Below are 72089 nucleotides of genomic sequence, written 5' to 3'. Positions count from 1 at the left end.
CTTCTAATTTAATGCGGAAATCTCGTTGTGCTTTGATGAAAACGCAGAAATCCCACGCAAAACCAAAAAGAAGCTTGGTTCACTGTCGTAAATTACAAGTTCACCCTCGAGGCAATCTCAACATGGTTTCAAGAAGCTATAAAACATAACTCCTAACTTAATGCGGAAATCTCGTTGTGATTTGATGAAAACGCAGAAATCTCACGCAAAACCAAAGAGAAGCTTAGTTCACTCTCGTAAACTACAAGTTCACTCTCGAGACAATCTCGCCATGGTTTCAAGAAGCTATAAAACATAACTTCTACCTTAATGCGGACATCTCGTTGTGATTTGATGAAAACGCAGAAATCTCACGCAAAACCAAAGAGAAGCTTAGTTCACTCTCGTAAACTACAAGCTCACTCTCGAGGCAATCTCATCATGGTTTCAAGAAGCTATAAAACATAACTTCTAAGTTGACGCTGAAATCCGGTAAATTCGGACAAACATTGTGTCTTTTTCCATTTAGAAGTGTAATTTTGGCGAATGCAGTCTTTAAAACATGGAAGTTAAAAGTAGCTCTAATCAAATAAAAAAAAAAACTCAAATTGATGTACAAGGCATGGATCCACAACCAAAGGATAAATAAGCAAGTTACTCCTTCCACATGAGTAATTCATGTATCATCAATCAGCACCAAGCCAAAAAAAAAAACCACCATTTTATAGAACTGGATGCAGCAGCCTTGAATATTTCAGTTTATCTGTTACTCTAAACTATACACATTATCATCTATCTTTTTTCTTTTCTTTTTTGACAATAATTTATCTGAAATTTTACATATTGTGTATGCTTTATTACCAATCTTACATTCAATGCCTTCGAACTTACATGTAAAAATACACTTCTTCAAGGATTTCCCAGCAACACATTTCTTCACTTCCTCATTCACAACTTTCTTCAGGGAATCGCTGGTGTCGCCCAGTGACCATGCTAACGATATATGTGGACGTGGATCCTACACAGAGACTTCAAGTTTTAAGTGCTAGTAAAAAAAAATCTGAGAGATGATGATAAAAGTAATAATTTTGAAATAACATTCATGGTCATTAATTGTTATCGGTATCTAAGGATACATGCAAATCGTATTTTGATTTGATACAAAAAATGAACTCAGCTGATATGTCTCATTTGAATCTCGATTTATTACGATGAATCTCAATTCACTGATTTTGTCAATTCATTCTAATAAATCAGTTAACTAAACTTTAGTATAGTTAGCCCACTTTTTGTTCTCAACTTTGTATTTTTAGTAACTTTTCTTTTGCCATTTGATTTATGACTTGAATCTTTAATTATTTTGAGATTCATATATGATATATCCGCTTATAAATTTCATATTTTTATTGGTAGAGTGTATCTTACAATTCATAAAAAGATTTGATTTAAGATTTTAAAAATAGGTCTTACGATTCACGATTTGATAAATATTCTTGGTCCTAAAAAACCTAAACCTACAATGCAGATTTTCTTTTCAAAAACAGTTTAGTCAATTCAGTGTTCTTCAAAGCATAGGTGTGGTTTACAAACACTAACCTCGTAAAATTCAGGAAGATTATGAAGCTTGTAAATTGCATTGACTGCTTCAATTTGCTTCCTTATCTGAAATCAATTGAAAAGAAACGCATTTCAAGCAGCAAACAAAAAGAGAACTAATTTGCAAAGACTAAACAAGCAGATATTAGTTCAGGACATGTAAACAATCCTTGGAATCACATGACTAATCATACCTCTACAAGCCCACCATGAACAACTTCGAGTGAAAGGAAGGTGCGCGTGCGATCATCATTGACAAAAACTTCCCATTTGCTAAAGTCGATCCAATAACATCTTCAAAATGACAAGTTAAACGAAAGAATCAGGTAAACAGGTTGACAAAAATATGCTATTCTATTTTTCGTAGCTGAACAAAACAAGAATAAAAACTGACTGGTTTTGAGTTTGAAGTTTCTGTTTTAGCATTGTGACCACTGAGTCAATCTGATGTACTCGTAATGGAACAGTTCTTCCCAAACTTATGTGAAACTCTCTTCCTAATGCAACTTGTTCGAGCTTCTCGTCATTTTTGCAGAGGATGTTAAGTGGGACATCAACATCAACAACGTGAAGACTCGGTTCCCGAGATGAGATTTTTTTCAAGAAAGCAGCTAGTTCTTTTTTCGATGGAGATGAGATATTAACTGAAACAGGACAATTACAGTCTGAATCCAAAGTCACTGCACCTTAAAGCATGAACACTTTCGAACAAATTGAATAACATTGTTAAATCTACTCAAGTGATATGAAGAAACATGGAAGTACATGTATGCATCAAACGTTAATTAATCCGGCAAATTTGACCTAAACGTTTGGAGGGAAAAAAAATATATACTCATATTTATTAATAATAATAATAAAGGGACAGGTGTTAAACATACTTTTAAACTTAAATGGTAATAAATAAATATAACAAAGGGAATAAAAATTTCAGAAGCAGACTTGCTTAGAAGTTGTACTTGAGTCATCAAACTTTAGAAGAATAACAAGTGGATTTTACAAAACAGGTGGTTTGTATGAGAACCAAAACGATGGGAGTTTTTCTTGGTTTCCTATGTGGCCAATAAAAAACAAATAGAAATAATTGCCGAAGATGAGTTGTAGAATTCAGAAGTTACCACCTTGGCATTAACATGAGAGATTAGTGATTGGTCAAAAGGTTTCTTGTCTTGGATCTCTTTTCAGGATCTCTTTTCAGGTTAACCTCTATTAATAGGCAAATCTATAGGCTTCGAGGCCACAATGAGCAAACGAAAATTTGCAGAAACAAAAATCTGAGTTTTGTTTAGGAAATCTTCTTCAATTTCCCCAAGTTTGTTGTCTTTTATTTTTCTTCTCAAGTTCAGTTTTCCTTTCTTTTTTCTATAGTGTGACAACCGTAATCTTCTCACCAAAATATGATTGTGTTTTGCTCTCCGAACCATAAACGTTGCTTCTTTGTTTTTGAGTTATACATGCATAGTGGATATTTTCAAATTCTACTCTCATATTTTACTTTAAATCATTTCTATGAATCTCTGTTATAATCCCTTTTAAGTTTACATTCCGTTCATTATAAGCTTGAAACAAAGAAATGGTTCTTAGAATATACAAATTAAACTGTTTCATTTTCAACAATATAGTTTTTTTTTTAAAAGTTGTTTCAAGCCTAAAGTGAATGGTTGACAGAGTGTATTAAAGGGTACATACAGATCCTATTTCATATATTGTACACACCAATATGTTGGTGGAGGGCCTTACCCGGGTATTAGTCTCTCTTCCCCATTACCATTATCCATAAAAAGCATGGCTTCTATGTATGGTTCATCAAGGCCTTACTGTATCCTAAATTGCAAAAATTTCACATATCTGTATCGCACCCGTACTACATATCCGAGATTCATAGCCTATTATTTTTTAAATAAAAAAAAAACAAAAGTAGATTTCAAAGGCACGAGGCATCATATGGTATCATAGGAATTCCAACTATGTTGGATTCAGAACCTATTATATGGTATTATATTCATCACATGTAAATCTTAAAAGGGTGTATCTTTAAATTTTAAGAATATCAAATTATGTATTTCTAGATCATCCCATAGGTGACCAGACTATCCAACCGAGTTTTCAAGGGTTAATAGAGATTACTCTGTATATAAATATTGACAGCACTAACAAGTAGTAAGGTACTCAACTCCTTTGTTCTTGACTTGAAGTACTTTGATAAAGGTAATATAAAGTGTGATAAGGATAGAAATAATGAGATGAAGAAATATGGAGTGTATAAAAGAATGAACAAAAGAGAAAATTAGAAGTTATGAAGGAAAGTTAGCAGTTCAGAGGGTTTAGCTAAGGAAGTTATGATCCACATGCTCTAAAAAGCCAAGACACCGTATCTTGTTAAGCTTACGACTTATGTTGCAAATGTATTAAGCCCACTATGTTTTGCAAAGATGGGATGGGAAGAAAGCGGAATTGCTTAAATAGATTGTCGAGGCTCACAAATACAAGTGCTGTCATGCTAGCAGGAATATGTAAGATATGTCTTGGGACAGCCAGCATTCCCACGCCCACACAGAAGCTTTGCAGTGCTGGCAGGCTCATTTAAGCTAATTTTGGGGGTTTGAGCGTGAAAATGGTGCATTCGGAGTGTTGTGGCACTGCCAGTCAAGTTTTACCGCCACAAATAAGTTTTGGAAAGAAAATGATATTTTTGTAGATAATTGAGATTAAAACACAAATTTGGATGTCTTATTAGTAAATATTAAGGGTTTATTATGGGTTTAACTCCCTTACAAAACCGGCTTGTAAGGTGAGGGGTGCCACTCTTTATAACTTCATTCAGGCTCTATCTTTATTTTATCTGGGACTTGATTTTTCCAATAGTCAATGACTTAAATTTACATGAATCTCACTTTGATCTCATCTACAATTCTTGTTTCTATTTCTTCCTCCATGATTGGCTAAGCTCTGCATTAGGGAATAGTGTTTAGTCTTTTGTATCAAATAAGTATCAAGTTATTATCAACAATATTCACACTCTTATTATTGCCCTCCTCTTTTTATCTAAAATCCCCACAACTTCTGCAGATGTAAAACTTCGTGACTTTTCAATCTAACACAGAAGTTACTTTTTATCAATTCTAGTAACACCAAGGTCTAAAGGCAAAAGTATTTCTACTTGAGAACACTAACGTGTCAAAAATTTATTAAAATTAAGATTTTGATTCAAACCGCAAATTTGCCTCACAAATGTGGATCCAAACATGCAATAAATGTCCTAACAGGAACATACAATATCAAAGAACAATTGCAGGCCAACATGAGATCACCCGAAGCTGTGCTCATAAATGATTATTAAACATTCATATCACCAAGAAATAAACAAGTGGTGATAAAAAAGGAGAAACAGGAAAATAATGTAGAGTATAAAGCAAGATACAAAACAAAATTAAGACAGTTTCCTAACTTGTTTACATGCAGACATACATGTCTTCCAATTCCGAGGTAAATGCAAATGCATGCCATTATCATATGTAATGCATAGACAAATAATCCACGATAAATTAAATAAAAACCTCTAAAATATCATAACCACTATGAAAAAACAGAAAAGTGTCTTAAAAAAACTAAGACAATGTTCTTTACATATCATGATTAACTTACTTGGTATGTATACATGTAAGGCATAGTTGCCGTCAACATGAGGGAAGCTCCTAACTTTAGTTGTCTGACTTATCTGCAGATCTTGAGGCCCTTCACCATCACAACAATGAATATTCATCATCAAGAGGCCCTTTTCATATGCAAATACCATATATAAAAAGAAGTGATTATTCATTTAGTTGCCAATTCAAAGAACTTCATATATCAGAAAAATGTGCTCATAGATTCTGAAAATTGTGGTTGGTGCAATATGAGGATATTATTATTTTCTAAGTAATATCCTAAAACTATCCACAAGGAACATATTTTAATTCTATTTTGGCCTTCTTGTAACAAGTAAGAAAATCAGCTTAAAACCCACCATACCAAGAAAATTTGGAGGATGAAGGAGTGCAATAGGAGGTGGTGGCAAGGGCTGGACACATACTTCTGGAAGTGGTTCACGAACTTTTGTTGCCCGGGGTGGCAAGGACGGAGGCCCTTCTGAGTAAGCTAAGGTTGGATTTGAAGGGGAAGATTCAGAATCTGAATCAGAAGATTCATCCCCATAACATGCTATTAATGCATCCATTTTTCAGTCTGCACTATATAACATAGCAAGATTTGGACCTGAAACTGATACAATTGAAAATAAATAACATTTACAATATATCATCAAACAAATTAACAATCAAAGAATGACTAAATTCTCAACAGTAATCTGTATGTGTGTGTGCACGTGAGCATATGAAATTGTAGAGCTCAATTTTTGGAACCCAAAACAAGACTTCTCTTTTCTCCTATTTCATTTTGTTCCTTTGTGTAATGAATCTACCAGTTTAGAGGAGCCAAATCCAAGTAGAGCACCCTGATTTTAATGGAATAAAACATTGAGTAACTTTCACCGAATAGAGGATTTAGGGCTTTTTGGTCAAAATTCCCAAATTAACCCTGCAATGGGTCTAAAATTAAGGGCACAGTCGTCTTTTGGCCAATCATGGTTGTAGCAATCGTTTCAACCGTGAAACATGGTGCTTTCCGTACCGCGATCCTGGATGCTATTACTGTTAGGCTCATTTGGCATGCACTGATGCCTCTAAAGCATGGGTACTCCTAAAATGACAAAGTACCCGTACCGAGTATGTTACCAATACCGGTACTCGTACCGTACTTACCATTCTGTACCCATTTTTGCTTGGTAGATTCACAGTTGTGAACATAGCAAAAACGTGCAGATTGTGGAAAAATAACATAAACTATTTTGATTTTTAATTGCATTTCAATCCCCTCTCTTGATTTTAATGAAAATAAAGCAGACAGTGGACAAAAAAAGTTTCCCTATTATAAGCAAAAATTCAATTTTTAGATCCATTGAATAACTAATGCCTGATAAGAGGGAACAAAGGGAGTACATAAGTGCTTCTAAGATAAGAGCTTATGCTAGAAGTGCTTAATTAAAATGTTTATCTAAACATAACATAATGTAATTATAGTGACCAATAACACGAAACTAAAAACCTAAGGACTATGGAGTTCACCATTCCTAATTCCCAATAACACAATATCATTATTATGAATAACAAGTTGTCAATTTCACGAAAACATGCATCTAAGTTGAAATAAATTAATCAATCATAAAAAAATTGAAACACTATTCTCATTAGAAACCAAAAATTTGAAAGCAATTGAAGTTGTAGAAATTGAACATACAGTGGCAAAGACGGTGGTGATGAATGAGAAATATGCGTTGGGAGACGGTGGTGATGAAATATGAGGTTTTAGTCCGGAGTACATTAACCATCGCTTCAAGTTTTGTTTTTTACGGTGTGAATTTTTTTTTTCAAATATGTTTTTTTTAAAAAAAAAAAACAAAAAAGGAATTTATTAAAAGATAAGCACACTTCAAAGTACATAACGAATAAACTTATGCATGATGTATAAACAAATTTTCATCATCAAATTGAATCTAACAAATCTCTAAACGCATCATTTCCTACACCCAAATCAACAACAACAACTCATGAACGTCATCAGATTGTTTTGTACTTAGTTTTAAACTAAAATCATGCTAAAACAATTTTTGTTGTGGAATAGTTTCACATTATGTACTTAATCATGTCAAAACCATTTTTACTTTGGAATGGTTTCAGAGAGTTGTAATCCAAAACCATTTTGATGTGGAATGATTTTGTGTGTTATTTATGCATGGTGCATAAGGAATTCGCTTATGCACCATAACCGCTCCCGATACTATATTACCCATTCCTATATCCACAGTTTGAAAAAATATATGTATCCATACTCGAGTGGGTAGCAATTTTTGTATCTGTGCCCATACCCTATGGAAATTCAAGTATCCATACTTGTATCTGTTACCCGTATTTTTTTTAAAAATAAATCGATCAATTATAAAATTTCATATCATTTTAATAGAACTAAAAAAAATTCAAAGATTTTAGTATTGACTCGTGAAAATTATAAACAAAATTATTACTAACTTCATGCTAAAATCATATCATTATTGAGATACTCATATTGTGTTTGCGTTATATTATAAATAAACATTTTTATTAAAAATGTGTAATAATTTAATAGTGTTGTATTTTTTTAAAAATTGATATACATGTATTACTATATAATAATATAAATAAAATAAATAAATATATACTATATGGGTATGGGGTGGGGTGGGTACTAAGGTACCTGTATCCGCATTCATACCCGTTCATTTTTACGGGTAATTACTCATATTCATCTTTGTACCCAAAATGCGGATTTTTATCCTACCCGTTATGAGTATTTTCTGCAGGTATCCATCGGGTATGAGTCCAATTATCATTCCTACCTCTAAACATACTAAATTTTATTTAAAATTTATATATCAGAAAAATTTGAACTTTGGTGCTTTAAATTTTTGCTTTTCAATTTTAGTTTTTTTAATTTATTTTTGCTTTATTTATTTTTAAAAATGCGAAGTGAATACATATGTGATAATCGATGTATTTTGATAGCGTGAATTAATTGTGTTTGTATGCAATTATTAATGATTGTCGATGTTGTGTGATGATTATAAAGGAAGGATATTAAGATTGAGGTATCTTAATAAAGAAGTAAGTTGAATTATGTTCACTTAATAAATGACGAGTAAAATGCTAATTGTGTGAGTATGAATTCATGAATCACATACACGCATTCATGAATAGTTGAAGTATATTGGATATTCCAATAAAGAAAGATATTAGATTATATTTATCCGATAAAGAAGGATATTAGAGGTAAGATACTCTAATAAAGAAGTTTGGTACCACATGCATTAGATATGTCTATTAGGACATTGCAGGAAGTTGTGGCATTAGATTGCATTAAGGTATGTGTGCATTATGTGATAATTGTTATGTGACACATAGTTTGATTGTGTGATGAATGATGATTGGTAAATGATGTTTGATTATAATTTATCTTGTAACTTATAATTAAATGAGATATGATGATGTATATTGATGAGTTAGAATATGCATGATATGATGAGGTAGTGTAAGTATATTTCTTACACTTGTATATTTGTTGGTTATGATTTCTAACTCTCTACTTTGTGTTATGTGATGGACCTTTGAGGGGTCTAGATTCACAGTTTATGTATTTATCGAGGTCGAGTTGTCGGTGAAGCTCCGCTTTATTGTATTATTTTAGGAAGGATTTTGTATAAGTGAAACTTACTAAATTAAATACAATAGTATCATTTTTGTAAATAGGAGTGTAATACCTCAATGTTTTATAAATAACTTTCGATTTTTCATTGCGTCCTTTGAGAAAAAGATTTAATAAAGGTTGAATTACTTAAATAATGGGTTTGGATGTTACATTATTTACTTTTATGCAAAACTCTCTCAAACAAACAAAACAAATGCAAAGTACTTTTACTTTCTAAATTCCTAAGCGAAACTAGTAATTTTGGCACAATCCCTGTGGAGAACGATAACTTATCACTTTATTACTTGATTGCGATTCTGTGTACTTGCAGAGCTACCATCAATAGAAAACAATACTACATTCTTTATAAAATTATATTCATTTTTAACGTAAGAAATACTAATTTTTTTTATATCTTATTTTAAAGGATATTCACTATAGTATATTATTAAAAAAATACAAATATTTATTGTTATAAGTAATAAAATTTTAGAAATTTTAATTTTATTTTGTTGATACTTTTGAAAATTAATATTTGAGTATAATAATTGTTTAGATAACAAAAAATAGTTTCTTTAAAAAAATATTCATTTGATTACGAAATGTATTGATACATATCAATTTGTTGAAGGCTATGAAAATTAAATTTAGTGGGAAGACAATCTCGATGCAATTTCTAATAAAAATATTTTCATTTTAGAGAAAGTCACATATCTCATATTTTGTATCATTCACAATTCATACAAGGGAACTATCATACATCACAAGATTTAAACAGACACAATAAGCAGTTTTGGGTGACGTGATGTTAAAAATTATTTGTCTTGGTTTAATGTCCAATGCGTTGATCCAATCAAATGAGACTTCCCCTCTCGGCCCAACAGTATGAAGGCGAACTGTGCAACATCGTGTGTGTTGAAGACTGTGTTGAGCAAAACACAATTTCAAGTATCAAGGGCAGAATCAAAGAAATGAAAGACGCGAAAATCAGCATAGTTCCCATGAGAGACAGTAGAAGGGCGCATATTAGTCTGAGAATGGATCCAAGGATCAATCTATACTCCTTCAACGCCAAATTATTTGCTCTCTCTGCAATGACGTAACTAAAGATGAATTTCACCTCTTTACAAATTGTGTCAACGTTATCTCGTGTTGGAAAGAGGCAAATCTTTGGTAAAGTCTCGAGCACCAATTTCATCAAAGTAATATTTTTTCCTCTATTATTTTTTCCATTATTTCGAGTATGGAATAGACTAAATAATCTTTCTTAATTGTTGTATTTTGGTGTATTTTGCACGCACCTAATGAATACATTTGGGAAAATAAACAATTCGCACGAATCTTTTAACTAGTAATACAAATAAATTACATGGTAATTTCCAACAACCGAGTTGCACCAACCGTTTCTAAAAAAAAAAAAAAACCGAGTTGCACCCTCAATGTTACTTAAAAATCCCCTCCTTGTACCCCCACAATCTCGTTTAGACACCTCCCAACAACTAAATTCAAAATCACATGCAAATTCTCCGTAAATTGACTCTTCACACCCTAGCGATATATTAACAAAAAAATTCATATTGGGAAGTCGTGATTATGGTTTGCAAATTTGGATTATATGAGAAAATGAGATATTTTAGAATTTAATTAGAAGAATGAAAATTAATACAGTAGTAGTATTTTTGATTTATGAAATTGGAATATAGTAAAGAAAGAAAGAATAGTGACATGATAATAAACCTCTTCCCAAAGGAGAACTACAAATAGTGCGCACTACATCTTGGAGTGGGGACAGAGTGTGACAAAGACCCTACCATGCGAGATAGCAACGTCTACAGACTAAAAAAGCCACATAAATACTTTTTTTATTTTTTATTTTTTCTTTAATAATTATAAATAATCCTAAAATTTAAGACACAAAAACAAAAAAAATAACTACTAAATTAGTCACTAATTCTGTGAAACACTCTCAAGAAGTTTATGACTTTATAAATATATTTTAAAAAGGTTTTTTACTCATCAAATTGATTATTAGTATTTTATTATCTACTATTAGTTTAGCTTTATATTTTACAATTAATATTATTTTGATTTTGATTTTGATATTTAAGGGTTCACTTGATCTGTTAAAAATAAAAGACAGACCATGATAATTTTAGTTGTACTGTATTTGGTACTATGTTTGATTTTAAAATTGTTTCTGATTTTGAAAAAACTGTCGGCAAGGGTCTGGGCAACAACTAAATTTTTTTTCTTGTACTGAATCACGAGACAACTTTTTATCATACGTATAAGTTGTCTAAATACAAAATAAATAAAAAACTTTGTCCACAAACCATTGTACTCACTCTGTCCCAAAACTTTAGTCTTCTTAAAATTTTCCGGGAGATTAAGAAAGGATAAAGATAGATTGATAAATTAAGTTATATTTACTCTTACTTTATTAATAAAGAGAAAATATATTTATTTAATATTTTAGCTTTAGTAAGGGTATAAACAATAAAATATTACTAATTATACATTAATTTTTTAAAACAACTGAGACAAAACTAAAAATCAATTCTAACATCAAGTAATTTCAGTGTCCTCCCAATTACGAATTGAGAGTGTTTTACAATGACAACCAAATTTAGTAGCTTACTAAAAATAAAAATAAAAAAAGAAGAAAGAGAGAGAAATCACTTTACCACTTTTATATGCTGCACGCATCCATCCACAGCAGAAAACACAAGGAAGACAAGAGAAAGAAAGAAATCCTCATTTTAAAGCTTTTCTCTTTTTGTACTGTGCTCATCACAACTCACAAAAACAACACAAAGATGAGTTTTTGAAACCATTTACATTACACAACAAGAGAGAGAAACAAAAAACACACAAAAAAAGAATATAGGTGTTGTTGTGTTTTGTTGTTTGAGTGAAAAAAGAAAAACAAGTTCTTGAAGTGAAAAAGAAGCAGAAGAAGATGAAGAAAGAGAATGAATGAATCAATGAGTTAAAAGGTTTGTTTTTTGTTGTTGTTATTGTTGTTGCTCAAATGGGTTTGTTCAATAAAGCTGCATGCATTTGACAACAACTGTGTTTTTTTCTTGTCAGAACAAAAAGAACAACAAAAACCAAAACCTCAGATCTTGTTTTTTTTCTTCTTCATATTTTCTTATTAAAGTTGTTATCTTTTGTTTGTTTTGTAATAGATTTTGTTGTTTGAAAAATTGTATTGGTTTGTTGATTTAGATGAAGGCTATGCCCTTATCTTTTGAAGAATACATAGGAAAAGGGGTGTTAGATTTTGGTTCAAGTGTTGTTGTTGGTTCTTCAGATTCATTGTTATTTCATCAGCAGCAAGAACAATTTCTACAAAGGTGGAGGGAAAATTGTTGCTATGCGGGCATTGAGCCCAATTCTGTTGTTGTTTTTGACCACAAAAAACCAAATCAAGAAACCACTCCTACTTCATCATCAACACTGTCTTCCTCACACGGTAGCGCCGCCGGAGGCACTGGCTGTTCAGCTGATAGCACAACCGGTGGTGGTGCCGCTGCCGCGGCAAATACCAAAAGCAATATACTACAAGGTGAAGGAAGATGTGGAATGGAAGATTGGGAAAGTGTGTTGTCTGATTCACCAAGTCAAGATCAAGATCATTCAATATTGAAATTGATTATGGAAGATATTGAAGATGCTTCTATGGGATTAAGTAAGCTTTTACAAGTTGGAACTAGTAATTCTCATTCTCAACAAGATGTTGAATTCAATGGTTTTAGTTTTATGGATCAACAAAGTTCTGTTCTTGATCCTATTTCTTCAAATGTTAACAACAATAATACCAACTTTGTAACTAGTATTGATTCTTCTTCTGTTGTTGCAACTACTGGTAATACTGCTGAGATTTGTTCTGATTTCCCTTTTGGTAGAGTCATGAATCAAAACCCTAATTTCAATTCTTCACTTTCTCAAGGTGGTTTGTTTCATCAGCAGCATCAACAACAACAAATTCAGTCTCTTGATGAGAAGCTACCTCAATTTGTTATGAATCCAAACCAAGCTCAGTTTATGCCTAACCCTAGTTTGGTTTTTCCTTTCACATACTCTCAGCTGCAAGAAAACCAAGATATTCATCATCAGCCACCAGCTAAAAGACTCAATTGTGGAACTAATTATGAAATTCCAAAGATACCCTTTTTGGATTCTGGTCAAGAGATGTTTCTTAAGCGGCAACAACAGCAGCAGCAGCAGCAACAGCAACATCAGCAGCAGCTTCAACTGCTTCCACATCATCTGCAGCAGAGGTCAATGGCACCTAAGCAGAAAATGGGGAACCCTGGAAGTGGTGGCGGCGAAGATGTGTCGACTCATCAGTTTCAGCAGGCTATAATTGATCAGCTTTTCAAAGCTGCAGAACTTATAGACGCCGGTAATCCGGAACTCGCGCACGGGATATTGGCGCGGCTCAATCACCAAATTTCTCCTATTGGGAAGCCTTTTCAAAGGGCTGCTTTCTATTTCAAGGAGGCATTATTGCAATTGCTTCAATCAAATGTCAATAATGGCAACAACAATAGTAACTTTTCACCAACCGGCCTCTTGCTCAAAATTGGTGCTTATAAATCATTCTCAGAAATCTCACCGGTTCTGCAGTTTGCAAATTTCACTTCCAACCAAGCATTGCTAGAAGCTGTAGAAGGTTATGATCGAATTCACATAATAGATTTCGATATTGGTTTTGGTGGACAATGGTCTTCTTTTATGCAAGAGTTGGCACTCAGGAATGGTGGTGCACCTGCACTTAAGATCACTGCATTTGTTTCGCCCTTTCACCATGACGAAATTGAGCTTAGTTTCACTCATGAGAATCTGAAACAATATGCTGGTGAAATTAACATGTCATTTGAGCTCGAGATTCTGACACTCGAGTCTCTGAATTCTGTTTCGTGGCCACAGCCACTTCGTGATTGCGAAGCAGTTGTTGTTAACTTGCCTATTTGCTCGTTCTCAAATTACCCTTCATACCTTCCTTTGGTGCTTCGATTTGTGAAACAGCTCATGCCGAAAATTGTGGTGACATTGGATAGGAGTTGTGATCGAACTGACGCACCATTTCCTCAGCATATGATTTTTGCACTCCAGTCTTATTCTGGTTTGCTCGAGTCACTTGATGCTGTTGGTGTTAATGTTCACCCGGATGTGCTTCAAATGATCGAGAAATACTATCTTCAACCAGCAGTTGAGAAGCTGGTTTCGGGTCGTCTACGTTCACAGGACCGAACACTTCCTTGGAAAAACCTACTCTTGTCAGCAGGGTTCTCGCCGTTGACGTTTAGTAACTTTACCGAGTCACAAGCAGAGTGTTTGGTGCAAAGGATTCCAGGTAGGGGATTTCATGTGGAGAAGAAGCAGAATTCACTCGCTTTATGTTGGCAAAGGAAGGATCTCATCTCGGTTTCGACTTGGAGATGCTGAGAGTGGAAGGAACAACCACTTGCTTGCACCTTTGAAATCGTCAATTAGTTGTTTTAAAATGCAAAGGTGCTTCATAACTTACTACTACTATTACTACTACTACTACTTGTTTCTTTTTATCTTTCTTTCTTGAATTTGCCTTGGCTTTATGATTCAATGCTAATTTGTCTATGTTTAGGATTTGTTATTTCCACTGATGATGGAAGTAAACGTATTATGTCTTAATTAGCAACTGAATGGCAATTTATGATCTCTATTATGTGTAGTAATTTGTTTTTCAGCTTTGAATATCTGCATTTTATTTATGCATTATGTTCAATTTCTGTTGCCAAAATTGATTGGATTTTCTTTTCAGCTTTGAAAGTAACACAACTAAATCTGTAAAGTTTGTTGATGCTTTGTTTGATCCCTCACAAAGTTTCTCTCTCAAAAACATACTGTTAGTTTCCTTTCAGTTTGCTGTACTATGGTACAGGAATCGGATATGTTAAGGTAGTTTTGCAAAAGTTAATTCCACATTGAGTTTTTTCCACTCCCTGGTCAAATTGCATTCTGCGGTTAGCATGACCGTGTTTTTACATAGTCACACGATATCAGTCGTTCAATTAAGATTGTTAATTGGGCGATTTGTATTCCCACTTTGATGTGAACCATCCAATCTTGATCAGACGGTTGAATACGTGACTGCAGGTAATCCATTTCCTCGTACCTTGCCACCTTGAAAAAGTTCATGTTAAGTAAGTTTTATGAATAATTCTTTTGGTTTGTGATATGAGCTGGCTGTTGTTGGTTTCACAGTGTCTTTATTACTGGACAGCATAATTAGAACTTTAGAAGAGATGGTCCTAATAGTATTTATCATATGTTAGTTGTTCTATCCTACATCTCATTCTATAGCTACTTTTCTTATGTTACTTTCACTCAAACTACCCCTTAGCCTCTTAATAAGATAGCTTCCTCAATCAAATACTCCCTCAGGTCTCATATAAACAAATATTCATTTTTCAGGTTCATTGAATTTCTGATGCATCTGATTCATATTATAGACGAGATACATTAGTTATTCAATGAATTTCAAAAATGAATCTTTGCTTATATCTGCTTATATCTAAGACAAGAGGGAGTACTATTTGGACCTTCGGTTCACACATGTTGTGACTTAATAAGTGTACCTCTTCTAAAATATTTTTTTCCCATTAGTTTGATCATCATTACTCCTTCCTTAATCTACACAAATACGAGTATGTCATTAAAATAATTGTGTTTTGTAAATGCAAATCTCTATAAGATTGAAACTAGCTCTAGCTAGATATTAGGTCAGAGATTGGTTGGGACAATACTATGTTAGAAATAGACACGTCATAGAGTACTTGGTGCATCTCAAAAGTAGTGCAAGACAAAACAAAAAGGTTGTGTAATGGTGATTCATTTTGGTCTTATTAGAAAAAGTAGAATTAAAGACCACATAATAGAGTTATAGCATGTCTTGTTCATCTTGTACTTGTATATCAAGTGCTTACTTCAAAGAAGTTATGAATCCTTGGATATAGTATGGACCTAACTAAGTTACACAATCTCACCAACCTATACATGTTAGAAATTGCAATTCATTAGACATTATTAATAGCTAGAGATGTTCTTCCACGACTCCTTGTCAAGTTATTAATGTGTGTTTGGTTTTAAACCAAACCAAACCAAACCAAACCAGTGTCATCGTGCGTGCAGGCATCACAATAAACAAGCCATAGGGACATGATCACATGAAGAAGGAAAGCCAAACATAGGCTAAGATATCTTTTTGCATAGAAGTTTTCTCTATGCATCTTTTGTTGCCTCTCCATAAATGGGGCCATGAGTGATTGATTGTTGATATGACCGTGTCTAGGACCACCACTGTCTCGTCGCTACTATTGAAACATGATTTGTTTTAGGATTCAAATCTAAAATTAAGAGTAAATGCATAATTTAGTTTCTCAACATCGTCAAATTAGTTTCTAAAGTATATAAAAAATTATTTCGCTAGTGTCAATATAATAGACAGATTTTCATACATTTTATATTATTTTCATATACTTTAAGAGAAAAATTCTTAAGTTAGGGTTTACCAAAACAAATTAAAAAATGGTTCTGCATTTTAGAAATCTCTAATCGTGCAGTTTTTGAATTAATCTGGGTGGATGAGTAGCTGAACTGATTTGAGCTAATGATTAAAAAAATTTGAAGGTTTCAGATTTAACTCGAAGATTTTTTTTTTGTTCAATTTTTCTGTTATGGTTCATTTGCTTGTATGAATCAATCACCAATGATAGCTTGAAAAATATATATAATTTGCAGGATTGTGACACCTAAATTCTCGACTACCTGTATCCATTGCATATTAACTAATCTTCAATTTTTAATAATTATGTTATAGTCAATCATAATGGGGTTAAGTAAGTTGCTAGATTTATTTCATTTATTAATTATTACCATTATCATAATCTGTGTGGCTGAACATTCAAGACATTATGTACGTTTTATTTGGGCATGCCAACGTTTTTTTTTTTTTAATTTATATTATAATAAATTTATAATATAATTATAAATTTATAGTACATCTACATTGAACTAGAAGTTGTTATGCTAAATTGTTTTTTAATGAACCTCCCTAATGTAATCACATGGGTCTAGTAGAGTGGATCCCACTTCAAAATTAGTTTAATCACTTCTCTATCTTTTAACCTTGAAACCCTTTCATTTAACTATACTATAATTTCATAAAAACATAATCATAATATTTAATGATTGAGGCCATGTTGCATGAGAGAGATGTTTGGCTTCTCATTGTGATTATGATTATTCTTGCCTTAATTTTTTTCTTTTAATAAAAGAATGACAAATATGTCATTTTCTTGAAAATTATTTTTTTAATACTATCATTATTTTTTTATACTATGATCTAACCAAAGATTGTAAATTGAATGGTGCATATACTTACTTTTAGTTAAGCATGTTGGTAATATTTTAATTATGTTGGTTAGGGTTACATGCTAGTGGTCCTTGTGATGTCTGTCCCACTAATTTTTATTTTATTTAAAATAAAAAAGAAAGAGAAATTATCAAATTAAAGAAAAAAGGGAAATAGAAAATGGAGAGGACCACCCTTCAACCTTGGGCAAGTCATCATTATAATAATTAAAAAGGAAGAGTGGTGGTGGTGGGGCTCTTTTATTAATTTGTTTTATTTAAGTAAAAGAAACTTGGTGGATAATTAAAAGAGTGGTACATGAATAAAAAGAAACATGGATAATGACATGTAAGGAGAAGGAAAAGGAGATATGGAAATAGGAGAGTATATAGAAATATTAAATTGTGGTTTTCTAACAAAAAGAGTATTATTATGCAAATGTAGAATTTGATTTTTAGAGATAAAAAATATAGAAAATCTTCAATGTATCTAAATTACTTTTTCCGATGTTTTTTCATAAAAAATAATTCACCTTTCTAAAAAGATAAATAGTATTTTTGAACAAAATTGTTCAATGAATTAAAAAAATAAATTGTCACCAACAACACGTGACAATGGTAGATACTTGAGTTAATTAATTATTTGATCACGAGTTTGATTATTAGGTGATGTGTATGGAAAAAAATATTTGTTAGAAGATGTCAAAAATGGTAGTTGACTTTTGCTTATATTTGTGTCCAAAATTTGAAGTGTTCTTTTCTTATATTTGTGTCCGGAGGAAGTATATTGTAAGGTCATTTTAAGAATTTTAATAAAAATATTACATAAAATTAAAATAAAAAAGTATTCCTTAATAAGTGTGCAAAAATGAATTTTTCTTACAAAACAGGTCGGAGGGAGTAGTATTTTTTAATAACATGGAGCATTTTGAGAATGATGAGGTAGTTGTATAAAAATAGAAAGATTAGTCTAGTTTATTTACGGTGACTTTATGAAAAATTATTTTAAATTACCGTGTCATATGAAAACGATTAAAAGATAAACTTACGTAATTTTTATTAATTTTTTAGCTAAATTGGCTTATAAAAAAGTTTTGGTATACTCTATTTTAAAAAATAAATTAGCCTAATTTGAGTCTATGTAAGCTACTCTCTTCGGTCACTATTAGCAAAAAATTACTTTTTAAGTTCATTGCAAAATTGATATATCTGGACTATAATATAAACCAAATACATTATTTTCTCAATGAACATAAAAAATGATTTTTTGTTTATAATAGTGACCGAAGAAAGTAGATCGTAAGCTCCTGTAAGCCAATTTAACCTATTCCCAACCTTAATAACGGGCGGAGGTTGTCTCAAGTCACATTTTCTCCCTATGCAATCATACCCATTCATTCTCTTTGACCCATAAAATTTTAATTATTAAAAAATTAATCAAAGGTAGAGATTTCACTGGATATTATCCAGTACGAGAGAGAATCCCTTCCCCCCCTTGTTAAGAACAAAAACGATCAAGCATCAATTTAAAATCTAGTTCAAAATTAACCGGAACTAATTTGAGTCCAACATCCGCAATAAAGTAGAGAGAAAATCAAAAGCTTTTTCGACATGAACCTCACATTTTAGTTACGTAAAGAAATGAAAAATTTAAAGTTCAAATTTTAACTTTCCTAATACTCCATCCGTCCCAAAATATAAGCAAAAATGAGTTAAATAAACTTGATGTATTTGGTTAAAGATTTGGACCAAATACATCCACTTTTGTTGACCAACTTTTTCTTATATTTTGGGACAGAGGGGGGTATTGTTTTTTCATAACTATCAACTGAATTACAGTTATTTTATTCTGTATAAAATGAAATCTGTGAACATAATTACCGCTAAATATATTCTAGAAGCAAGCAATTTGTTTGGGGTCTCGTGTAAGCTTTCTTTTTTGGGTCTTGTTAACATGTGCCCTAAGGGCACATGTTAAGATATACCAAAATAGAAATTCAACATTTAATGATACAAGAAATTTAATGCTTCAAAAGTCAAAATACACAAATTAACATTTAATAATTTCTATTTTTACTTCCTTAACATGTGCCTTAAGGGCACATGTTAACATTCTCCTTCTTTTTTCCCTTTTCTTTTTGCTTTCTGTTGCATTACATATATCTAGAACTAGATTATCTAAATGTACAAAAGGTATTGTATGATTGTGGCTTTTTATAGACTGAAAATAGCAGTTCAACCAGACTTTATTTGGACTGGATGGATCCCCTGATGTAATGATTTCATACAATTTAACACAAAGCAAATATGTTTTTTTATAAAAGATTTCAACTACTAATTTGAAATTAGACAATTTAAATTTTTACGGAAAACAGTCATTTTAGTTCCTAAATATGTAACTCGTTGTTACTCTGATCTCTGACTAAAGAAAAAATACAACATAATCTTTAACTCTGCACTCCGTTAGTAACTTTGGTCATCGATATTAAAAATGCCATTAACTTTACATAAAAGATGATATGACATTTTTTTGGGACACATAACACGCTGAGTAGACGTTAATTGGATACGTGGTTGGTGACATGGTTGTGGACCAGAATTCAGGGACTATCACATATTAAAACTATCATTTTTTCTTCTCTTTTTTATTGTATGGTTAATACCGTATGTATATTATGTAGTTACATCAAAACAGTGGCGAAGTCGGATTGAAGTCGGATTATTATAAAATTTGGACAAACTTTTACATATAACATTATAATATATAAATAGTTCAACAAAAAATTTTAATTTTGCTCTAAACTAACTCATAAAAATCTTACTTTTACTCTAAATTAACTCATAAAAATAGCAATAATTTTTGTCAGAGTCCGAACAACTACCCAGACTTGATGAGCTTATAACCGCCCCTGCATCAAAATGTTTTATTCCATTTTATTATGTCACCTACATTTATTGAATTATTATTTGATGTCACCTACATTTCTATAGTATTGAATTGTTAAATTATTTTGTAGGTAAATTGCTATGACTTTTAAGATTAATTAAATTCTCATGAGAATATGATGTTTAAAACTAAAACATTAAAATAAATATTTGTTGTTATTTATCAATATATCAACTTAATTCTTACACGTATGAGGACACACTTGTTGAAGACAAAAGTGCTTATTTCAAATCCGTATTCAAAAGGTGTTTTATCATTATACTTTTCATGTAAGGGCAATTTTGTAGAACTTTTAATCAACAATAAAACAGTTATTACACTTTGTGGCCTTACATAGATCGAATTTTTCTCAAGGAAAAAATAACATCACTAGATTGAAGATGCCTTTGGACAGTTGTCTCTCTCCACCCTTCATGAGAATCTACTTTCAATTAGTGATGAGGTGACTAAAGTTAACAAATGCATATTTAGCCATAAGCTCATTCAAGAAAGAGAGATCACTTTTAACTTCGCTCTTTACTATATTTTATATTTTATATATGCTTGAATCGACTTATTTTTATTTTTGAATTTATTAAAAATAACTTATACAAATAAATAAGTCACAGTAGTTTATAAGAAAATGGTTTATAAAAATATAATTTTGGTTAGTGAAAACTTATTTTGGTCAAGTAGTTTTTCTTGCAACTTCATTTTGATGATTACTTAAATCGTTATCTTGTTTGTTATTATTTATTCCCTCTGTCCCAATTTGATTGACACAGTTGACTGTTTAACGCATTCCAATGCATAACTTTGACGATTAATATTTTTAATTGTATAAAAAAATTATAAAAATTTGATATTTTGACAATACTCATCGAGACGAATCAAACAACATCTTATATGCTAATATTTATTTTTGTTTATTAGTAGAAAAATAAGGTCAAAACAATATGTGTGAATAGTGCACAACAGTCAACTGTGTCAATCAAATTGAGACAGAGGGAGTATTATAACTTCAGTCTCATCGAAGGATTTCCCAATCAATGGCTGTAAATTTCACATTGAAGATGAATATGTAGAGGGTTCGAGATCGAATCTCGACTTTTTCACATAAAATGCGATGTTCCAACTGAGCTAAAAATTTAGCATATACATTGTTTATTTAGAATATACACTGTTTTAGAGAGACAATGCCACATAGATGTCATGTATATTCATTTAATAACGTGACGCGCAGAGAGTAAACATTAAATGAGTCTGTGTGACATCTATGTGACATTTTTCGTTTGTCCAGTCAACCAAAATTTTACCGTGGAGACCAATGTTGAAAACCAAAAAAACGTGGGGACTAAAAATATAATAAAAATAATGTAAGGACTATTTTTAAAAGTCCGCCAAAATGTAGAAACTAAGGGTGCGTTTGATTCGTAAAACAATAAGGACTGAACAGAACAGTACATGACAGAACAATATAATACAGGACAGGACAAACATGTACCGAAAAGATATAGGACGACAATATTTTTATATTCGAAAATAAAATGAATATTTTCGTATTTTTTATAGTTGTACTGTGGACAAAAAGTTGTCCCATGGTTTAGTGAGGGACAAAAAATCTTGTTTTTGTCCTGTCTCTTGCTACCTAATTTGTCCAGTCCCATAACCAATTTCAAATCAAACAGAGTACAACAAAAGTTGTTCTGTCCAGTCCCCTGTTTTTTGGCAAATCAAACGCACCCTAAAGACATATTTAACCCTTTATAAATTTAGCAAATAAACAAATATTGATTTAGCATATAATTTTGCAAAATTATATCTTTTTAGCATATGCTTTTGTTGTAAATAAACAAATATTTATTTAGAATATAACTTAGCATATACAATATTTGTCTAAAACAAATATTTGTTGTTATTTCACAAACCAAGGTAGTGGGTTGTTGTATTATTTTTTCAAGTCTACCCTTATTTAATTTTTCTTTCTAGGCTTAAATGCAGTTTTACCCCTCCTGTTTTGAAAAATACGGAATTTTACCCCCCCTATTTTAAAATGCGGAATTTTACCCCCTATTTTATAATTTGTTGGATTTTGCCCCCCCCCCCCCCCACACCAAAATTTTGCACAAAATCTACTTCTGAGGCTCAAGTTCAAAGCTTCGCGCAGAACTCAATTTGGATCAATAATTCACCAAACTGGTACTGAAACGACTGCAATCAAGTTAGTTTTCTACAGAATCAAACTCCACTAAATTTGGAGTTACAGAGAGAGATTAATTACCGTTTTAGTGAAGGTCTGTTCAAATTAATTATCGTATGAAAGTACTACTGGTATTTTCGTCATGCCTCTCACCCTATAGCTCATTTTTTAATACTATTTACATGTATGGAAAGCTAACGAAATTACCCTTGTTGGCATTTCAATTTCGTCGAATTTGGAGTTACGATGCGTTCGGTAGACGATGTTGAATTTGAAGATCACAAGTAGATTTCTGCAGAATTAGTAATTGGACAGACCTTCACTAAAACGGTACTTAATCTCTCTCTGTAACTCCAAATTTAGTGGGGTTTGATTCTGTGGAAAGCTAACTCGATTACGGTCATTTCGGTATCAGTTTTGTGAATTATTGATCCAAATTGAGTTTTGCGCGAAGCTTTGAACTTGAGGCTCAGAAGCAGATTTTGTGCAGAATTTTGGTGGGGGGCAAAATCCAACAAATTATAAAATAGGGGGGGTAAAATTCCGCATTTTAAAATAGGAGGGGTAAAATTCCGCATTTTTCAAAACATGGGGGTAAAACTGCATTTAAGCCTTCTTTCTAAATAAATTTAGCATATACACTCTTTCCTCTTCATTAAATTTATAGAAAATGTGAAGTGGACTTATTGAGAAAGTAAGGATATAATTGACAAATTATACCTTAAACTATCATAATAACACTTAAATAGGAACAAATAAATTCTTCTAAAACGATACTTAAAAAAAAATAGAGATAGTACGGTATGAAAAGAGATAGTATGATATATACAAGAAAGAGTGAAGTAGGATCAAACCAAAACCCTCAACAAAGACCAACAAAATCTAAAATAGGGAAAATTGGAATTGCATCCTCTCATTCCCAGTTTTTGTCAATCTCTCAATCAGCAAATTTTAACCTTCAGATTAATCTAATGAGCCAAAATTTTAAAAATATAATTTATTAAAATAAACCTAATGTACAAAAACATATCTAAAAATATGATTTGAACAGTATGACGACAAAATAGTTCAAGAATTCTTGAATGACATACGCCGTCACAATTAGATACATAGTTAATTCAATACAAGGATCCACTCACTCCCCCACCAAGCCGAACCACAACTATGATACTACTTGTTGGTGATTTCAGGGAAGCTTGGAAGAAACACCAGGTCAAATGCTCCAAGAGAATAGTTCAACACCCGCTATAAAGTAGAGAAAAAACCAAATGCTCCAAGACTACAAGAGTGAGAGACACCACATCTTATTCAAAACCTTAAGACATTAGGTTAATAAGTCACCGCGCTTATAAATCCAACATTTTTCTTATTCTTAGTCGATGTGCGACTTAATCACTCACACTTGAATCCCAACAAAGTTCCTAAAACACATGGATTAGACAATTGAAGGTTCATGATAAAACATGCGGGTGAATTGTGTTGAACATTTTTAACTTTTTCTTTTAAAACATTGAAGTTAAAACATTAACTTAGATTCATTATCAAAACAACATTTAACTTAGGTTTAATTATAAATCAGAGTTGAAATTAAATCGTAAATAACTTATGCAATATAAAATAGAGAAGCGAGACATACAATGAGGTCGGCTAATCCAATTCATCCTTTTCAGAGTTCATGCCTTTGCCTTCTAACCTAGAAGGGCTTAAATAATTATAATCATCCTATAATTATAATATTATAATACTATGATATAACCATATCCTAGATTTCATGCCTCAACTAAAGACTTCCACATAGTGACTCCTCACAAGAGAGGATGTCCTTATTTAAAAATAAATTGTTGCCACTACTATACAAGTTACATAAGCTGTGAGTTTGTATTAGTTCTATGATTCTAACTCTGAAAGAGAGGATCTACGATAATAGTCTTATATCAATTCCAATTTACTCAAATCAATCATGAGTTTGTACATTTTTGTAGTAATAAGCATATGCAGACTTGCATGCTTGCACTATGGTGAGTTTTTTTATAGTTAAATTGTGGGTATGAGCACTTATCTACCGGCCAGAAGGTACATGTACATGTATATATTAAAGTTGTTCGCCGCACAAGTTTAAGTTTGGATATGAGTATTTGTTTTTTAAACTGCGGGTATAGAAACATGTACTTGCTCTTAAAATTTAATGTGCTAATATATCTCCGACCTCCTGTCGAACACAATCTTAGTTATAAAATGAAGCCTACAACCAAATAGATGGTGTCTTAAACTGTTAAAGATTTCGGTCATTGATGAACCACTATTGAAATAGATATTACTTATCTTTTGACCGAACTTCAAACCATCAAAAGAAAACGTTTTAGTAATTGTTAGAGCTTAAAAACAAATTGGCAAACACTATTTATATACAGCAAATGAAAACAAAAAAAGATTAGCATCCAAGGCAAATAGAATTTGAATAGTGTAGCAAAAAGAAAAAGCCAGAAGGTATGAGTATGAATATGGTGGGGGAAAAGGGTCCTAAGGAAAGATGCATGGGAGTGCGGGTGTTGAAAAAGTTTACATTTTGTCTTCAAGCAAATCTTTAATAGATACTAATTGCCTTTAAATATGTCCTACAACCCATTTTTTGAAGTTTATTTTGCCAGTGATAAAGTATTTACTACTAGTTTACTGAGTTGGAGAAACAATGTGATAATGATATGGGTTTAAATTCTCTTACCAATACTTTAACGATTAATTAACAATATTAATGAAAAGCAGTTTTTTGACAGAATATCAATGTAAAGTTTAAAAAGTTTATCTATGTGGTATAAATTTTTTTTTTTTTTTTTTTTTTTTGTTGATAATATGCATGTGGTATGAATTAGTTGAATGAATGTGTTAAAAGTTTTACACCATTAATGTATATAAATTAGATAATCCGTGTTGAGGGTAACAAAATGTTTGTTGTGCTAATGGAATGTTAGCTTTGGTATTTTTTTTGTGCTCGTGGTGCTCACTCCGATTGATTGATCATGCATCGATCTGACTTTTGATTGGGTCTTGGTTGTATTCAACAGGATGTGATTCGTAAGAGAATGGTAGAGAGGTCTCATATTGCCTCTAGTTCTATCTCAATATCCGTATCATTTCATGATGTCAGACTGTTTAGCTTGAAAAAGCCAACATCACTTGTTGCTAGCTGCAAGGAGTAGCAGGTACGTGGACTGTTTTTGTTAGACGATCGGTTCATTCTCGACTTTTTAGGACTTATATTTTATCATTTAGAATTAATCGGAAGTTGGTAGGTTCATGTTTCAAGTTGATATGTTCACCTTTAGTGAAGTTTTTCATCTCCATTATATATTTTTTTTGGATACATTTCTTCTACTAATATTACTAATAACCAAAATCATATAAAGCAATCACTGATTATATTGGCAAAAGCCACCAATACTAGGACCCTCAATATGCGAAAATCTTTTTAATTGGTCTCCCAATATCTTCATTCTCCTTTTCTCCATCACTCCCTCATAGATTCATGCATATATACTAGGTGAAACTTTGGCTCCACCTATATATGAAGGAAAGTGAAAGTGATAATTTTGTTTATAATATTTTTTTTCCAAATAATTTGATGATTATTTTTTTTTTAAAGTGAATAAGTAGATGTATAAAAAAAAGTGAATAAGTGGAGAGATAATTTTTTTTCTTCTTAAATATATACTAAATAATGGTCATGTAAATAAACAAGAGTTTTTTTTTTATTACCGTAAAATATTTTTTACATTTTTACAAATATAACGCCCTTTTTTGGTCTTTGGTTTTATACTCAATTTATTCATGTTTGAATTTTTTTTTTGACAATATTATTCATGTTTGAATATTTGATTTTAGTTTTTTAGAATAAGATCTCAAATAAATGTAACATAAATCAATTTGAATATGACAAATTTTGCAAGAATTAAAACAAACAAAATGGTTTAGCAAAAACGAAAATTGTTATATTTGTAAGGAGTAAAAACAAAAAATATTTTAGCCACTAGACTACTTGACAAAAAAAAATTAGAAGGGCCAAAAGGAAAATCTGGTATATTTTTAAAATCGACTCAATAATATGATGACTAAACATAAAATAGGTCGCCCTTTATGTTCTCGATCAGTTCAATCATAATTACTCTCTCCTCAATCATAATTACTCTCTCCGTCACATGATAATTGATCTATTTATAAAAAAATTGTCCAAGATGAACTAAAGACAACTTTATGTCATTTGTATATTTTATACTTTTCTTAATTTTTGTAAAATGGTTAAATATTTCACTCATTGTAAAATGAGTGGAGTAAAAATTATTAATAACTGTCCACAACTCCTAGTTCAATTCAACGGACAAAAAGATGTCAATAATGTTATATTTGACGCCATGATCGAGGTTGAAACTCGGGTCATCCACTTGTGTGTGAATTGATAATAGTGTCACTTTGTCTAAAAATTAAAAATCATTTAGTGATATGATTAATCTTAAAAACTTGTATGAAGAATGATTGCTCAAAAGTTAATTGGTGGACTACCCCTATTATCGTTGCCTTTATTCTATTTTCTATGATCACATTCATTATGTTTTTTTGTGTAATCTTGTCGAGGTCAACCCTTCTCTTCTCTTGTCTTTTCCATTCATCCTTTATCTCCATTTTTGCTGCTTTAATTATATATTAAAATGTTTCTTTTTCATTGCTTAAATCTAATTTACTTCTTTGGTCAATGTCTTCATAACTAAAGATCATTGTCGCTAGTCCGATTCTTCAATAGACAACTTAATCACTAGACTCTTCAAAGCTAAATACTATCCAAATAGTAATTTTCTTAACTCAAGTGTTGGCCATAACTCAAGTTATCTTTCAATTCCTATCCATATAAAAGCATGTAAATTGTATTATCCACATGTCTCTTACATTCTATTATTATACTCTTTTTTTCAAAGTTATGTTTAGCACTCATAAACAAACATTTTTTTTTTTTACAAAATACCAGATGACCACTAGATTTTTTTTAGACGAACTGCAAGTTGAGATTTATTTGTCTAGATTTTCTTTTTACCGTTGCTCCATCATCTTTTGGCTTACCGAGCTGTTTTTTGGATTATGATGGGCCGATCACTTTTGATTCGAGATCGGGAGTTAGTATCTAGTGGCATCTTTATGGGTCAGGTGATGTCTTCTCTAGTACGGTGTGTCCTTCTAAGAACGAGATTAGATGTAAACCTCTATTAGGTGATGTCTATTTTGGTATTTGCATTAGTGTTCCGCTTATATACGACGCTTTTGTTTTTATAATTCTTCTTTTACCGGTCTTTGTTCTTCTTGTCCAAAGACCTAATTATATTTGCCATTAAAAAAAACCAACCATTTTAGTCATGAAGTTAGAATTTTTTTTTTTAAATGTTGAAGTTGCTCTGTGTTTGTTTATCATAATGAAATTTATTTTATTTTTTTATAAAATCTGGTATGATAGAAATTTGTACTAGCAGAACTCAAACTCAAACCTCTCAAATTCTAAATTGTCTCCTTATCATTAGATCAAATCCTTGAAATAAAAAAATCATTTAAAGTGGTTTTTAAATTATTGTCAAATTCTAAATTTTAGAAAAAAAAGGTTATATAAAGATGAAGACTTTTAAAAGTGATTATTTTGTTTCACAAAAAACAGTAACAAACAAACTCTAACTGCTGTATACAACTATAGATATTGTCTTGATCATGACATTGAGCGGGGATATATGAATCTAGGATGCCCCAATCTTTTGTGATCCAACGAAGTTTCTTCATTTCTCACATTCAAATTACACTTTCATAATGAATGAGACAAACCATTATAGACTAGTTTGTATGTGATGTGAGGTCCCTTTTAAGATGCACCACTTATAAGTTTAGGACCATTAGCCATTGCACCGACCGCAAAAAAGTATTTGCTGAGAATCGCTCAATATGTTATATTGATGGAGACATAATGGGCTTTAGACCCAATCATGCATTACAATTTCATGCTAGCTCTTCGTCATTTTAAATTGATCAGAATTTCTTGATGTTATTATTATTTACTGGGAGGTATGTTTTAATTAGTAATGTAAATTTTATAGGGAGATATTTATTGATAGTGTAAAAATTTTATCAGGATCTTTTCGGTAATATTTTTTTAGTATGAGCAATTCAGGGAAGGCGAAGAACAACTATCATACAATATATGTCGGATACTTGAGAAAATTGAGAGAAAGATTATTAGGATACTTGAAAAATTACTTTTACTTAATTATTCAGAAACTGAACTATTTATGATGTTCCATGTCTGGGGTATCTCTTAGATATACTGAAATTTTTGACTGATTTACTATTAAAAAAATAAAGTATATTTAACCAAAAAAATATATACTATATGTAACAAAAGAAAAAACTAATCTCTTGAGAGTTTTTTCATAAAAATTATAACAAAGATATCAACTGATTCCAGAAAGTTACTCCTAACAAGAATTTTCAAGCCTTAAAGAAAACAAAAGAAAAGAATATTCAACTAAAAAGAATTGCAAAGTGAAAATTTAATGGGCTAAATATGTTTATTTTCCTATTAAATTATTAATACTTTTATTTTTACTTTTTAATTGTTCTATTTTTCTTTTTGTTTTGGGTTAGACTTTTGGGCTGGGCCAAAGCTGATTGCGTTCGATCCAATACTATATTTATTGGCCTATATAAACACTACAACCTTCCACGATAGGTCTAACCCTAATCCGTCTCTACCTCAAGCTTATATTAGCATGGCCGCTAGAGAGTTTCGCTGCCCCTTTTCATCTTTTCTAGAACCACACGACTCTCTTATCAAATTTTCATCTCACAAATCTTAATCTGACAATCACTCGTTTTCATCTCTTGTTTTCCATGCCAATCGCTCTCCATCATCTAACAATTATGAATATCTTCATATATAATTTTCCATTCCATCCATCTCAAATCAAAATTAGATCCCTACTCATTTCTATATTGATTTCGCGCATCCAAAATTTTTCTCGTGAATCCGTCTGAACCCGAGGTATGTTTAGGGTTTTGATTTTTTGATTTAAAGCTATAAGTTGATTCTTAACGTTTTCTTATCGATTATAAATGTTGATAATTAACTTTGTTATTTCTAGGTTAATTGTGATATTTCGAGCAAGTATTGAATTCCTTGAGCTTCTTCGACCAATTCAACTTCAATAAGAGAATCTAGGTTATTTTTTAATAAGCATCATTTTATTCCTTTTATGCTTTATTTTATGTTGATTAATAGAAAATGATAGTGATGTTTAGGGGTGCTCAAATCCAAACTAATCCAAAAAATAACCGCAAACCGATCCAAAAAAACCGAAAACCACAAAAAACCGAATATTTTTAGATGTGTTTGGATGTCCTTTTGTGAAAACCGCTGGATCAGATCGGATTTTGGATTGATTTTTTAAAACCAAACCGCATACATCATTTTTAATAGTTATTTAACTTTTTATTAGTATGATATATTGTATTAACATATTAATTGTTGGTTTTTAATTTTCTCAATAATACTTATTAGTTCAATTCATTTATTTATTTTTACTATTTCATAGATTTCAAATATATTTGATAATTGTCATTGCAAAATATTAATTTTTAACATATTATGTGTTATATTTTACATCAAATATATTATTTTACCATGTATTTATAATATTAATATTTAATTAAATAAAATTTAATTTAATTTGTAATTTGGATGTCAAAAAACGATCCAAATTAAACCGCACAAAATTGGATCGGATTTTTTTTAGTTAGCCATCCAAAATCGAACCGAACCGGGAGAAATTTTAACTTTGGATCGGATGAATTTTTACTACAAAACCGATCCAAACCGAACCGCGAGCACCTCTAGTGATGTTTACGCTAGGCACCTAAACTAAACCGAACTAGAAAACTAATTTTCTAGTTTTTATGTTTAGATTTTTATTTTTCTTTTTAAATAATTGATGTTTACGGTTGGAGCCTTGGAGGATCTATTAGTCGGTAAAAGATGTTTCTAAAATTTTATTGTAGAATCTCTCATTCTTTTGATTTCTTCTTCGGTTCTTCATTGAGCATTTGTGCCGACTTTCCGCATCTTTCGTGATTGTTATGTTTCTTAGGAACAAAAAATAAAAACATGACACGTCATTATTTTCTTTTAAATTAATTTGAAAATAATTTTAACAATTACTCCATTTAGTCCTAAATATAAGAGAAAGTCTACTTTTTAGATTCATTAAAAATCTAATGCACCTGGTTCATAATATTGACTAGATACATTAGATTCTTAATGAATCTAAAAAGTAAATTTCCTCATATATTTATATATATATTTAGGACCAGAGGGAATAAAACCAGCTAAACATCATTGATCTCTTTCTGTCATTCTTGCGGTTAGTGCTCTCCACCACCACCACTCATGGTGGATAATTCCTCCCTTCCTCCTCTTTCTCAAGTATCTCCGAAAGAAAGATAATAGTATTTCTTATTTCAATTGCATCCAATTTCTAAGATCACTAACCAAGAAATTAAATAATGGCCGAGAGAGTCTATGAATAGAAACGACTCATTAATTTCTAATTTTTAGGTTGTGCTGCCCATACTCCACATGATAATAATTTCTTTCCACCAACACTAAAATTATAATCTGAGAAGAAATTAGATACTTTCTTCTTGAAATTTCTTCCACACAATTAATAACTGCAATTCAAATAGTTGTTTCCTTAGCGGTGAGTTTATCTTGCAAAGCCCTTAAATGTGTAACAATATTCTTAATATTCTAAATGTCAGAAGACATATGTTTTATAAAAGTTATCAAAACAAAAATTTTCCAAGTCTTCTTTAGATCATGTAGTTTCCTGTAAGATGGTGAGCAGAGATCTTGATCGTCGGTAAATGTCATTTCATTCCACCACGATTCTTTTCTTGTTGTCCACCATGTGGGTTGAACACCTCTCTCCAATGGATATTTCCTTTGCGGTGGTTCGCAATGTTGCACTAATGATGATAAAAGTTAATACCTAATATTGTGTCAGGTAGTTCATGCAATGAGTAAGGTGTTGTTGGTCCACCCTTCAAAATATCATTCATTGTTGAAGGTCTATTTTCTTTTTTATACTTTACATTTTCTGTAGGATCGTTTCTATCATATTTTACTTTGTCTTTCCACCAACCTCTTAAGTTATCCGACGAACCACTCACTGGTTTGTCATTTTCAGGTACTATTCCATAAATGAAGCCACAAACTTCATATTTTCCCATCATCTTTAAAATTTTAAGGATGATGGAAGAATGTGAAATTCAAGGCTTCACCTATGGAATAATGCCGGAAAATGACAAGCTACTGAGTGGTTCATCGGAAAACTTAAGAGGTTGATGGAAAGATAAAATAAAATTTGATAGAAACGGTCGTACAAGCAAGATTACAAAATATGAGGAAGAAAATAAAATTTCAACAATGAATGATTTGTTGAAAGGTAAATCAGCAACACCTTACACAATGATGAACTATATTACACAACATTAGGTTCACTTTTATTATCATTTAATGTAACATTGTGAACCACCACAAAGGAAATATCCATTGAAAAGAGGCATTCAACCATGATGGTGGCCTACAAGGAAAAACCTTTGGTGGAATGAAATGAGATTTAGTGTAGATCCAGATACTAGCCCACCACCTTACAAGAAGCCACACGATCTCAGAAAGGCTTGAAAGGTTTCTCTAACTCATTAGCATCCACATCACTAAGAGATTCAAATTCGAGATAGCACACTAATACAAGATAGCACATCGAACACCATGGAAGAATTTGGAATTAGCATCACCAACCACACCAATCTTGACTTCTGCCAATGATAATACGGTTCAACCTGGATAAGGACATCACATGAGAGGATAAAGAACGGATTTCCTCCATGTCTTCAACGCTAAGACCACCCCCCTCTCCTTTAACACCAAGAACATTCATGTTCTCTTTCGCTTCCTTGATTTTGCCCTCCAGATTTCGCCCGTGTTGCAAATGTCACTCCTTAAGACTCCCTTTTAAAAGCTTCATCTTCTCTTTTAGCACATATCCACCCCAACCATGAACACCAAAAGACCTCCACTTCTCAACCACACACCCTCGGTAACCTTACAGCTTTGTCCAACATTTAAGCATACAAAACGGTTTCGGACTCCAATCTTCTTCATCCACGGGCAAAATAATTGGACTATGATCGGACAACCCCCTATTCAAAGCAAACTGCAAGCAATTAGATCATATCTAACTCCACTCTACTGATAACAAAAATCTATCCAACCGGCTCATCGTTACACCATCTCCGCGAACCAAGTAAACCACCTTAAACTCCTTTATGTTTGAGTTATGTAGTCTTGAATTTTTGAATGAAGCGTCTTGATTCTTATTCTAATTAATAGCTTTCTTACTCTATAGGAAAATTAGGACCGGACTTATGGCCTTCTTAAGTGTGTGGCATCTTTCTTTCATTTAATTTTTTTTCTCCAATTTTCCATTTGTTTGTTATATCATTAATATTTTTGTGTGTTAAGAAAAAAAAATATCGTGTTTTAGGTTCTTTCTTTAATAGAGTGAAAGTCCATCTAAAAGCCTCAGACCCAATTTTTAATCCTGAAAAGAAAAAAATGGACAACTTAGTCCTTACTTAAACCACCAAAAATAAAATGACCATTCGCCCCCTAAAAATAATTAAAAAGAGACAATTTTTTTTTGGTACGTAAACGAAAATGGTAAGCCATTGAAAACCAACATACATAAAGTTGAATGATCGGGGTTCAAACTCCGATCATGACATCCAACACAAATAATTTTGAATTTCTGCCAGTTAAGTTAGAATTTATGGACAAACACAATTTTATTTTAATTTTATATAAAAAGGGGCTAACACCCAACAAAAAAATTACAACGGAATTAAACGAGAGAATTTACAAAAAAAATTACAATTTTAAACTTAAATAATAGTATAAAAATAATGAAAGAGTTTGGAGATATACTTATAGTATAAAATATAAAATAATTTAGACAATCATTCAATAAATAAATCCATTAACTTGCCATGTTTGGTTATTATGACATTAATAATAGATATTCACAAAGACAATATTACTTTTGATGAGTACCTTCAATAGGGCCGGTTCCGAGATTTTGGTGGCCCAGGATAAATAATAAAAATGGATCTCTATTAAAAAATATTTTTTTTTTAAAAAAAATCATTTATTTAAATTGTTACTAGTATCAACAACATAAAAAATAGTCATAACTAACATAAAGAAAATGTCATTTCACAATGTTGAAATTGAATCGATAAATATAAAATTAAGCGATATATCATTTAAAATGTAAACATCAATAATGTAAAAAAATAATCACTTTCAAATCAATAATAACAAAATACACCGTCAAACTAATATCATTAAAAATTAATAGTGTTTTTAATAAAAATTGCAACTTAATTTTAGAAATTAAATCTTGATATTCAAAGAAATAATAAGATGTAGTTTTAAAAAGATAAAAATAGTGAAGTTAATATTTATAAGTTATAGAGTGATAGAAAAAACTCACTGAAGGTGGTTCTGCAAGTGCACAAAATCGCTACCAAGTAATAAAGTAGTAAGTTTATCGTTCTCCACATGGATTGTGCCAATGTTACTAGTTTCGCTTAAGAATATGGATATTTTGCATTCGTTTTGTTTGTTTGAAAGGTATCTTTGCGGGTAATTAGTAAATGACAAGAAATTAAATGCTGAAATTAAATGACAAAAAATATAAATGGTGTGTGTGTGACCACACAGGGTGGTTAATAGTGGTCGGATCCCTCCCTTACTCCTGCTTGGTGGTTATTCCCTTGTTTCCCTCTATTATGAATTAGACTGTTGAAAATAGGTTCAGAAGCACTCGTTCCCTATTTCTATTACAAACTGTTCATAGCCTAGTTAGTGGTTACCCTTACTCTATTTAAGCATCATCGCCCCAAAGTTCCACTTTTTTGTTAAAAACGTTGGTATCATTACCTCAGTGACTCCGTGTGTCATAAGCCGTTATATGTGCCTCTAACTAGTCTTAACTCTGCCTTAGGTAGAAATTATCATTCTTTCTAATCCTATACTAAGACCCCAGATACTTTTTTTGAAGAAGCTAAATTAGCCCACTCAAATTGACACCAGAGAAAATCGAACCTCAGACCTCAAGAGGAGCACACTCCCAGGTCCCAAGCCAATACCAATGCACCAACCCAAGTGTGTTCTAAGACCTCAGATACTGAATTTAATGGTCTCATGTTGGCCCTAGCATACCATCCTTCGTTCGGGATTACTAGCTTTGTTTCCTATGTGATATCCACTAGGTCCTTAGATTTTATTCTAATGTGATCAATATTAAAATAAATATAAAACCGGATAATAAAAGAATTTGAAAGTAGAAACAATTGAATTTATACCCAAATTATATAAAATACAAAACCAAGCATTCGTAAGGGAGTTCCTCGACTCCACATAACATAGGAAAAATAAATTACAAAGACAGAAAGAAAAGAACCCTATTGGCTCTGGAGTTCCTTGGCCACCTCCTTAGAGTTCTCATAACTCTAGAGTGAATATTGAACAAATCTCAATATTTCTGAATGAATAATAGTGAAGGAAAGATGCTCTATTTATAGTTTTTCAGCTGAGTTTGAGCTTTTTCTGCGCATCTATCGCACCCATCGTGGCCACGATGGCGTGTATTTTCGCCTCATCGTGGCCACGATGGATCCTATCGTGGTGCGATGGAAGATTTCTTCAGGATTTTCTGCGTGTTTTTCAAGTCATCATCGTGCCACGATGACAAGCCATCGTGGTACGATGGAAGAGCTTTTATGCAAATTTTCTTCAATTAAACCGCCTTCTCATCGCGCAACGCTGAGATTCATCGTGGGTACGATGGCTGCGCTGCTTTATTACATGTTTGTCCTTTTTTGCTGCTTTTTCCACTTTTCTTGCTTCTGGGCCAAATAATTTCACTTTTCCAGGTATTTGTTTGCTTTTATACTTCAACTAGAACTTTGACCCATGCGGTGCATGGGTCTAATTAGTAATATGTAACAATAAAAAATAAAATACAAAAATTCTAAGACCATTTTTAATAGTATAGGGAATTTCATGGACTAATTATTCTATATTTTTATTTATGTGCTTATTTTATATTTTATAAATTTTTTAAATAATTTTGGAAACCCATCGTTTTGTTTACTTATTAAAAAAAATTGTTGATACCTAAAGGTTAAAAAATTGATGATAATTAGAGGTTAAAAAAACATTAAAGACACAATCAAGAACATAAACTCAAGTAGACATCCATAAATAAATAAAAATTGTGATTAATTCCGCCGTTCAAATTTATTGAAAACAGGGTTAACATATTAGGATTTCTAGATTTTTTCATAATTGAAGCACATGTTTTAGCGGTTGAAAGGTTTTATTGTAAGTAAGGGATGCATGTTTGATTTCCATCGTAGACAAATCTGTATTTTTTGAATACAAAGCTGCAATAAAAAGAAAGAGAAAATGAGAGCGGAAAAAAATTTGGTTTAGGGTTAGCTTATGTTGGTAAGCTTATAATATAAGAGATAAGAGATTATCGGTTTTTATTTGTTTAAATTGTGCAATGAAAATTGATGGTGCTTAATTGTCGTATGAAATCTTTCTTATGAAAGTTGATGGAGCTTAACACTTGGTCTGCTAGTGCATATTGTATCAATTGATCATCGGTTAATATTAAATCTGCAATGTTAAAATCAAAATAATGAATGTGATTAGTGACATGACTAAGGTTGTGTTTGGTTGTATTGCAAAAAAAATTGATTTAGCATAATTGAGTTTGATAATAACTTTCCAAATTACACGTGATAATAACTTTTCAAATCTCACATGATAATTATTCTCTAAATTTATGATCCGGTAGAAAAAAAACATTGATCAGGAAAGACATAAAAATATTTCGTGATGAATAATATAGTCAACAATAATTTTGATATGATATACTTTTAAAATTGACGGTGCTTATCAATTATTGCACATAATTTTAATCACAATTGATATACTTGTCATAGTGGTTGGAAATATTGTCTTGCACTAAAGGGTTGTGGGTTCAAATCTTAGTCAAGACAAAATTGTATTGTTTTTTAATAAAAATTGCAAGATAAAATGGAGGGAAAACAAAGAAAACAAATTAGGGTTTAGAGTTTGCTTGTGTATACAAGCTTATAATATAAAAGATTACTATTAAAACTATCCTAAATTACTACTAAAACAACATATAATTGGCTGTCATCACTCACCATTTTAAAAAGAATTTAATTTATATGCACCGTCAGTGTAAAGTTATTTTGCACATGCGTCCAATAATATACCGACACATCATGTATGGTAATTAAAAACACATGATGTGTCACATTCATTAAATGATGTGGCAACGCGTCATTGGATGTATGTGTAAAAAAAAATTACACCGACGGTGCACAACAATTAAACTCTTTTAAAAAAGGAAACAATTTTGAAATAATGTTCCAGAGGTGGAAGTTGAACCCACATCCTCTTATTACTAAGACTTTAAACTAGGGGCGGAAACCACTAGAGCTAGATTCATTTAATGTTACAAGTTCGCAGCAAATATACTTGAGTAGTGTTTAAATGATGGGTCTGAAAAAATATATATTGAGGCCCCCAAAATTTGGAGGCCCTGGGCTCGGGCCCTGATTGCCTGGCCCAAAATCGGCCCTAACCTACAACCATCGTTAGAATTTTCACGATAAACCCCTTATAAAAGTGATCCGAATTTACCTACAATATATATATCTATACTATAAAAATAATAATTGAGGGTTGTCATCAAGTCATCATGACACATCCACCGTTAATATACTCACCACAAACATTCAAATTTTGTTGCACAAGCAAACTTGACTGCGCACACCTATAGCAAAACTCCACGCAATGTGGCCATTATATACGTACTAGTACGGTCATGTTTGCTACAACTTAGGAAATTTTCATTTTCAAAACTTAAAACATCACTCACTAAAATTCAACTACATATTATAGAGTAGCATGCACATAACATACGAATGCATTATGGAGTAGTGCTTAAATAATCCCTAATTTATGTACGTTATCTTTGGCTTTATTTATACTACATAACAATATTAACTAATTTTATGGTTCATTCAATGTACTATATCACTTCATGTGGTACTTATATGTTTTGGTACAATTTCAAGTTTTCTATTATGGATAAGTAAAGATGAATTTTTTCTTAAGCTAATTACACCCTTTTAGTTAATCAAGTAATCGGCTTATCACATGTATGTTCATCTTCTATCACCTTATTTTGTGAAGATCATTTTATTTATCTCAAAGCAATTACATAATACATTCATCTTTTGACTTTGCGGCTAATAACTCATAAACAATATGTTTAGTTGACTTTCAATTTATTTAAGCAAACATTAAATTAAGCACTTATCCAACACTATATATATAATTGTACCATTCTAACGGTTTCAACAACCAACTAATAGTTCTATATCAACTACCAATAACAAACACACACACAAAAATACATTACTAGAAAACCAACATTTTCAGACGAAATTTCGGACATAATAGATTTAGTCCAATCAATCGTGTTGTCCAAATTATAAAATTTTGGGAGCATATATATACCAAAGAGCAAGTAAAATGGATTGTGCTATAGGTACTAAGTTCATTTTGGTAATTTCATGTATCTTATGCATTACCATGATAAGTTCATCCAATGCAACTCCAACTTCTACTTACAATGTAATTAAATTTGGAGCAAAACCAGATGGAAAAACTGATTCAACTGAATCATTTGTAAATGCTTGGAAATCAGCATGTGGTAGCTTAGTTCCTGCCACAATTTATGTGCCAAAAGGGAGGTACTTGTTGAATGCCATTAATTTTAGAGGGCCATGTAAGAGGAAGGTGACATTCCTCAATGGTGGAACTCTTGTGGCTTCTGAAGATTATAAGGTTATTGGAAATTCAGATTTTTGGATTTTGTTTAATCATGTTGATAATCTTGTTGTTTCTGGTGGGAAATTGGATGCTAAAGGAGCTGGATTTTGGAATTGTAGAAGATCTGGAAAGAATTGCCCGGTCGGAGCTAGGGTATGTTGATTAAGTCTTTAAATTTGCATTTCAGTTTCATGCATTTTATTTGTCATACTAAAATTGCGTATTCTAGACTCGGTTCCATAGTTTAAAAGAAGATATGTAATCTCGATCATTGGATAGAGATCTTATACTCGTATCTCGAAAAAAGTTTGATTTTTACTAAATAGTTGAGATATATAAATGTGTGACCGCTGAGAATATAAATCATTTTTTTGTTTTGTTACCATCTTCTTCCACCCCTGATAAAAGGACCAAAAAAAGTTGGGATTAAGATTCTTTAAATTCAAAAATTCTATATTCACCTACATTTAATAGTTTTGTTATGATTATAACGGTCAACATTTGTGACTGCCTCAAGTTTTGATTATAAGCAAAGATAAGTGCATTTAAAAAGTATTTTTTATGAAAACGTGTACACATGAGTATAGCTCAATTAGCAGGGACATTGCAAATTATTGCTGGGACCAGGATTCGAACCCTGGTACTCTCACTTATTCACCTTAAAAGGTGAAATTCTAGCCACTAAATTACTTAACAAAAAAAAGTTATTAAAAAATAAAATCATTAAATAGAGAGATAGTATTTTTTCCCTTCAAGTGATAATTTTTGCTATTGTTTATAATTGCAGACAATGACATTCAACTGGGTAAATAACTTAGTGGTTAGTGGCATTACTTCAATTAACAGCCAACTAAGTCACCTAGTTATCAACACATGCAACAATGTTACTGTAAGAAATGTAAGGCTTATTGCACCTGACAAGAGTCCAAACACTGATGGCATTCATGTTCAATACTCAAATGGGGTTACCATAAATGGATGTACAATGCAAACAGGTGATGATTGCATATCTATTGGTGATGCAACTTACAATATCTTCATGTCAAACATTAAATGTGGTCCTGGTCATGGTGTAAGGTCAGCATCAATATATCCTTAATTATAAATTAGAGATTAATTTCCATATGTTGTTATAAAAAAAATTACGCTATCAATAAATCACAACCACTCGTCCACTCATATGTACGACTTTAATAATAATTGTGATTAAAGTCAAATTAATTCGATAGTTATGATCGATTGACAGTGTAAAAATATTTGTGTTTGATACAGCATTGGAAGTTTAGGCCAAAAAATAGACGAAAAAGGTGTCGAAAATGTGACACTAACAAATGCCATCTTCTATGGATCAGACAATGGGGTTAGGATAAAATCATGGGCCAGGCCCAGCAACGGTTTCGTTAGGAATGTTTTGTTTCAAAACCTTGTAATGAACAATGTTGAGAATCCCATCATCATTGATCAGAATTACTGCCCCAACAATCAAGGTTGTCCTGGTCAGGTAATCATAAATAATCCAACCTAACATGATTATATTCCCTAAACTAATATTTAGTTAAATTAAATTTAACATGCAACTTAATTTGCATGTGATATTTTTGTTAAAACAAAGTATTCACACTCAAGATAGCTAAAATTTATTTAAGGTGTTCACATTCCGATCATACTTTTTAGATTTTTTCTAGATTACCCTTAATACTCTATAATCAATAAAAATTAGCCACATAAACAAATTTACAAATGGAGTAAAAGTTTGTTTTTGGGTTTCAGTTACAAATTTACTCATGTGTCTAATTCTCATTAGTTGATGGATAAATTACCTCTTACCTCAAACTCTTCAAGGGTAACTTATGTCTGACCTATATTTTTTCATATGCACCCGCTAGAAATTGAACTTTAAACCAACTAGTTAAGCAACTAAAACATCTACCATTTGTGTCAATGGTACTTTAAATGAGAAAACTAATGATTAAATAGTTTACATCTATTTTTTGTTATATACTGTATCTATCTGTATTACTCACTTTAGAGATGTTGGACCTTACTAGTCCCACACCCGTGCGATGCACGGTATTATGCGGTATTTATATTATAATAATGTTGAATTCACTTCTTTCAATCACATGCGCAATAACATCTAAAACAATTAAAATAGAGACATATTATTTAGATTAAAATATCAATCAATATATGAGATTTAAATTAAAACGAAAGCTAATAATCATTACCAACTATTTTTTCTTCTTCAGTTGAATTCAAAATATTTTGGAATGTCATAAAATCAAAATGGTTCAATGGAATGTGTGGAGCATCGATCTTGGTAAATGTAGTAGTGTGCGATGCACGGACATTATGCGTTGTTTTATAATGAAGCGTCAAAAAATTATTTGTATAAATAGTAAATTAATAATTGAAACAATAGATGTTATCAAAATAATATTAGCAATAAAACTTAATTAAAAATATTAATAATATGACTTATATTTGTAATTGCATTTCAAACAATTTATTTGTAGTGTTTCGTAAATATCATGCAAAGTCCCACTACATAAATATCATAAATTAGACAATAAGAATGCTAAGAAAAGAAATAAATATTGAATATTAAAAGGGAAAGAAATGAAGAAATAAGGATGAGAAAGAGGGTTGGGTAGAAGGATTATACAATGATTATAATAAAGTGTTAAAATAGAATAAAGAGCATCAAAATCTATATATACTTGCAAAATCAACAATATAGTCTCACTCGTTAAATACAAAGAAAAAGAAAGATACAATAAAATCATAAAATTTCAGAAACATATCATTCTTCTACAACACTAATAACCCTTCCAAATAGAAATTTCGTATGTCCATATATGTATGAGGAGGGATATAAGACATATATATATATATATATATATATATATTATAAAATAATTAATTCACAAAACCGTTTTTATTATAGTGGGAATGTCAATCAAAAGGCTTGGCACTAAAAAAATATTAAAAGAGGTGATTGTTTCACTTATTATCTACAAAAAGAAATGATTTAAAGGTTATGATTGATTGATACAATTAGGGTTAGCATTAGTGGTAGGAGAACTATCTAGGATTTATATATATAGATTGGATTGACAAATATATTAATTTATTATTTAACAGACTTCGGGAATTAAGATAAGCCAAATTACTTATAAGAACATTCATGGAAGTTCAGCAACAAAAGAGGCAGTAACATTTGATTGCAGCCCTAGTACTCCATGCCAAGGGATCAAATTGGAAGATATAAACTTAAATTACAACAACAAAGCTGCTACATCATCCTGTAAGAACATTGGTGGGACGAGCACTGGAACATTGGTGCCAGAAAGTTGTCTATTAAATTAATAGAAGCAATATTGTTTTTTCAAGGCAATATGTATCTTGCATAAATTAATTTGTTTTCATTATATAACTTTATATCCATCCATGTATAGTTGTATATAAAAATTTATATTAGATGAGTGTGTATGCTTCAAGATGAAACAAAATCCGAGTAATGCTAGGGACACACCCACTAACACACTCTTTAAACACACTCCAATAATATCAAGACACCTCACTCACTCTCTTTGTTACTTTACCGGATAACCGGTTGGACAAGTTGAGAGTTTTTTTTTTTGTTTTTTTTTAATAACTTAACTATCGTCACCCTCCCCAATTTTCCAAAACTCCATTGATGCTATCTATCGATCTGCACTGTATCTATGTAACTATTGCAAGTTTCTGTAACTATTATTTTTGTCACCCCAATTTTGCTAAGAGGTGATGGATCTGAAAATTTGTTTTTACAATTCACTGCCAGCGAACCCTTTCATTCATCTCCTTCCATTCACTCTAAATTCAGAAAGATTTAAATCTTCATTTTCCAAATTATGACCTCATGTCCTTCAATTTCATAATGAAATCGTTTTGAAACACAGATTCTATTTTTTATGATAGATTGAGTTAGATAATTTTTTGTGGGTTTGTTTATAGATTTCACGGAGAAAAAAAGATGTAGTCACACAAACCTCTTACAGAAGTATAAGTATTGGTCAATAGGTGAAAATAAATTGTTTTAGATTTTTCTGAATGAGCAGAAATGGCGATTTCCTTTGGTAGAAGAACAAGGAAGATGAGAGTAGTACTTGCATGAATAAGAAGAAATGATTCTTTGTTGGATGTAGAAGATGAAAAGTTAAAAGGATAATAATAAATAAATAGCGTGAAATTGAAACAGGTAATCGGTAAAAGAATAAAAAGAAGGGATGAAGTGGCTTGATATTATTGGAGTGTGTTTAAAGAGTGTGTTAGTGGGTGTGTCCCTAGCATTACTCTTAGGGGTAATGGTACATCAATTGCAAGCTCTATAGTTTCTAGAAAATTTATGAATATAGTAAAATTGCAACTCCATAATGTAAAATGTGAGATGTGTATTTCAACAAATGTGTTATCTTTTGAAGTATCTTCATATTTTCTTCCATGTTATTATTTGATTTTGGGGATGTGGAAAAGAAGAAACAGAATCTTGATTTTAGGTTAGCACTTGACAAACTCAAAATTTAGGTTACCATTGCAATATATAACTTAAAAAGTTAAAAATATTTTTAAAAAGTTTTAAAATATATCCTATCAAAGATAAATTAAAAAGTTAGAATTTTAACAGATTTTTGTTAGCTTAGGCTATTTCTTAATCAATTTTACTAAGGCATTTGGCATCTATCAACATCCGTTAACATCTATCAGAGCATAACAATTGACAAATATGTACACAGGTTCCATGGTCGTAGAAAACATAATCAACATTTGGTTCCAAATTTCCAGGTGCAAAGTATTTTTTTTTTGGTCAAATAGTCTAGCAGCTAGAAAATCCACCTTAAAGGTGAATAAGTGGAGTGTCACGGGTTCGAACCCAGGCTTCTGCACATATAGTGCGATGTCCCTACCAATTGAGCTAAGCTCACGGGGACAAAGTATTTTAGAGGCAAAGGATTGTCACACAATTCTTTCAACATAAGTGTGGAAAAAAAATAAAATCAGTTTAAATGTTCTTAATTTGTGTGAAATAATTACAGTAACGCTTGATATGAAACAAAGGGAGTCCAGTTTAAATATGTTGCAATTGCTTTTTATAGTGTCAGTGGCATGGAGTTTTGGATATTTGGTTTTTTGGGTTACCGTGATATAGTACAAAGTCGTGGAAGAAAAATGCACAAAGGCAAAAACATGGAAGAAAATAAGGAGAAGCCAACCCTGAAACAAGCAAAGACCTGGATTGCCTACAGTCACGTGAACCGTGACCATTCGAACAGGCTCCAATTATAAACTCGAAAATCATATTTAAAAAGAATTTAAAATCTACATGTGAGTCATCTGATGAAAGATTGGACAATACGAAAATCAAATAACAAGGTTCTCAAAATAGAAATTTCATCTGTCTGCTTAAAAGAACAAACTATCTATTACGTCAATCCAAATTTCTAGAAGCATAAATAATAATACAAATAAACAGCTTTTGCTGCTCACTCACATTATTTTAGTCCAGTTTCTGGAGATCACACAAGTTATGTCCTCTTCAAGAAGTATCCCAAAATGAAGCCAATCACAGCAACAAGAAGAACATACGTAATCGATATTCCACCACGGCTTCTACTGACTTGGCGCCTCAAGAGCTCCTGTGTACAAAAGATCCAACATCAATCCATCATATTTCTTGAGAAACATAAATTTGATAATTATTTACAGTATGGTCAATTACTTAACACTTATATGTTATTCTTCCAAACAAAGTTATTTTCAATTAGAATATATTTTAAGAAATCATCATATTTAAAAAAAAAAAAAAAAAAAAAGAAAAGAAGAGGGGGAACCTAAAGCATGTCAATTTACAGCTTTTTTGCACAATTTAAAACAATAGCTTCTGACAGAAAGCAGTAAAATAAAGAGTATTATACTAACTTCATTTAAGCTTAAACAACACGCGCCATTCATGAAATGAGAAAAAAAGGCAAGTAATCATTACAATTCAAAATGAAACCCTTAGAATCAGTTGACTCGTGAGACTACGAAAGAAGTTAGGAAGATACCCAATGTTTCATTATATCGCATACAGAATTCAATTCATATAAAATAAATAAAACAGATTTCAATTCAATAAAGGAACACTTCATGTTGAAGGAAACTGAGACACTCGATACATGTAATATTTGTGTCCAATTAAAATCAAAGTTTTCAAGATAAATCAAATAAACACATGGGATTAATAAGCAACTTACCAGTTAGCTAAGTCTTACAATAATGAGCCTCAAAAGAGTAAGAGATATATGATTTCACATTTCAATGAATAAAGATTATGTGCTTCATATTTTTAATTATTTTCTCCTGACAGCAAATCACACATATGCAGCCATTCTTTCACTTGGTACATGTCCAAGTCGTGTCTGAGAGTGGTATATAAACTGAACATATATTGTCCGAGAAGTGTCGATGTATGAGACATGTCTGACATGTAACATGTCCAGAGACAAGCATGATAGCCAAGCGGCCATGAGAGTAGAGACGGTTCTAGTCCCACAACTGCAGAACTTGTGAGCAACATCAAGCATGATAGATAGCCAAGCGGCCATGAATATAGCTGCTCCGCCATGACAATAGCTACTCCGCCATGAAGTCATATCAAATATAGAAATGAGAATGAAGAAGGGTGTGATCACTGGATTCCAAAACATCAACTAACATCAAGAGAGAGAGCTAGGGTGAGGTGACATTTTGAGGGCCATAGAAGTAGATGCCGTTTGGAAAATAAGCTTCTTAGTCTGAAAGGACACTAAATCAGAGGGTTGAAATACAAAAGAAATTCTTGTTTTATTTTGCTGGAATTACACAAGTCAGATAATGGATCCAGGTGAGAGTTTCAGAGCTATCAATAGCTATGAGCCTTTCAATAAAAAAAAAAAATAGCTATGTGATGGCGAGAGCTTAAGGAGTCTACCATATATGAAGGGCATTTTGAAAGAATAGTTTAAACTGTGGGACATTAAAAAATGGGCATTCCAGAATTATGTGGCTGTCCTTTATAGATCCCCCCTATTGTTATTTCTTACTAGATACGATGAAGGGCTGGTGTATTGAATCATACTTTTTCTTACCTAACTTTCACCTCGAGAGGGGGAATAAACCAGGTAGTACGGCTCTATAAGATGAGAAGCTATAAGAATAGGAGGGATTAGAGAGTATCTTTTGTTTTGTAAGTGATTTAAAATATTAAAAGACATATTTGTAAAAGGGAGATCAAACTTTATATAGTGAATGAAAAAAATGGCAACTATAAGGTAAAATAAATTGATCTATTCAAATTATATGTATATATAGGACAAGCCGGATAACTCAAAGGCAGAACAATACTTGACCCTGACCTGAAATCAAACAATAAAATGTCACCCTAACAACCTCTAGCTATTTTTTTTGTAGGACCCGTCAAACCTGTTCTACAGAGCTTAGGCTAGGTTGGGTCTACAGGACGGAGCGGATCTTGAACACCCCTAGTTCGTTTCAATCAATAAACACCATTCTCTTCAATATTTTAATTTAATCCAGTTTCTATCAAAATACTCTTCATTAATGTGAACTGTAACTCCACTTCAATCTCTATATGGAATCCAAGCTATACCAATGACAACGTAACATAAAACAATAACATTATAGAAACATTGAAAGCAATTACCATTCTACCTTAGACAACATAGTATAATTGTTTAAAACGATAAGCAGAAAGGCCATAATTTACACATAATAAACCATCTAGAGCACCTATGAAGATTTTAAAGATAACTAATTATAAGTTTGTTGGCAAAGCTTCAAAGATATATATTTGTATCGATTACATACCAGTTCTTGCTGAAGCCTTCTCTGTTGTTCGATAGCAGAATTTCTCTCCTCAGTCACTTTTGAAATATGAGCCGTTGACTAAAATATGAAGAAATCAAAATAAGAACATTTTTTTTTCTGGTTAATAGACAGATACAAATACAATTATTAATGTAAAAAATAATGAAACTGTTGAATTTGTGAGAGGAAGAGAGAATAATGGATGAATGCATGATTCCGACAAATATGATGGCTAAGGTTCGGGATCAGACTTGGACACCCAACACCCAAACTGAAAAATAAACTAGGGTTAGCCTTTACAGTGGCTGAATCCAAAGACAAAAACTAGGATTTTAACCCTTGGTCGAAAAAGAGAAAACTACTATTATATCTAGGGACAATTTTTTTGTCAAATGGGTGCTTATATTTACGGAAAGAGGGAGTACATTAACAATAAATGTCATGCTCAGTAATACAGACGAGTAATATAATGAGAATACTACAGCTAGAGAACTTACAAACTTGTGTTCCTAAACATTTCAAACGAGATGAGTCAAAAGATATTTCAAAGGAGTTTTCAACTTCCTAAAAGAATGGTCTGATATATCTATGACATGATGTGCAAACTTGATCTTAACCTTAACTTGTAGAAACTTGTTAGGGCATAATCAATGACATGTAGCATGGCAGTCTTGTAGCTTTTCTCAAATCAAGAACAAATTTGAGAAGCATACAAGTTCCAGCATGAACTATTATTTATATTGGTTAATAATAAGCAAACTGACCAGTAACTACTAAACCAAGTAACAACCCTAACTCCATAATTTTATGGTGATTGTGACGGGGAAAAATAGTTTACAAAGGTATCAGATGGAATACCTTGGCCTTGACATTTCAATAAAGGGTTCTCCTATGTACTACACTATCGTAATTTTGTTGACATGAAAGCTTAACTAACTTTCTATTAAGGTAGTTATTATAGTTGCTGTTAGCGTTTCTATCAGTTGTATAAATACTTTACTCTATATCGCAAACAATCAATGAATTAAAGCATATCATTACATTTTTACACCATTTGAGCCTTTCATCGCTTCCTCTTTCATTACCTTCCCCTCTATTATGTGTAATCCCTTCCCACACAACTCCCAAAGAAAGCTTTAGGCTTCATGCCAGTATTTTCTTGGTCACGTGCAAGAGCTTCGAGCTCCTTTTTCAGTGAATAATACAAAATTAATAATATTTTCTGGTGCTCTATTAGTCACCTCCAATGAGGATCATGTTGCCATACACTTTGAATGCGTAATTGCACTCCCCTTACAGAGGTAACTTCCTTTATCCTTAAACATAGTAATTCGAAGTGAGAAATATTTCTTAAAATGGTCCACTCAAAGGTTAATTTCATTTCAATTTAAAAAGGGTTGAAAACATGAGAGTAATTGACAATTGTGGGATTTAAATCTTTTTCTCCACTAGCATTTTGTTTCAAATAGCTTTCTTTAAAATTTGAGGCCCTAATCCATAAGAACTACAGCAATCAATAATCATTTAAGCATATTAGAGTATACCATACTGCATAATCATAGAACCTAAGTTATGCACACAATATAAACTTTTCTAAGCACAAGTCATAGTTAAAACCTTCATCACCATGAGCCACTTTGAACTTCACCAACAGGAACCAAATAACAAAATCAAAGATGTAATTTAAACACATTACCTCAAACGTAGCACCCTGAGATTCATCCCGCTCGTTGAAAGTTCTTGAAGCCTACAATACAATGCATGGTTAGTACAAGTGTACAACAAACAACTAAAATAACAAGGTAGAGAATCATCTTTTGAAAATACAAACAGAATCACTGATTACTCACAGCTGTAAATTCAGTAACATTTGAATGTCCATTTTCCGATACAGAATCGGGTGAAGACTCTTCATCAGAGCCTTCTCGAACAGGAGATGGTGGTCCAGGAGGAGCAACATAAACAACCTTCAACTTGTTCTCTTCAACATTGTGGCCAGCCTCTCTACTAAACTGCATGCAAAGAAAGAGCATAGGTGAGTGATCACGTGCAAAGTTATTGATTCCATCAACAAACATTATCTTTATTTACAGAATAATTACCATTTCAGGAGTAATATCTTTAGTGGTAGTTCCAGGATTTGCAATCACACTTTGAAGGAGAAACTTGTCCTTGCATTGCATGTCAGAAGGTGCTTCCTTTTGCGCTTGCATTGTTACTAATGAATGAACAAGACAATAACAGAGTTAATACGCATGCAAAGAATGGTGAAGGGACTGAAGCATTAAAAGGGTAAGAGTAAGAAACCTATAACATCGCATGTAGACCTCGGCAAAACAACCCCACTGTTAGGCCTAACACAATACTTCTTCGGATTTGTAGTCTTAACCTGCACCATCAATCCACCATCAAATTCAAATCCCAATCACAAAAAGAAAAACAACCCACATATTAAAATCTCCTATTGCCCCAAAAATAAACCTTAAGGGTATGTTTGGATCAATGGATTTCAGAGGAGAGGGGAGAACTTATTGTTCTTTTCTAAACTAAGGAAGCATTAAAATGTTTCTAAAAGTAAAGTAAGTGTGATTGAAATGTCATATGATCATTTCCCAAATAAATAGTCATTTTAGTCATTGAATGTATCAGACGTTACAGCTATAGTCCCAAAATTCACCAGATATACAAAAATATCATCGAATGTGTCTTTCATTAGTCAATATGGTTCTCGGACGTGTTTTAAGTTAGTTAGTTTGATCCTTAAATATGTCCTTGAGTAGTCAATTTGGTACATCATCAAATCAAATTACAATAACACCGCCTAACTATGAAGCACAGACACGGACACCACACATCACGCACACACACTACCGATAGTTATTGGAGAAAATGACATTATTCAATGTAATCATGTGTGTCGATCAGACATGCCTAATCCCAGGAGTGTTCGTGTTATCGATAATAATTTGAGAAAATAACATCGGACATGCCTAATCCCAAGAATGTCCGTGCTTCATACACGTTTGTGAGTCAATATGATTGTTTACTCTCTTTATCATGTTATTCTTTAAATTCTATAGAAATCTCAAATATATACCAAAATTATATCATAAAACTAACCCTCCATTCAAACATACCCTAAATTAAAAACAAGTGAATAAAATCAAATTAAAAAACAATGGGTAAGAAAGAAAAAAAACCTTAAAAGCCACATAGTTGTCGGTCTTGTTAGACAACTGTAGAGAACAAGAGATCTGCTTCTTCAATTCAACTAATACATCCAAACATAAACACAAAACAAGAAACAAAAATCGTTATAAAGACAAAATCAAAAATTGCATGTTAAATTAAAGCGCTTGATTTGAAATCAAATTCACAATTGAATGAAATGTATTACAAGGAAACTGTAGTTCTTCAGGTTGGATATCGAGAAGGTCGCCGGTACTCATGATTGATGAGATCGCCGCCGGGAAAAGGAATAGCAATCTCCGATATGGACGAGGAAATTCCGGAGAAAGCTTTCGAGTATGAAGGATGGATGAAAACAATTATTGAATGAGCTGTATGATGCTTCACTTGTTTTGATCTTCGTGAATTTCGAAATCATCTTAGGTAAGGGTAGTTTCGTCTTTTTAACTAATTTCTAGAAGCTTTCCTATGAATTTGCAATTTTTTGGTAGGAAATTAAGAATGTGTGAGGAGTTAAATGCATCAAAATTATAATTTTATGATTAAATTTATTGACGAAAAATATGTTTATTTAAAGATTAAATTAATTACATTGAAACAATTTTGAGAATTAAGAGCGTTTAGATGAGACTATGTGTTAGAAGTCCCACATTGGTCAGAGATATGGTAAAGATAGTATTTATAAGTGTAATGCAAACCTCAACTCTCAAGCTAGCTTTTGTGGTTGAGTTAGGCCTCCCAAATTCTAATATGGTAACAGAGCCTAGTCCCACATTGGCTAGAGATATGCTAAAGATAGCTTTTATAAGTGTAGTGCAAACCTCAACTCTCAAGCTAGCTTTTGTGGTTGAGTATAAGCATCCCAAATTCTAATATTATGCAATCTCTTATAGGTTAATTAAGGTCATGGGTTCGATCTATAATTTGGACATGCAGCCGTAGTTTGCGGCATGTTTGAGTCTTACAAGACTAGAAGAATTAGTCGCTGCAATTACATGCAGAAGATATATAATTTACGCAACAACAAAAATTGAAAATAAAAAAATATGTGTGAAAGTATTTGAGTTTCGTTACATTTTTTGTTGATAGACGCAATGACAAAATCATTGAAAACTCACACACACAAGGTCGAGTGACTAGGGTTTGAACCTCGATCATGATGTTCGACACTATAAATTTCGACATTTCTACCCGTTGAACTAAAATTTGTGTGGACTGAGTTTCGTTACATTTATAAACTAATACAGTAGCGAATTACCCTTAGATGTCCAAAATGATGAAATTATATAATTTTTTCAAAATTTGTTAATAAGGTAATCTCTTAAAAATAACTGTCAAGGAAATTATCTTCCCCTTGATAAATGAAATGACATAGATTTGTGTGTTTTAAATTGTATCCGTTGATTTTTTTATTTGATGAAATGAAAGGTTGAGATCACACATTATTTCCTCAATTATTTCATCAAATTGAGAGAATATGCTCTCTAAAAATGGTATAAAGATATTCATATTTTCATACATTTTTTAATTTTTTTTAATTAAAAATATGAAAAATGATGTTTAATTACTTGGGTGTTATAAAAGAGAAATAACATAAAGGAGACAAAAAAAAAAAAAGAATTTAAATTTTATAAATAAATAAGATAAATGATTTCTAGTATAATAAAACGCGTTTTTAAAATGCAAATTTTTTATTATATATAGACTAGATGTAATATTTGCTATAATCGTATGCATCTGCATTTGCAACTGCATAGTAGATGTAACACCACAACAATATGATAAGCTCTATTTGATAACAATTTTTAAAAAGAGCTTATAGCTTATTTTACTAACTTATAGCTTATTTTTTAAATGTCATTTTAAGTAGTTTATGAGTTTATAGCTTATAACTTATCATATTTTCTTCCAATTTTATCCATATCATCTTACTTGAAAAAAATTAAATATTAATTTTTTATGTCATTTCACACTTATAAGCTAGTTCAACTGTTAATTTTACCAAACACTTCAAATTCAATCAACTAGCTTATTCGCTATAAGTTAAAATCTAACTTACAAGTTATCCACTATAAGCTAGCTTATTACTGTCCCCGCTATTTTTTTTTAGCAAACAGAGCCCTACTCATGACACTGCCTTCCCCCTGCGCTGAGCAATGCTGATTAATGTCACTTTACGTTTCCATTGCCCTCATGGCATGGCTCATCGTCTTTACTTATCATGTCACTTCTAGTGATATCGTATCCACGCATTTGCCTGCTTTCAAGATTCCTGAAGCAACTTCACATCCAGTCATAGACATTTGAAAGCAGGTAAGCAGAGAATCGAATCTATATCTTCTCTTTCTTACTATTCCTCAATGCATGATGACATATCTACTCTACTTTACTGGTACTTATTTTTTCACATTTCATTATCTTTTTCCTTCTCTTTTTCATTATCTATAATAAGTAGTTGAGGAGTATCTTGTTCCCTAACAATATTTTCACATTTCATTCTCTCCTTTTGCAACTAAAGTTTATCATCTATATCTGTCAGTTTTCCAAGTGAGTAATTATTTTTCTTTCTAAAGTTCCTCACCAATTTTCTCTTTACACATGCATATTTTTTTCATTTATATAGATTCTATTTCAACTAATGTTGCAGATCAGGGTCATCACTTCTAATGGCTGCTCCTGTTCTTGCTAATGATTCTGATGCGGTACGAAAAGAATATAACATAGTTCACAACCAAGATACAAAGTGCATAACAATAAGTCACATTTATAAGCAAACACTGCTATCTAGATTCAACTTCATGAAAGGTTATAAAATCATAACAGTTGAGAAAAAACATTCTATGAGAAAATCCAAAGATGCATATTTGCTTAGTAGGGATGAAATTAGAAGTTATCGTCGCAATTATCAATTTTTACACATTGGGTTGGTACAATTTTCTATATCTTGCAGGTTGCCAAATAGCAGGGAATCATTCCCTTTGTCGGTATGTTTGAGAGATTCTCAGTACCCTAACTTTCAAGACTCTATCTTTGTTAGTATTGATTCAGATCTGTGTGTGAGTAAGGGTAACATGAACTTTAATTGGTTCCCAAATTTTTCATCCTCTTTGTCTGTTCTAGTAAATTCAAATAATGGTTTGGTGGTTACTATAGATCCCCAAGATGATTCTGAATATTTAGATATTAATTACAGGGTATATTTTAAATTAATGAAGACATCTCTGAAACCTGATTATCTATTTGATAATCCTGTATTAGAGGTAAACACTGAGAAAGTAAATGTTATTGTCCCAAAAATTAGTGATCAAAGTTAAGTCCAATCGATGGAATACAGAGTGTTTGAAGATTCTTATCAACAGATCCACAGAATGGGTTGAATCAACTAAAAGTATTTTGCTTGTTCGGTCTTTTCTTTTTTACTTTTTAATCTAATGTACTACTAGTATTATGTATTATGTATTGTGATCAATATGTAATATGCCTAGAAATTATGGTTTGGACTCTATATAAATTAATGGGATTGCATTTGGATTAACCTATCAAAGGTTTATGTGTTTTTCTGTATAATTTCTAACATGGACATGGTTCACCTTAGACCATTATGATTATAAAAATGTTCAAAAATTTCAATGATGATAAATGTTGTCTCTCGAGATTAATGGTGTTTATAATTTTTATAATTGAAAAAGGACAATATTAAATGAGATAAATGTCATTTATATCTTATTCAAGCTTCTAATATGACATTTATCTCATCTAATAAAGATGGACAAAAGCAACACAACGAAGAGCATAAAAGATTGAGATAGAGAAGAGATGAATTTTTAAAGACCCACACCCACCGGCATACAACCGTTGTCGGTTATGAGGTGAGTTGCAGGATGTCAATGAGGCAGAGAATGGTCGGAGAATGGTCGGAGGTTGCTCCTCCATTCCTTGTCCCCATTTTTCACCACAGGGAGATATTTTTCCCATCTCCACAGATTCCCATCGAAAAATTAACAATACCTTTTATATTTTTCATTCAAAAACCTAACACTAGTATTTTAATATTTCTTCATTTATTTTTTTATTTAAAAAGGCACATATATATTGCATATTTATTTTTTGTTTTTTAAAAAAACATTTTGCTTTGGAAATAAAATAAATATAAAAAACCATTGGTGCAACAATATTAACATAAAAAAAATCCTAGACAAAACTCAAGCTGCGTGATAGAGAAGAGAGCAAGGAAATAGAGAAGATGAAAGTATATTGTGTTATGTCTTTCAAGGGTGTCTTTACATTATAACATTCACACTATTTATAGGAAAGAGCATTGCTATATGGCCGCAAAGATAATTAATGTCTCCTCCTCATAAATTGTTGCAAGAACCTTTAAAAAGAAAGAAAATTTGTATTTGATGAATCGTGTATTTCAACCAAATCACATTCTTGATTTATCTCATGTAGTGTTAAACTTTCCTCATCATTTTATTTCATGAGATTTTTATTGTATTTTGTTTAAGAGATGCTCATATGATATAACATGCATATAGGGGGAGGGTGGTTCAGAGAGCATGTTTCGCGAAAGGTAGGGGATGGGTCCCACACTTTTTTTCTGGACTGATCCTTGGGTGGATGAGACCTCGTAGCGAGAGCGGTTTGGACGACTGTTTGACCCGAGAGAAAATAAATCGGCTTCAGTGGCTGAGATGTTTATGCAGGGATGAGGGGCTGGAGGGGAGGCGTGGATGTGGCGGCGTTAGTTGAGGGCTTGAAAGGAGGAGATTCTGAGGGAGTGTCATTCTTTACTTCTTACTCTCTCTTTGCAGGATCATGTTTCAGATATGTGGCAGTGGCAGTCTGACCTGGACGATGGTTATATTGTTTGTGGTGCATATCAGCTTCCGACGACATAGGATGCAGTTACTTTGGACGCTGCGTCGGGTCTTATATGACACCGTCAGGTTCCTTTGATGGTTTCCATCCGTGCATGGCGACTCTTGCGGGACATGTTACCTAGCAAAGCAAACCTGGTTACTCAAGGGATTTTATCTGCGATGGCCCATCACTGTGTTTCTGGTTGCGGATAGGTTGATTCGGCTCATCACTTGTTCCTCTCTTGCAGCACTTTTGGTGCTCTTTGGTCTCTTGTCAGCTGCTGGATTGACTCTTCTTTGGTGACTGCTCAGACTCCTTCCGATCATTTTGTTCAGTTCACAGATTCAGCAGGTGGTCTAAGAGCACGATGTTCTTTCATGCAGCTCATATGACTTGCTTGTGTGTGGGTTGTGTGGACCGAAAAAAACCACAAATTGTTTCGAGGCTCAGCAAACTCAGTGTATCATATGTTGGACAAGATCAAGACTTTTTCTTGCAGGTGGTTGAAAGCGACGAGTAATACTTTAGCTTTGAACAACCATAATTGATAGTCTAGTCCTATGCTTTATTTGAGCCTTGTATAGTTTCTTTTGGTTATTGTATTTTGACTTTATTGTAACCTTTGTTAGTTTCTCTTGGAACGTCTTGTGCTGAGAAGACTATTTGTTTATATATATATATATACCATTTTGGCTTGTTCAAAAAAAAAAAAATTACATGCATAGGTAGAGAATTATGAAGGAGATGATCCAAGTCCGCAATGTAAGAGAGCAAGAGTGATATAGCAAAAAACGAAATTTGATAATTGTTGACTTGATTACTAGTAAAATTTAGGCTAAATTGGACTATTGATCTCTTAACTTATTTATTTGTCATATCGGTTATTTTTGTTAGTTAATCAACCTATTTAATATCGCAATCCACTTTTTTAATCTCCGTAATTTTTTCCGGATCTTATATCTAGAGACCGAGGAGTTAGTATTTGCTATAATCGTCAGCGTTAGCAATAGCAACGGAAGAGAGGATTTCTCAATTGTTGCATCTTAACCGTTGATCTAACATTTTTCTAATTTTTTATAATTAAAATATTATCACATATTTTTTTATCTAATTAATGATCTAGATGGACAAGTTATTTTTTCAATTTTTTTCCAATGGAGAGAATCCATTCCTCATAAGAACTGTATGCCAGTAGATGTCACAGAACAGCAATAGGAATAGACACACACCTACTCACACTCCCCATGCGCTGAGCATTGCGAAATGTCACTTTACCTTCCATTGTTCATCCTCTTTCCTTATCATGTCACTTCCAGTGAAGTGAAATCACTGCCTATATAGTATTAGATATATGATATCAAGATTCCGGAAGCGACTTCACATACAGTCACAGACATTTGAAAGCAAGCAGGTATGCAGAGAATCGAATCTATAGCTTCTCTTTCTTATTCCTCAATCTCAATGCATGATGACATATCTACTCTCTACTAATACTTATTTTTCACATTTCATTATCTTTTTGTTCTTTGACAAAGGCTTACATTTATCATTATCAACCGCAACAAGAAATACCTTCCTGCTTTCCAAGTAAGCATCTAAACCTCTCTTTATATTAAACCGTCCAAGATTTTAAATTGCGGTTGCGGATGCGGTATTACGGTTGTTGCAACGGCAATGTGGCTGTTGTGGTGTGAAATTATTTTGAAATTTCACGAGCTATATAAAATGAAACTACTATGTAACTACACTATTTATTTATCATTGCATAGTCTTAGTTTATTCCATAAACACTAATTTAAATGTGCTTAAAATATACTGTTGAGTGATTGTTAAAAATAAGATTTTTCATTAGATTCGACACAAATTAGGATTTGAAGTTCATAAATTTTATATTTTAGTGAGAAAATTTTAACGAACATTGCCAAAAACGTCTGATACGGCTTCTGAAACGGCTGTGATGGGGTTACGATGCGACCCTACATGTGAATTAAGATCACACCGCAATTGCGGTGCGATGCGGAGGCTACCACATCAGCAGCGATATTGCAGCCGCGGACCTTATTTTATGCATTTACATCACAAATTTGTTTATAGTATTATTAACTTCCCTTATCCTACTACTCTCATTTAGCAGATCTCATTGGTGATAATGGCTGCTTTATCTCTTGTCGATCCTCAAACCAAAACTGATGCTTCTGCTAAGGGTGAAGATGAATACAGCATCGTTCATTTCAACTATAACAACAACTACTTAAGCATAAGAAAAATACCAACTGGTAACATTTATAAGCAAACCCTACTTTCTCCATTCAACCGGAGAAAATCTTATAAAATTATAACAATGGAGAAAAAAGTTACTGTAAAGAAAAGTAAAGATATGTATTGTTATCAGTATGTAATATGCCTAGTAATTATGGTTTGGACTCTATAAATTAATGGAAAATGTTAACATCTGCACCAAAGGCACATGTTAAGGAAGCAAAAGTAGAAATAATATATTGAAATTTGTGCATTTAACTTTTTAAACATTAAATTTTTTTCTAACATTAAATGCAATTTTCTATATTAAGAATCTAAACATGTGCCATTGATGCACATATTAACATGACCCTAAATTAATTAATGGGATTGCATTTGGATTAACCTATCAAAGGTTTATGTGTTTTTCTGTATAATTTCTAACATGGACATGGTTCACCTTAGACCATTATGATTATAAAAATGTTCAAAATTTCAATAATGATAAATGTTGTCTCTTGAATCTAGAGATTAATAGTGTTTATAATTTTTAGAATTGAAAAAATGACTTAATCGATACCAGTTTATTAAAACAACGGAAAACATATATGTATATTATTGAATATGTATATTTTCTCCCCAAATTAGTACAGCCACTTATGTCGATAACCTAATTGCATACCACTCTCCATTTAAGGTAGACTTATTAAGGTTGAGAGAGAACTTCGACCCTCGACCGTAAGTTATATCCCGCCTCCAAGCTACCTATGCTTGTTTGAGGAGAACTCCGACTCACAACTTCAGCAAGTTGGATTCGGACCCCACCCTTATCATTTAAGCCATAGTTATCGCCTATCCACCGAAGTCGCTCAGCATAATGACACCATGTCCACCTCGATTCATGGATTTCTTCGGGGGTCGGGAAGGGAGCAAATATTTTGACCGATGACTTGTTCTCAAAGACAATATGATGTTAGCAACATCGGACGTGCCAATAGATATCTAAGAAAAACATTCAAATGGCACATATTCCATGAGATGCCAACACAAGTTTAAAAAACACATTAAAATTGCCATTACTCCCTATATAGCTATATTGCTAGTTAGCGGTTTAGAAATTCATCAATAGCAAGGGTTGCATCCTTTAGGAGCAAGTCGGTTAACGGTTTAGGAATTTTTAAATTTATTTATTTATAAATCTAAGATAAAACCTCGTGTCTAAAGGAAATTTCTTGTCGAGGTTTATTACAATGTAAGTCCCACATTGCTAATGAAGGAAAAATGTAAATAAAATTATATTGGAGAAGTCTCACATTGCTTAGAAAAGTGGAGAGTGGGAGAGCTCAATGCTATATATAGAGACCTTAAGTTTATTTTTTTAATGCACCAGTCAGTAGCACTTTATAAGTTTATATATGACTTTTTGTTTTTGTCTTGTAATCTTTTGTTAAAAGGGTCATTCTAATGTGGACCCATCAAAGTATTGGTCCATTATGGACCTCTTTTTATTTACCATTAGATTAGGTCATCCTACCACACTTTATCATGGTTTATCAACACCAAATAGAATCCATCAACTCTCTTTCATTTTGTCTTCTCTTTCCCAACCATTCTCTCACTTTTGCTGCTTCTTTCGTCAACCCATGAATTCATAGTTTCTTTTTTCCTTTCTCTAAACTCATGATTCATGGTTACCCAAAGCTTAATCTTAAAATAAAATACTGTAGAGATCTCCAAAAATGGTACAATTTCTTATTACTGATTTTTTTATTTATTTGGGATCAAACAAATATTAAGGCCTCTGTAAACAACATTGAACATAAATTTGCTAAACTAATAAGCCAAAATTTGGAAAAAATCCACAAGAAATAGTTTACTAAAAGCATTGACTATGTTTGTACTCTAAATTTTGTGATTGTGTTATTGACAACACCTCTCTTAGAAGCTTCCAAGATTAGCAAGGTGTTAAATTCAAAATATGTTGATAAGCACCACCCAAAACAAGTTGTTGTGTGAAGAGATAAAAAGTTGTTTTTATTTGGTGTTGGAGAGAAAGAGAGGAAGGTAGTGCCGTAGAGAAAGAGAGGAAGGAGAGTGATAAAGTTTATGGCAAGTTATTGCTAGTTGATTCAGAACAACCCACGGGTTGGTTGACAAGGTGTGTGGTGAGTTATCTCGATGACTGATGAACTTTTAGGAAAGTAATCATGGAAGTTGCACTATAAATTTTAAGCAAGGTTTCAAGATGTTGAAATTTTTGGGATGATTTAGTTCTAAGTGAAGAAAATTCTTGGGATGATTTAGTGATTTAGTTCCAAGTGAATAAATTTTTTGGGATGATTTAGTTCCAAGTGTAGTGTACTTTTTATGGTGGAGTATGATAATTTAATTGTCGATATAGATAATGAGAATTATGATTGTCGGTATAAACAATGAAGATTGAAGATAATTATAATCAAGGTGGAGATTGTGGGCATTGATTCAAATGTAAGTCCCACATTGCTAATGAAGGAAAAAAAGTCAAGAAAATTATATTGGAGAAGTCTCACATTGCTTAGAAAAGTAGAGAGTGAGAGAGCTTAGTGTTATATATAGAGACCTTAAGTTTCTTGTTTCAATGCACTAGTCAGTAGCATTTTAAGCTTATATCTGACATTTTGTTTTTATCTTATACTCTTTTGTTACAGTGTTGTGAGATGTAGTTATGTATTTGCTTTAGAGAATGTGGGTGTACTAAGGGTCGAGGGAAGATTGAGGGTAGTCTATGTGTTGTAATAATTTTCACATAGTGATAATCTCTTGTTGTCGGTTTAGACAACGACCATGGTTTTTTCTCCAATTTTAGAATTTTCACGTTATATTCTTGTGCTGTTGATTGCGCTCTTTTTTTTTTTTTCTTTATGTCTGATTTTCCCTAACACTTCTAACTGCTTTGAATGTGGTAGGGGGGAACATTTTCTCAATTTAGAACAAGATTTACCTTTCACATCTTTCAAGTGTTTTTTCCAAATTAAATAAACAATCATTAAAGCTTGAACTACAAACGTAGAAATCATCCATAATACTTTCATTATGTCAAAATTAGACATTATGCAACGTTGAAAAGTAATAGGAGCATTACATATACCAAAAGACATGCTACTATAGTCAAAAGTACCATTAGGACATATAAAAGTTATTTTCTCTTGATCTCTAGGATGAATGGGAATTCGAAAATATCTTGAATAAATCATCTAAAATAGCAAAAGTGTGTTCTTTTAGGTTTTTGGAGGTGTTGCTATCGGAGCAAGACTTCCATAGTCACGTGACGATATATAATCACACTCATATAATTCTTTATTATTTGTGGAATAATTAAAAAAATAAAATGAAAATTCAATTTTTTTGAGTGTGATAAAAAAAATTATATTTAGTCATGTCACTATATGAGAATAATTCGTTGCTACCGTTTAGAAAGGAGTTGCGATATTTGTACAACTATTTTGGGGAAAGAACAAACAAGCCGAAAAATAACTATATTTTCTATACTTCCGTAGACCCCCCTTATATACTTTCTTCATGAAAGTATTGTTTTTATTAAAGTTAGGACTTTACACACTCCCTCAAAAGAAAATCAGGAGATTATATAGATAAAGACAAGGCAGATGATGAACCTATGTTTAGTCCTTGTTATGTTTTGCTCAACCTGTGTTTAGTCTAATTTACCTTGTACTTCCTGTCAATTTTATTTATTTTTTTTAAAAATTTTAACTTGTAATTCTTCTTAAATACCACAAAAATATTCATACAAAAGAGAAGAGTGTATTCGTCACACAACTCACAAATTGTAGCCTTAGGTCCGTTTGGTTTTATGAAAGAAAATGGACGAAAAAAAATTACACAAATCAATGCATGAACTTGAACTAAAGTTAGAGCATCCACAATGGAGCTACTCATTTTTGAGTACTTAAGTGGACCCCATATGTACACATCATTCATTTATATTTTTTTTAAAAATAGTACATAATAAGTACTCAATCCCTCCAACCCAAAACCTCTTCAAAAGTTCTAAATTGGTCCCACTAGTAGCACATCTATCCAATAACTCAACATCATTTTAAATGGGTCCCACAAAAATTATTTAGGTACTATGTCTTATTGTAGAACTAGTACCTATTAGGTACAATTTTGTTTTTTTTTTTTTGAACAAGCCAAAATGAGATGTATATATATAAAAATAGTCTATTAGCACAAAACGTACCAATAAGACTAACCAAGGTTACAAATACAGTCAAAAATACATGAACCAAAAGAAACTATACAAGGCCCAAACAAAGCAAAGGACTAGACCACCAACTATGGCAGTTCAAAGCTAAAGTGCTACTCGTCGCTTTCAACCAACGGTAAGAGAACGTCTTGATCTTGTCCAACATATGATGCACCGAGTTTGCTGAGCCTGTAAACAAACGATGATTTCTTTCGGTCCACACAACCCAAACACTAGCCAACCATACGAGCTGCATGAAAGAACGTCGAGCTCTAGAACCACCTGCTGAATCTGTGAACTGAACAAAATGATCTGGAAAAGTCTGAGCAGTCACCAAAGAAGACCCAATCCAGGAGCTAACAAGGGACCACAGGGAGCCAAAAGAGCTGCAAAAGAGGAACAGATGCTGAGCCGATTCAACCTCTCCACAACCAGTAACACAAAGGTGAGCCTCCGTAGATAAAATCCCTCGATTAGCCAGGTTTGCTTTGGTAGGTAACCTGTCCCGCAAGAGTCGCCAGGCACAAATGGAAACCTTCAAAGGAACCTGGCGGTGCCAGATAAGTCCCGACGCAGCATCCAAAGTAACTGTATCCTGAGTTGTCAGAAGCTGATAAACACCACGAACCGTGTATCCGTCATCCAGGTCAACCCGCCACTGCCACCTATCTGAAACATGATCCTGCAAGGAGATGGTAAGTAGATAAGCCTGACACTCCCCTAACAACTCCTCCTCCCATGCCCTCAACTGACGCCGCCACTCCCACGCCCCCCCTCCAGCCTCCCACCCGCGTCTAAACATCTCAGCCACTGAGGCCGATTTGTTCTCTGCCAGATCAAACAGCCGCCCGTACCGCTCCCGCAACGAAATACCATCCACCCATGGATCAGTCCAGAAAAAAGTGTCTGACCCATCTCCCACCTGTCTCAAAACACACTCTCTAAACCACCCTCTCCCTGCCTCACCTCCACCATCCCGAATGCGCGCCAACTCCCTCCACCATGTCGACCCACGCGCTCCACCCTCACACAACCTACCTCTCTCAACCCCATATCGTCCTGCCAACACTCGGAACCACAAACCCTCTCTATCCACTAGCATCCTCCAACACCACTTGCCCAACAAGGCCAAGTTGAACTCCTTCAGCTGCCTAACCCCCAAACCCCCATACTCCTTACGCAAGCAAATAGTATTCCAGTTAATCCAAGACACTTTCCTACGATCCTCACTTCCCCCCCAAAAAAATTTAATCAAAATAGATTCAATAGAAGAGATAATACCTGAGGGAGCTTTAAAGAAAGAAAGAGCATAAACAGGCAAAGAGGTCAACACAGATTTAAGCAAAACTAAACGACCACCAATAGAGAGGAATCGACTTCTCCAACCCGATAATCGATTCTTTAGACGATCCAGAACCGGTTCCCAAAAACATAAACGCCTTGGGTCACCCCCAATAGGAAGGCCCAAATAAAGGAAAGGGATCTTCCCTACTTTACAGCACAGAGCCGACGCCGCTTCACCTAACCAAGAATCAGGGATGTTAACCCCAACCAGCATGCTTTTATGAAAATTCACTCGCAAACCAGACATAGACTCGAACAATACAAGGACAGCCCGCAAAGCACGTACGTTCGCCCAACTCTTAGTGCCCATCAACAACGTATCATCAGCAAACTGAAGATGCGACACTGACACTTGATCAAGCTTACCCACACTGTATCCCGTAAACATATTGCGTTCCACCATGGCTTCCATCAAAACATTTAAGCCCTCTGCAGCCAGTAGAAAAAGGAAAGGAGATAACGGATCACCCTGCCTCAAACCCCTCTCAAAAGGAAACTCATCAGTCGGGCTACCGTTAACCAAAACCGAAGCAGTTGCCGTGCACATACATTCTTTAATCCACTTCCTCCAAAGGGTTGGAAAACCCATTTTTCCCATAACATCCTCCAAATAACCCCACTCAACCGAATCATAGGCCTTCTCAAAATCGACTTTAAAGAGAAGCAGCTCCTTCTTAGACTTGCGGGCTTCATCCACCACCTCATTTGCAACAAGGATGCCATCGAGAATCTGTCGCCCCTTAACGAAAGCCGTCTGGGATTCAGATATTACAATTTTGCTTTTACTCCAATGGGAGTACCTATTAGGTACTAATACTTAAAAATATAAGTACCACCATTGGAGATGGTCTTAGTCTAAATTCATGCATTGATTTGCGCAAATTTATTTCCTTTCACTTTATTTCCATAGAACCAAACGGATTAGAGACAATAAAACGCAACCTTGCAAAACAAATTAATTATCAACCTAACAATTCAAAATAGATAATAAACTATTTCTCAAAAAAAATTATTTCTTAAGTATTTTTAATGGGTCAACCCAAAACCTGACTGATTAACCCGACCCTTGAAAAATATAGGCCTTGTGAACTAGCCCAAAAAGATAGGATCATTTTGTTAAAACAATTTTTTTGCCGAACCCACACTAAAATATGGGCGAATGGATCGGTCCGATGAATTTGATCTATTTTGATATCTCTTAAGTGAAATTCTAAACTATGGGGTGATATAACATAACTTTGATCCAACATTTGTTTTCTTAGGATCCACCTCTACCATGAGATTTTCAAAAAGATAATCAGATTTAAAAGTGATTTCTTCATAAATTTATAACATATCATGTACCTAATAACTTTTAAATAAAAATAGATCTTGAGGGATATAAAGCAAAAACCAAGCCAAATGGAATTTGGTAGATTAGACAATCGCTGCTTTAAGATCGGTCAAAAATAAATAAATAAGATCAGTCAAAATAAATAAATAAGGAAAAGTCAACATATTTTAATTCGGTGGTCCTCGTTGCACTCTTTATTTTTATTTTTTAATGTTTTATTTTTACTTTTCATCTTCTATAAAACCTTACGCCTCTCCGATCCAATTTTCATCACTCACTCATTTTCATCTCTTGTTTTCCATTTCAATCGCTCTCTGTCATCTTATATTTATCAAACATCTTCATCTATCATTTTCCATTCCAATCGATCTCAGATTGAAATTAGACTCCCACTGATTTCTCTATCGATTTGCGAATCTTCCCTCATCTAAATTTTTTCTCGTGCATCCCTCCAAATCTGAGGTATGCTTAGGGTTTTGATTTTTGATTTAATGCTAAGTTGATTCTTAAGTTTGATATTTTTAGGTTAATTATGACATTTCTTATTTCTAGGTTAATTATGATATTTCGAGCATGTACGAGATTCTTTGAGCTTCATCGATCGGTTCAACTTCAATAAGAGAATCTAGGTTATTTTTAATAAGGTTCATTTTATTTTATTTTTGTTTTGTTTTATGTTTTTTGACTTAGAAAATGATATGAAATGAGAATTAAAATTGTGAATTGAATTGAATTAGTATTCAAGTTTTTTTTAATTATTTTTTTATTTCAAGATATTCCAAAATTTTATTGCAGGATCTGTTTTCCTTTTGATTTCTATGTGTGGATTCTTCACTGATCATTTGCGACAACCTTTCTTTCGCATCTCTCGTGAATCAGGATTGTTCACTTTGTCAGGTTTATTAAGTTTATACCCGATGGATGTTGATTTTAAAGATTATATTTTTTCAATTTTTGTTTTACCTTTAGGCTTTTAGAGAACTATTGTAGTTAACTCTTGTTATAAACACCATACTAGTAGACATCCAATCTACTCACTGCGATAGAAACTGTTGAATTGGTACTTCTATTCTAAAGTCCATAGAAATATAAGTACCAATTAACATAGCCACAAGCTACTTCAAACTCAAAAATCTTTTCTCTCTTAATAAACCACATCATATATGAAGACAAATTCCTCCTCAGAGTTAACAATCCCAAGAAATCTACTACGCCAGAGCATCATCCTCACCTCCCTTTCAATCACAACAAACCACTGCGGGGGAGCTTCATCTCACTAATCAACTCGACTGCGACACAACCAGTGTTTTACCCCAAGGAATCAAGTAGATATGCTTTTTCTGACGCCGATCGTGGGTTACCAGGTGGATCTGTTGTTCGTTTGAAGGGAGTAATGTGGTGGTTGTTGAAGAAAAACCGGTGAAAATATTGAATGGTGGCGATGATGGGAATGAGATAGTGGTGAGAGTGTTTCCTAGATCCCTGGGAGTGGAAAAACACATCAAATTCGGTTCCCATTGTTTCACTTTCAAATCTCAATTATTTCTGAAATATGCAAAAATTAAAACAAAAATTAAAACTGCCAATAAATTTAAAAACTATCATTTCTACTTTTTGGCGATTCATTTCTACCAATAACTTGCCCGATTCCTTCTAGACTACTTTGTGGTAGATTTTTTCGAAATTTTTTTTCTGGCGTATAATTTATTGGTAGATAAATTTGAGTTTATTGGCGATTTTGCTCACTTTATTGAGGGGTTTATTCGGCCAATAAAACATGTTTCCGGTTATGTTGAAATGTAGTTTTGATTACAAGTTGGTTCAACTCTTTTGCTAGCATCTCCATTATATGGTCTGGATATTTTGGATCAGGACACTTAAATTGAAAGTCTCATGATCATGAAAGCACGTTTTCTTAACCCTTTTGCCATTAAGACACATAGAAGCCTCATGATGATGATGAAGACAACTTTTCTCAATGCTCTTACCATTAGGACACTTAAAATCCTGATGATCATGAATTAAGTTTTCTCAACCTTTTTGCTATTAGGACACTCACATGATAACAATTGTAGTGGTCGTGATTTTCCTAGGTTATGTTGTCCACATTCCACATTATAATCATTTATTTCCACAAGCACAAGATTACTTCCACCAACACTATAGAATTATAATTTGAGAAGAAATTAGGATACAATTTTCTTGGAAATTCTTCCATACGATTATTAACAGCAATTTAAATAGCTGTTTCTTTGGCAGTGAGCTTGTCTTGCAAAGTTCTTGACTTTCTATCAATATTCTTAATTTTCTCAATATCAGGAGATATATGTTTAATAATAGCCGTCAAAACACAATCTTTGTGGAAATTATTGCTATTGTTAAACATATGTCTAATAATATTGAGAAGAATAAGAATATTGTTAGAAATTCAAGGACTTTGCAAGATAAACTCACTGTCAAGGAAGCAACTATTTGGATTGTTATTAAACGTATGGAAGAAATTTCAAGAAAAATTTATTCTAATTTATTCTCAAATTATTATAATTTCAGTATTCCTAGAAGTAATCTTGTGGTTGTGGAAATAAATGATTATGATGTGGAGTGTGAACAATATAACCTAGCAAAATAAAATGGGGTTAAATGTTTTTAATCCTTAGAACTTTTTGATAGCATAATTAAAAAACTAAAATAGATTAGTTTTTTCTATTATTCGGTAGATTCTTTTTCTTTTTTTTTTTTCTATATAAAAAAATGGCATTTTTAAGTGAAAAATAAGAAGATGACATAGAAAACTTATACTTATACAGTAACATCCCCATCTCTTTTAAGTGGTAGTAGTATTAATTAATTAGAAATAATTCTACACATCAGAACCAATTGGAATTAACCAAGTGAACTGATAGGACTTATTAGTGGACCCCATTTCATATATTATGCCAAAACACCTAAAACCCTTTCATTTCTCTCGGGAACTATTTGTTTCAGATTTTTCACAAAAAAAAATTATTTTTTATCTTACTTGTATTTGTTTCAGATTTTTTCAAAAATGTTTTTAGTAAAAAAATCAATTTTTTTATCAAAATGAGAATCTATTTTCAATAACTTTTATCAAAATCCATTTTTTTTATCACTCATCATCCCTCACCATCTTAAAAAAATAAATTTTTATGATCGTAAATAAACAAAAAATAGCTTTAGATTTTCTAGAAAATCTATTATCTTGAAAATGATTTTTTTTCAAAAAAATCATTTTTTTTCAAAAATAATAATTTTTTAAAAATTTCAAACAAAAATGTCTTCATTCTGCAAAATAGAAATCAGAGACACTCTCTCTACTTACGCTCTTCTCTCTCACAAACTCAGCATCATTCATCATCCTTATTCCACCACATATCAATTCTTTCACTTCTCAAATTCAAGATGCAAGTCTATTTTCATGACTAATAGGTTGTAAGCTACAAGGAGAGGTAAGTTTCATTTCAAGTACCCAATCCATCATTCAAATTCGTGCCTTTCAAATCAATCCTAAATCTCTATTTCATCTTGCATGAGAGTTTTGAAAGATTAAGAAGCCATGGATTCAAGAACAGGGCTTCACTAAAACGGTAACAGATCTCTCTCTATAATTCCAATTATAAGAGGATACAAAAAAATAGAGGGAGAATCTAAACAAAGAGGAGTATTGGAAGTACTCACAATTGAAAAATAAAAAGAGAATAAAACACAAAAACAAAAACCACAGAGGTGCCACCACCAAACAACAGTCCGTCCGAAACCTGACAACAAAGCAGCTAGAACTAGAGAAAACAAAGGAAGAAGGAGGAAAAAAGGAGCAAACCACCAACTAAGCAGAGCCATCAGCTCCCAACACCCTACTGCCACCAACTTCTATCGACTCCAACACATAACTGGTTGCATCTCCTACTTATAGAAGGAGCACATGTTATCAGGGTTTTTGGCCAAAAAGCGATCTTGATTTAGTTGAGCTAGACATTTTGAAGGTGAAGCTCAACATGACCTGAATGATCTAACTGAGCTAGACATGCTGATGGTGGAGCTCAACGCGACCTGAATTATAAAGCTAAGTTAGACATGCTGAAGGGGGAGTTCAACGACGTTTGATCTGCTAAAATTAAAAATAAGGGACTAGACAACTTCAACTGCACTGTGTTTGATTTTAAAATTGTATCAGAAACTAGACAAATTGAGAACCAAAAGACCGGACAAATTAAATTTTTGTACCGCACTGAACCATGGGACAACATTTTGTTCTCTCTACAAGTTATTTAAAAGACTAAAATAATCTTTTATCCACCAAAATCATACAAGACAAAATTTATCCTATATTTTAAACATTTGTCATGTACTATTCAGTCCTATATTGTTCGGTCCAATACTTATATTCTGCGGAGCTTTATTTTTATTCTTCTAGATCCTTTAGTTTGGAGAAAAGCATCGATTAATTTATTTTTGAAAATAGCAAAGCAAGGTTTAGTCCGTGTGGTAGAACCCGTTTGAACGGGTATTTTCCCCAAACATAGAAAATTGTTGCTTTGCTAAAATTTACTTTGCAAATCATGGTTTCCCATTTATACAAGTTGCTTTCTAGTTTCAAAGAAAATACGTGGTTCCTTGCTCCCCAACAATATTAAGTTGCTTCTTCATTTTCTATCTACATCTGCTAGCCTCCAAGTAATCTTTTATCTAAAATTCCTTTGTAGAAATAGATTCATGTAGTTGAGATATCCTACATTCACGCGGTCAATACATATCAGAATCCATTGAAATCAAAATCAAAGGGCCCAAAAAATTCACAGATTATGATCCTTTTTTAAATTCAAAATACTAATCTTGAAATTTCAATCTTGATCTACCGGCGACCAGGGCATTAAATGCGTGAATGCAGAATTTACCGACTACAAACCTTCATGCCTTCCAAGTAAGCATTTATCTTAAACCTGTTGGAAATTGTCTTGAAAATGAGGAAGACACAAATTTTCTGTTTTGGCGCCTCATGCGGAAGAAATGGCGCTCCAGGCGCAGCTTTTCAGCATAATAGAAGCTGACTTTCTATTTTGGCGCCTCATGCGGAAAAGTTGGCGCCCCGGACGGAAAAACGCCAAGTTATATATGTGGGTCACGTTTTCTGTTACTTGCAAGGGGATTTTAGGGTTTCTAAAGCCAACAAAAGACTAGGGTTTATAAGAGAACTTCTCTTGGGCAAACACTACGGTTGTGATTGATCCATCACATTGGGAAACACTTTCATATTGAATTTCTTGGTAACGGGAAGAAATTCGGGCAAAGGTAGAATTAGGAACAAGACTAATTCTTGTAACTCTCTTTTAGAAGATTTCATTGTAATCATGTACTTCATTTAATAGTGGAACAAAGAGTTACTCTCTCCCCCATATTAGGTCACTTTGACCGAACTGGGTAAAACAATTCTATTGTGTTCTTTATTTATTGTCGTTTTATCTTTTCTTGTGATTGTTATTGTCATTCTCATTGTTTGGTTGCTTTAATCGTATTTGCTCCACACATCAAGATTATTGGTGTGATTTAATCGAATTCACAACAAAACCTTCCTGCACTTTTCTAAATCTTGATACTACTCATTTATCGGATCTCATTGGTGATAATGGCTGCCTTATCTCTTGTTGATCCTCAAACGAAAACTGATACTGCTAGGGGTGAAGATGAATACAGCATCGTTCATTTCAATTATAAGAACAAAGACTTTAGCATAAGAAAAATACCAACCGGTAACATTTATAAGCAAACACTACTTTCTCCATTCAACTTCACAAAATCTTATAAAATTATAACAATGGAGAAAAAAAAAATATCGTTTCCATAATAAATTTAGGGAATTTATGTTGTATGTTTTAAATTAATGGACGAAATCTCTTAAACCTGATTATCTATTTGGAAATCCTGTGGTTGAAGTAAACAATGAAATTAGTTCCAAGTCCCAACAATGAAGCTCCAAGGCAATGGTCCAAGAAAAACATTCAATTAGGATTGAGGAGGTGGCTAGGTGGCTGTGTCATTGAGAACTTGATATCAACGATAGAAAACATTGTTTCATTGTTGGTGTTTCAAACTTTGTTAGTTTGATTCGATGGAGAAGAAAAACCAAGTGTGGTGATTAGGTATAGACTAGTGAAAACAAATCACAAAAGTTTGTTTATCAAATAATTAGGACCGTTAGATTAAAAATTGTAGACGGTTGAGATTTGGTGTCAAATTATAGTTTTGTTGGCGCAGCTGGAAGCTAGGCTTCGATCACTCTGGATTCGATCACTTTGGCCTGCACAGGCCTAGCAAGCAAGCAAGGATACACGCGCGCGCTGCACTGTCACTCTGGCCACGCCAATGAGCACAGTTTCTGCAGGATCTACTATCCTTGTTGCTGCAACAATGGTGGATGAATGGAAAGAAAGAAAAGCACTTGTTTAACAGAGGAAGAAGAAGATGATTGGGAAAAAATAGAATCAGTTTTATTCGTCCACAATGGGGAAAAGTAGTTGGAATACAATCACTAATCATGAGCCAATTATTTATACTAGATCATCACAATGGTTGATGATTCTCTTAGGCCCTAACCAACTAACAACTTCCTAACTGACTCTAACACACTCTAACAACCTAGGTGAATCAAACCTAACTGATTCTAACAAACTACACTTAACAAACTAACTAACTTGCTTAAGAAGCAATTAGTTACACTTTCACTTTTGCTTAACTTGCACACCAATTCAGCTTGCACAATATGAATTAATCATTCTATAAACTTCTTAGAATCAACACACCCCCTTAATTCATGTTGTCCACTGTCTCAATTCCCATTTCACTTCTCAACTTTTCAAATACCTGCACTGTTACAGCCTTGGTTAACAAGTCTGCAACCTGCTCATCACTTCTGCAGTGCATTAGGGCCAAGTTACCATTGCTTACCTGCTCTCTTAAGTAATGGAACCTTAGCTCTATATGCTTGCTTCTTCCATGAGCAATAGGGTTCGTTGCAAGATTGATAGCAGACACATTATCAATCTTCAAAGTCACTGTCTCACACTTGTTTTGACTGATCTCTTCAATTAGGTTTTTCAACCAAATAGCTTGACAAGTGCTGAGTGATGCTGCTATGTATTCAGCCTCACATGAGGATAAGGCCACTACAGGTTCCTTCTTTGAACACCATGATATTGGTGATCCACCATAGAAAAACATATAACCAGCTGTTGATTTTCTATCTTCATGATCACCACACCAATTTGAATCTGTATAGCCTATCAGCTTACATTCTTTGCCTCTATCACTTGCAGGGAACATAATACCATAGTTTATAGTCCCTTTCACATATCTAAGTATCCTTTTCACTGCAATCAAGTGTGAACCTTTAGGCCTTTCCATAAACCTGCTAGCAATCCCTACACTGTAAGCCAAGTCTGGCCTTGTATTGCACAAATACCTCAGAGAACCAATCAACTTTCTATAGAATGTAGGGTCTACATCCTCTTCTTCTGCACACTTAGTTAGCTGTGACCTTGGCTCAGCAGGTGACAATGCAACATTGCATTTGTCCATCTCAAACTTCTTCAAAATCTCTGATGCATATCTAGTCTGGTGCATTAAGATTCCTTGCTCATTCCTCAGAAACTCAATGCCTAGAAAATATGTCATGAGGCCTAGATCTGTCATTTCAAACTCTTCCTTCAAGTCACCCTTGAACTCACTAATATAAGATTCATTGCTTCCTGTGATAAGCAAATCATCTACATATAGACAAATTATAATGACTCCCTTTGCAACATCTTTCTTGACATACACTCCATGTTCTGTGACACATTTCTTAAACCCTATTTCATTTAAGAACTTGTCAATCCTTTTGTTCCAAGCTCTTGGAGCTTGTTTCAGACCATAGAGCGCTTTCTTAAGCTTATACACCTTAAGCTCTTGACCTTTCACTTCATAACCAGGTGGCTGGGCAACATATACTTCCTCTTCTATAGGACCATTCAGAAAAGCTGACTTCACATCCATTTGATACATTGGCCAATCATTTAGGTTAGCAAGAGCAGTCACTAACCTAATTGTTTCCATTCTAGTAACAGGTGCAAACACTTCATCATAGTCAATACCTTCTTTCTGAAGAAATCCCTTTGCCACTAATCTTGCTTTGTATCTGGTTATTTCACCCTTTGAGTTCACTTTCAGCTTGTAAACCCACTTCACATCTATTGCTTTCTTTCTCTGTGGAAGATCCACCAGCTCCCATGTTTGATTGCTTTCAATCGAATCCAATTCTTCTTTCATAGCACCTCTCCACTTTTCACTTTGTAGAGCACTATGCACATCAATTGGTTCAGATTCAGCCATGAATGCTAAATGGATCAACTCACCATCATTATTCACTTGACCATCTGAGTTCATTTCACATTCTTGTAATCTTGCTGGTAGAACTCTAGGCCTGTTTGATCTTCTCAC

At 32.7% G+C, this 72089-nt stretch overlaps 5 protein-coding genes across 13 annotated transcripts; 3 read left to right on the top strand and 2 right to left on the bottom strand.

The window, feature by feature from the left end:
- Positions 1–625: 625 nt before the first annotated feature.
- On the bottom strand, positions 626–7067 carry LOC123891591 (U6 snRNA phosphodiesterase). Of its 8 annotated transcripts, none has more exons than XM_045941480.1 (7): positions 5587–6103; positions 5221–5310; positions 1970–2219; positions 1770–1869; positions 1576–1641; positions 703–997; positions 626–663 (listed from the first exon to the last, which is right to left on the bottom strand). In XM_045941480.1, the coding sequence occupies exons 1-6, from the start codon at positions 5789–5791 to the stop codon at positions 746–748; spliced, it is 963 nt and encodes a 320-aa protein (XP_045797436.1). In that variant the 5' UTR covers positions 5792–6103; the 3' UTR covers positions 626–663; positions 703–745. The 8 variants fall into 8 exon arrangements, with proteins under 8 accessions (XP_045797436.1, XP_045797439.1, XP_045797435.1 ...); XM_045941483.1 differs by lacking the exon at positions 626–663 and adding an exon at positions 6910–7067 and having other exon boundaries at positions 685–997; positions 5587–5835; XM_045941479.1 differs by lacking the exon at positions 626–663 and adding an exon at positions 6910–7032 and having other exon boundaries at positions 685–997; positions 5587–5829.
- A 4444-nt stretch (positions 7068–11511) lies between these two features.
- On the top strand, positions 11512–14608 carry LOC123888285 (scarecrow-like protein 6). Of its 2 annotated transcripts, XM_045937284.1 has the most exons (3): positions 11553–11885; positions 12118–12757; positions 12842–14608. In XM_045937284.1, the coding sequence occupies exons 2-3, from the start codon at positions 12118–12120 to the stop codon at positions 14341–14343; spliced, it is 2142 nt and encodes a 713-aa protein (XP_045793240.1). In that variant the 5' UTR covers positions 11553–11885; the 3' UTR covers positions 14344–14608. The 2 variants fall into 2 exon arrangements, with proteins under 2 accessions (XP_045793239.1, XP_045793240.1); XM_045937283.1 differs by having other exon boundaries at positions 11512–11885; positions 12118–14608.
- Positions 14609–38057: 23449 nt separating this feature from the next.
- On the top strand, positions 38058–41950 carry LOC123890631 (polygalacturonase-like). Its single transcript, XM_045940270.1, has 4 exons — positions 38058–38649; positions 39284–39573; positions 39769–39997; positions 41641–41950. Exons 1-4 carry the CDS (start codon positions 38197–38199, stop codon positions 41863–41865), a joined length of 1197 nt encoding a protein of 398 aa, XP_045796226.1. The 5' UTR covers positions 38058–38196; the 3' UTR covers positions 41866–41950.
- Positions 41951–43818: 1868 nt separating this feature from the next.
- Positions 43819–50064, bottom strand: LOC123890671 (vesicle-associated protein 1-2-like). The gene is made up of 8 exons (XM_045940326.1): positions 49784–50064; positions 49587–49657; positions 48694–48775; positions 48489–48604; positions 48237–48398; positions 48083–48133; positions 46387–46464; positions 43819–44174 (listed from the first exon to the last, which is right to left on the bottom strand). The coding sequence occupies exons 1-8, from the start codon at positions 49833–49835 to the stop codon at positions 44064–44066; spliced, it is 723 nt and encodes a 240-aa protein (XP_045796282.1). The 5' UTR covers positions 49836–50064; the 3' UTR covers positions 43819–44063.
- Positions 50065–52140: 2076 nt separating this feature from the next.
- LOC123889909 lies at positions 52141–53110 on the top strand. Its single transcript, XM_045939423.1, has 2 exons — positions 52141–52147; positions 52223–53110. The coding sequence occupies exon 2, from the start codon at positions 52242–52244 to the stop codon at positions 52887–52889; it is 648 nt and encodes a 215-aa protein (XP_045795379.1). The 5' UTR covers positions 52141–52147; positions 52223–52241; the 3' UTR covers positions 52890–53110.
- The last annotated feature ends 18979 nt before the right edge of the window (positions 53111–72089 follow it).

The sequence above is a fragment of the Trifolium pratense genome, linkage group LG6 (genome assembly GCF_020283565.1).
Source record: "Trifolium pratense cultivar HEN17-A07 linkage group LG6, ARS_RC_1.1, whole genome shotgun sequence".
NCBI lineage: Eukaryota > Viridiplantae > Streptophyta > Magnoliopsida > Fabales > Fabaceae > Trifolium > Trifolium pratense.
The sequence above is the reverse complement of the archived record's forward strand: the minus strand, read 5'-3'. Positions and strand labels throughout refer to the sequence as shown.

What these genes read in the sequence shown, in the direction of transcription:
- LOC123890671 (XM_045940326.1), bottom strand. Translation starts at nt 49,835, where the DNA reads ATGAGTACCGGCGACCTTCTCGATATCCAACCTGAAGAACTACAGTTT. An exon ending in ATGTTACTGAATTTACAGCT is followed by an intron (nt 48,134 to 48,236) that starts GTGAGTAATCAG and finishes ATTGTATTGTAG; the next exon opens with GCTTCAAGAACTTTCAACGA. An exon ending in CTCAGGGTGCTACGTTTGAG is followed by an intron (nt 46,465 to 48,082) that starts GTAATGTGTTTA and finishes TTCATATTTTAG; the next exon opens with TCAACGGCTCATATTTCAAA.
- LOC123889909 (XM_045939423.1), top strand. Translation starts at nt 52,242, where the DNA reads ATGGCTGCTCCTGTTCTTGCTAATGATTCTGATGCGGTACGAAAAGAA.
- LOC123890631 (XM_045940270.1), top strand. Translation starts at nt 38,197, where the DNA reads ATGGATTGTGCTATAGGTACTAAGTTCATTTTGGTAATTTCATGTATC. An exon ending in ATTGCCCGGTCGGAGCTAGG is followed by an intron (nt 38,650 to 39,283) that starts GTATGTTGATTA and finishes TTATAATTGCAG; the next exon opens with ACAATGACATTCAACTGGGT. An exon ending in GGTCCTGGTCATGGTGTAAG is followed by an intron (nt 39,574 to 39,768) that starts GTCAGCATCAAT and finishes TGTTTGATACAG; the next exon opens with CATTGGAAGTTTAGGCCAAA.
- LOC123891591 (XM_045941483.1), bottom strand. Translation starts at nt 5,791, where the DNA reads ATGGATGCATTAATAGCATGTTATGGGGATGAATCTTCTGATTCAGAT. An exon ending in AAACTTCAAACTCAAAACCA is followed by an intron (nt 1,870 to 1,969) that starts GTCAGTTTTTAT and finishes GTCATTTTGAAG; the next exon opens with ATGTTATTGGATCGACTTTA. An exon ending in ATCTTCCTGAATTTTACGAG is followed by an intron (nt 998 to 1,575) that starts GTTAGTGTTTGT and finishes GTCTCTGTGTAG; the next exon opens with GATCCACGTCCACATATATC.
- LOC123888285 (XM_045937283.1), top strand. Translation starts at nt 12,118, where the DNA reads ATGAAGGCTATGCCCTTATCTTTTGAAGAATACATAGGAAAAGGGGTG.